The sequence below is a fragment of the Myotis nattereri genome (assembly GCF_964212035.1).
Source record: "Myotis nattereri genome assembly, chromosome: 4".
Classification (NCBI taxonomy): domain Eukaryota; kingdom Metazoa; phylum Chordata; class Mammalia; order Chiroptera; family Vespertilionidae; genus Myotis; species Myotis nattereri.
This window is the reverse complement of record NC_138079.1, coordinates 108,115,646-108,176,593: the sequence shown is the minus strand read 5'-3', so window position 1 is coordinate 108,176,593 and position 60,948 is coordinate 108,115,646. Positions and strand designations below refer to the sequence as shown.

General features: G+C 47.3%; 3 protein-coding genes across 4 annotated transcripts; 1 reads left to right on the top strand and 2 right to left on the bottom strand.

Moving 5' to 3' along the window:
• Positions 1-2,708: 2,708 nt before the first annotated feature.
• Positions 2,709-8,820, top strand: AQP8 (aquaporin 8; the record flags this gene model as incomplete). The annotated part of the gene is made up of 5 exons (XM_081088838.1): positions 2,709-2,953; positions 4,318-4,444; positions 6,016-6,230; positions 7,601-7,735; positions 8,772-8,820. The coding sequence occupies 5 exons, from the start codon at positions 2,709-2,711 to the stop codon at positions 8,818-8,820; spliced, it is 771 nt and encodes a 256-aa protein (XP_080944964.1).
• A 5,284-nt stretch (positions 8,821-14,104) lies between these two features.
• Positions 14,105-32,504, bottom strand: LOC308517618 (zinc finger protein with KRAB and SCAN domains 2-like). 2 transcript variants are annotated; one of them, XM_081088837.1, is made up of 6 exons: positions 32,005-32,504; positions 29,273-29,450; positions 27,158-27,249; positions 26,685-26,811; positions 15,438-15,665; positions 14,105-14,702 (listed from the first exon to the last, which is right to left on the bottom strand). In XM_081088837.1, the coding sequence occupies exons 1-6, from the start codon at positions 32,371-32,373 to the stop codon at positions 14,641-14,643; spliced, it is 1,056 nt and encodes a 351-aa protein (XP_080944963.1). In that variant the 5' UTR covers positions 32,374-32,504; the 3' UTR covers positions 14,105-14,640. The 2 variants fall into 2 exon arrangements, with proteins under 2 accessions (XP_080944963.1, XP_080944962.1); XM_081088836.1 differs by having other exon boundaries at positions 14,105-15,665.
• Positions 15,712-26,347, bottom strand: LOC308517616 (zinc finger protein with KRAB and SCAN domains 2-like). Its single transcript, XM_081088834.1, has 3 exons — positions 23,303-26,347; positions 21,117-21,608; positions 15,712-18,832 (listed from the first exon to the last, which is right to left on the bottom strand). Exons 1-3 carry the CDS (start codon positions 24,018-24,020, stop codon positions 17,910-17,912), a joined length of 2,133 nt encoding a protein of 710 aa, XP_080944960.1. The 5' UTR covers positions 24,021-26,347; the 3' UTR covers positions 15,712-17,909.
• Positions 32,505-60,948: the final 28,444 nt, after the last annotated feature.

Sequence of the window (60,948 nt, the reverse complement as noted above, 5' to 3'; positions counted from 1 at the left end):
AGGAAGGGCATAAGATACATCTGGTGCTCTGTGCTGTGGGAGGAAAGGAGGGCGAGAACGGGCCCCAGATAATCAGCAGAGAGCAGACCCCACACCTTCCGACACGTGTGGATGTCCAAGAGGCGCTGCATTCTGGGTCTCCTGCCAAAAAGAGCCACCCACAAGCTGTCCACCCACTCCTGTGTGGAGGCGCTGCTTTGTATCTACACACATTTGGGCAAGCTCTTTGTGCCTTGTTTTTATCATCTGAAGATGGGATGAGAAGCAATCAAGACTTACCTCATAGGGTTGTTATGGATACACGCAGAGTGTGTTAGGTATGTGGTGACTAGTCAATAAGGGTGGAAAGCGTCAGTAAAACCCTTGCATCTGTGGCACCGTTTCTCCATCTGTACATACAAACCCTGAGCTGCTGTGAGCATGACCCGAACCTGCTGGTCCTGTTCACTGTGCATTTCCACATGGCTCAGGTGGGGGCTGTTTCACTGAAGGCATTTAAATATTTGCTGAATGGATGAATAAGGAAACCCTTCTCTCCTTCCTTCTATCCATCCATCTTTCCATCCATCCATCCATCCATCCATCCATCCATCCTTCCTTCCTTCCTTCCATCCTTCCTTCCATCCATCCATCCATCCATCCATCCATCCATCCATCCTTCCATCCATCCATCCATCCATCCATCCATCCATCCATCCTTCCTTCCTTCCATCCATCCATCCATCCATCCATCCATCCTTCCTTCCTTCCTTCCATCCATCCTTCCATCCATCCATCCATCCATCCATCCTTCCATCCATCCATCCATCAACATCCATCCATCCATCCATCCTTCCTTCCTTCCTTCCATCCATCCATCCATCCTTCCTTCCATCCATCCATCCATCCATCCATCCATCCATCCATTTATCCTTCCATCCATCCATCCATCCATCCATCCATCTATCCATCCATCCATTTATCCTTCCTTCCTTCCTTCCTTCCTTCCTTCCTTCCTTCCTTCCTTCCATCCATCCATCCATCCTTCCTTCCTTCCTTCCTTCCATCCACCCACCCATTCATCCATCCATCCATCCATCCATCCATCCATCCATCCTTCCTTCCATCCATCCATTCATCCATCCATCCATCCATCCATCCTTCCTTCCATCCATCCATCCATCCATCCATCCACCCACCCATCCATGCATCTATCTTCCATCCTTCTCCCTTCCTTCCTCCTCCCTTCCCTCCCTCCCTCCCTCCCTCCCTCCCTCCCTCCCTCCCTCGCTCCTTTCCTTCCCTTCTTCCCTCCTTCCTTACATTTTAAAAAGCACTTGAATGTAGTGGCTTAATTCAGTGTTTTTTTGTTTGTTTGTTTTCAATTGTGGTAAAATATATGTAGCATAAATTTACGAAATCAATTATTTTAAGTGTGTGGGCCAGCGGCTTTAAAGTGCCTTCCCATTGTTGTGTCATCACCACCATCCACCTCCAGACTTCATCTTCCCAAACTGAAGCTCTGTGCCATTAAACACAAACCCCCCTTCCCCTCCCCAGCCCCTGACAGCCACCATTCTACCTTCTCTCTGAATTTATCTACTCTCGCTACCTTGTATAAGTAGAATCATACAGTACTTGTCTTTTTTTGTGACGTAGCCCAAAAGTTTTGCAATCACAAACCCTGTGAAACTTAAGCTTCCTGAAGCTCCACGTCCCCATCTGTAAATGTACTGTTATTAAGGTACCTGCCTAATGGGGTTGTTGTGGGGGTTAAATGAGATAGCACATGTAAGGTATGTAGCCCAAAGCCTGGCACGTTAGAAAGTACTCAATAAATATTGATTACACATCAATACATGTTATAAATTAGTAGGCAGCTCATTGTGCTTATCATGTGACTGGCACTGTCGGAAGCACTTTACACGTATGTGCTGACTCCGTAAGCCTCACAGCGACCCTGGTCACCACCATCCGCACATGGTAGGGTGCAAGCTAAAGTGCAGAGATGGTAAGTCAGTGCTCAGAGTTGGGGCGGAACCCCCGGTGGCCTGTTTCTAAGGCCCACGGCTTCTCCACGGGCCCAACTGCCTGTCAGTGAAGGGTCACCCGTCACAGCTCGGCCTGGATCAGGCGATGAGGTGCATGAGCGGAGGTGTCGGTTCTCGTGAATGAGGAGATGTCTGTGGGAATTGGCGGAACGACCTGAGGATGAGTCGGCTGCTGCCTCCCGTGTGCGGGCCTAACCGGGGGCAGTCCTCACATCCTCTTGCACATGCGGGTCTGCTTTGAACCCTGACGGTGTCCGCGGGGGCTGGGCCTCCCCTCCAGATGCTGCCGCCAAGCCAGCGCCTTCCCCTGGTGGCAGAAAGCGCAGCAATCCTTAACCAGCCCCTGCCCTGCCCAGCTGAGATTAAAAAGAAAACTGTTTCCTTTTCTGGGCCGCAGGGCCACCTCCCACCTGCTCACTGCTTTCTCGCGCCCGTTAAAGGGCAGAGCCTGCGCTGGGAGCAGCAGTCCAGCCGGAGATAAGCCTGTGCCCCAGAGCAGGTGCGGGCCGGCCAGCCAGCCCTCATGTCCGCAGAGGTGAGCCCACTGCCCTCGGCTCCCCAGCCTGGCCCTCCGGGGTCACTGAGAGTTAACTCCGGGCGCGGGGGGGGGGCTTCTCCTGGCCGCCCTTCCTCCCAGTCCCACTCCCTTCCCTTCTGCAGGTCACCGCCGCCGTGTCTATGGGGGACCTTGAATTTGGCAGCGGCAAGGGGAAGGAGCCGAGCGCGGCGGGAGGCAGGGGGCACGGGTGGTGGCATGAGCACTTGGTGCGGCCCTGCCTGGTGGAACTGCTGGGCTCTGCCCTCTTCATCTTCATCGGGTGCCTGTCGGTCATCGGGAACGGGCCGGAAGCGGGGCTGCTGCAGCCGGCGCTGGCCCACGGGCTGGCGCTGGGCCTCCTGGTCGCCACGCTGGGCAACATCAGGTGAGGGGGTGCGAGCTGAGTGTCAGGGGAGCCCGGGGCACCCACTCAGGCTCCGGGAGCACGTGGACGGCCGTGTGGCTGGGGGCTCGCATCTGGCCCTGCGGCCCACGAGCTCTGTGCCTCGGGGCAAGTCACGCTTCCAATTCGAGCCCCTCCACCCAGAAAACGGGGCCCATGGGGGTGTTTAAAAGCACCTTATCGCCAGCTGACACGCATGCGACAGGGCCAGTGCCAGGCGCTGTCCTAACACTGCAGGTCTGAGCCCTGGCGTTCCCTCACCCGCCTCCAGCTGCGACAAGACAGCATGCCTTGCCCGAGGTTACAGGGCTCGTAAGCAGCAGAGCTATGTGGAACAGGGGTGGGGGGTCGGGGGGGGGTTGTCGGAGCGGGTAGGTAGGGAAGGGGTTGGGAGTGGGTGGGGGGGGGGCGCAGGGGAAAGCAGCGATGGGGAGGGCTCAGTCCCCACTGGCTGCTCTGCTGCTGCTGTGTTAGAAGGGGCGCTCCAGCCTCGAGGTTTCCCTGGGACAGCAGCTGCTAGAGGGGTTTCCCACCCACCTGAGTGGTCCTGGCCCATCAAGTGGTGACCCGAGGGGGTGGGGGCTCTTGCACAGTGTCCGTCTGGACGGAGCCCCAGCCAGGAGCCCCTGGCTTCCAGGAGAGCCGGCCACAGTGCGGGGCGCTGGGCAGGGCGATGCAGGCCAGGCGCCGGGTTTCATCTCACTCAGGGAACGGAGCAGAATGAAGAGACCCAAATTCTGTTCCCCAGAAGAAGAGGGGGAGAGAATGCTGACATTTCTTTCCAACGTCCCGGGGCACGAATAGCACACGCTCTTCTGTTCCACGGGGCGGGGTTGGAGGCGAGCGCTGTCACGTCTTGGCTGGGGGCACAGGGTCGGAGTGGGGGTGATAATACTTGTGTTTACCGAGTCCTCCCCATGTATGTAACAGGCCTGTGCACAGGTGCTAATTCATTCTATCTTCGCAACAGCCTCAGGAGGTGGGGGCACGAGGCAGAGAGGTGCGCTGCTGCCCGAGGTCCCTCGGCTGCTCAGGGGCAGAGCAGGATCTGAACCCAGGCCGCTGGCTGGGAGCCCAGGCTGTCTGCGCCTCAGGGACTGCCTCCCTCTAATGCCAGCGTTTCACCCAGCCACTGGCTTTCCAACAAATATCTATTCAGCCTCCCCTCCCGGGCTCGCCCAGGCCCCGCGCCACACCGGGCACCTTGGGGGAATGGCCGCGATGCTGCCCGCCGCTGTGGGCTGGGCCCTACGCGCAGGGCCGGCCTGGGGGGCTGGGTGGGACCCGTCCCCTCGGCACAGCCTGCGCCTTGGCCTCATGACTTCCTTCTGCTTCTTGGGTGACAGCGGTGGACACTTTAACCCTGCTGTGTCCCTGGCGGCCATGCTGGTCGGAGGCCTCAACCTGACGATGCTGCTTCCCTACTGGGTGTCCCAGCTGTGCGGGGGGCTGCTCGGGGCCTCCCTGGCCAAGGTGGGTGATCCCCTCGGGGGGGCTGCTGGGGGCGGGGTGGGGACTGTCCAACTCTGCCTGTTTCCTCCAGTGGGACCGGGTGGGAGGTTCACTCCAAACCCACCCCGTTCTCTCCACGTCTGGACAGCCCAAGAGCAGAGGCAAGTTCCGCACCAGAGGTTTCCCTCCCAGTCCACTCCTGGCTTTCGGCGGGTTTGCTGGTCCTGTTTCCGCACGTTTCACCCAGCCACTCGCTCAGCCACTCGCTCAGCCACTCGCTCAGCCACTCGCTCAGCCACTCGCTCAGCCACAGGCAGCCCACTCAGCTCTGCCCGGGCTGCCTGCTGGGGGAGCACAGTTCTCCTCCCAGAGCCCCGAGCTCACCTCTCGGTGTGTTGCCCAGCTTGCCCTTAACCCGAGTTCTCCGCCTTCGATGGGAGTTCAAATTCAACTTCCCAATGGAATCCTCTCATCCCAACACGAAGTCTGGCTCTTCCTTTCTGTCCCAGAATTTCCATAGCGCCTGCCTCCCTCCCTGTGTCCCTCCATAGGCCTGTCCCTCCCTCCCTCCCTCTCTCCTTTCCTCCCTCCCTTCCTCTTCCCTTCTTTCTTCCATTCTCTCTCTTTTCCTCCCTTTCCCTCCCCTCCCTTCCAGATGTAGGCCTTGCTAGGCACGTGTGGGTGAGTGGGAGGGTGGAGGTGGCAGGCGGGCCTGCTAGCGGGCTGGGTCTGGATGATGGCTCTAAGACCTGGCCCACTGCAGACTTTGATCTCAAGTCCCATATTGCTGTTCCCTGCCCTGGGCCCCCAGGCCCCCATGTAAGACCCCATTTCCCGCCGACCCTCTGGCTCTGGTCCTTGATGGGGAGCAGTGCCCAGGCTCTCCCTCCCGCACCCACCCTGCTCAGCCCCCGCACACCTGCCCGCCCTGCTCAGCCCCACACACACACCTGCCCGCCCTGCTCAGCCCCGCACACCTGCTCATTCCATTCCCCAACCACCTCACCAGAGGCCAGGTCAGTCCCTGGAGGGCGCCCAGGACCTGGGCACGCAGCTGTTGTTATCTCCATTCTATGGAGGAGGAAACGAGGTGCAGGGAAGTGCCCAGGTTGGAGGGCTGGCGAGCTGCAGAGCCCAGATTGGGGTCCAGGGCCCAGAGCATGGTTCGCTCCCCTGTCTTCCCTCTCCTGGTGCTGCCACGGCCCCTGAGGTCGATTTCCTCGAATCCCATGGCGCTTAAGCCTCGGGGCTCTCCCTGCCCCTTCGAAGGGACTTTTCATGGGTTAGCAATGTCCTGGTCATGTGTATTTGCAAAGTTTGTAAAAATAAGGGATTTTTGTATTCTTTCCTCCAAGAAGATCATCTAAGTCACAGAAGCTACAGGCCCACTGGAACCACAGCTGGGTCATCCCCATTTTACAGATGAGCAAAGCGAGCTCCGAGAAGCCCAATAGCTCACACACGGCCGCATGGTGGGAATGGCGGAGCTGGCTGGGGGCCGGACGGTCTGACTGTAACCCCTCCCTATGGGGGGGGCATGAGCTCCTGGCCCTCTCTTCACCCCCGCGGGGCTGAGCGGCTTCTCTCCGCAGGCGGTGAGTCCTGGCGACAGGTTCTGGAACGCGTCTGGGGCAGCCTTTGTGACGGTCCAGGAGCCGGGGCAGGTGGCGGGGGCTGTGCTGGCAGAGGTGGTCCTGACCACGCTGCTGGCGCTGGCTGTCTGCATGGGCGCCATCAACGAGAAGACGCAGGGCCCGCTGGCGCCGTTCTCCATCGGCTTCTCCGTCACCGTGGACATCCTGGCAGGGTGAGTGCGTCCCAGCCGTGGGGCCACAGTGCCCGTCCCTGCAGAGCTCACCTGAGGGGCACGGACTCCATTGCCAATAGGGGCAGGAAGGGAATGCCCATGGGAGACATGGCCTGGCATTAGGCAGGCAACAGGGGTGCTGCGACTGTGGTGTCTTTGGAGGCACCTCTGTTCCCCTCGGGGAAATGGTTGCTGTGTAGGAGGGGCCTGGAGGGACCTTCTCATTTCACTCCAAGGGAGTCAGAAGACTGGGTTTTGTGTGAAATTATTCCCGTTTCAGTAAACATTTCTGCAGGCCGTTTGCCCAGCCAGTGGGCAGCCGGGCTTCCGCCTGCCTTGCCACCGTCTGGGTTATGTTGAGCCGCTCAGTAGGCTTGGGAAGGGACTCGGAGACAAGGCTGGTGAGGGGGCACCTCTCTCATGTTATGTAAGAGGAGACAGGCTCCGAGAGGACACTGACTTGCTGAAGGTCACCAGGCAGCAGCACATTAAGTGACAGATCTGGGACCAGAGCCCACATCCTGCTGAAGGGATGAGGACCCCCCCCCCCCCCCCTATGTCCAGCTCTTTCTTTTCTCTGGGACAGTTTCCCGGCTCTGCCGTCCCCCCTCCCCCCTCCCCCCACACCCTTTGTCATCCTTGGGAGGAGGCGTGGGGAAGATCTGGGACCTGTGTGAAGTGTGGCAATGCTTTGCTGCCCCCTAGTGGCTCTTGGCTCACTTACAAGCCTATTGAGCGTGGCTCTTGGAGGCGGGGTGGGTGAGGCTTGAGAGAAGGGACAGAGCTCTGGACACCAGAACTGGAGAGGTGCTCCGGCCACAGCCGCCTCGAGGAGCTGCTGGTCACCGAGATCAAACACACGCATGTGACTTATGGGCGAGACGTGGCTATATATGCGCTTTCTCATCGACTCCTGACCACCCATGAGACAGTGCTTGCACCTCAGCCGAAACACAGAGGTTAGAGGTCACACAGCTGGAATAGCTGGGCTGGGTTTTGAACCTAAGTCCGCCTGACTCCAGAGCTCACATGATGGACAACTGCTCGACGTGGCTTTGTCAACTTTGGAGAGACTTGCCCTCCCCCCACTCCATCTTGCACCCTCCCTCCCCCGTCCCTTCCTGCTGCCCAGGCACCCCTTGTGGACATTCTTCTGGACGGGCATGGGGGTGGCTGATGCTGTGCCCAGGGAGGGGCCAGCCTTTCACTGTCCAGTGCTAGCGCCCCTACCTGTGTCTTCTGGAACCCTCCAGAACCCCAGATAGGGCGGGAGTGTGGGAGGTGTGGGAGGTAGGCCTAGCTGAGGAGGGAACTTGAGGGGAGCTGGGCCTGGCCGGGACCCTGGGGACGAGTGTGGCTGCCGTCTGCAGGGGCGCCGTGTCGGGAGCCTGCATGAACCCTGCCCGGGCCTTTGGACCGGCTGTGGTGGCCAACCACTGGGCTTTCCACTGGATCTACTGGCTGGGCCCGCTGCTGGGCAGCCTGCTGGTCGGAGCGCTCGTCAGGTAGGTGGGTCACTGCCCCGCCGGTGGGCAGCGGGTGACAGCTCCCGCAGCGTCCCGGCCGAGAGCCATGGGACCTCACCTGCGTCTGTAGAGGAGGGAGGGAGCCTTCCGCAGAGGCAGTGTTATGACTCTGGGCCTTTGACCGCAAGCGACAGAAATCCCTCGCAGCACAGCTGTGGCCCGAAGGAGAACCCGTTGGCTCAGAGCTGAGAGTGCACAGGGAGCACTGGCCAGGTAGGTGCCCAAACAACGTCTCAGGACACGTGTCCCACAGGCGGTCCTACGGGGGCGCCCAGCAGAGGCGGAGGCGCTCGGCAGGTCAGAGGAAACAGAATGACAGCGTGGCTGATGGTCGCCTGTGTGGCTGCCCAGCGTGGGTCGGCCTTCCCCTCAGTCAGTCATGCGACTCTGGGCCAGGCACATCTGCCGGCTGTGTTTGCAGCCTGAGCCTAATCCTGGCCTCGGGGTGAGGTCCAAGAGCAGGGGAGGAGTTGCTCCCTGCAAGGGGTCATCCAATGCCTGGGGGCCCCACTCACATAGAGAACCACACACACGGTGCCCACGAGCACGTACGTCAGGGATGCCGTTCCCATAAAACAGTGTGGCCAGTGCTCCATGGAGCTGTGCAGTGGATAATAAGGTGGATGCTGTCAGAGGGATAATCTCTCCCCTCTTGGGAGCTTCCAGGATCCATAGGGGCCTGTTCTTCTGTTCCAGGTTGTGCAGGGATAGGGTTTGGCTCAGCAAGTGGGCCTAGCCCGGACCCCTTAGCCCATGGCTGAGTGCAAAGCATCCCTGATTATCGCCTGCTGCTTTCAGAGGGTGGAGCTGAGTGTCTCTAGGAAAAGGGCTGAAGCCAAGCAGAGACACACCCCACCTAACCACGCCCTCCCCCCAACCTGCCCCAGCTAGAGGTGGAGACTGGAAAAGCTCAGGAAGGCGGCTCTCTGGAGAACTCAGCCTGGAGAGATGGATGAGGGGCTGGGCGGCTCTCCCCTGGGGGCTCAGAGACCTCACTGGGCCATTGTTGTTGTAGGTTCTTCATTGGAGATGGGAAAACTCGGCTCATCCTAAAGGGACGCTGAAGCCGGTGCTGGGCGTCCCGCGGCCCCGGTGCCCTTGGTCCTGGCCAGTTCTGCATTGCCCGCTACTGCACAGGCCCAGGGAGCACGGCTCCTTCCCTGGTGGGGCCTGGCTTCTCGCTGGATGGCCTGCTGCTAGGCCCTGAGGGGCTCTAGGCTCTGAGGAGTGCCTGGTGCCTGGCAGAGCCCTCAGCCTGGGCAATGTGGCCAGCACTGCCCAGAGGGAGGTGGAAACAGCATGTCAGAAATGTCCTCCTGAGGGAGACGGTCCCAGGAGCAGAAGAGCACCTGGGCGAGGCAGCTGTCCATGTACATCAGTTCCCTTCCGCCCATCTTCCTCCCTCTCCCTTCCCTGGCTCCTCTGTTGCAGAAGGGCCTTCTGCGGTCTCTTTCCTTGCTTCCTGAGCTGCCAATCTAGCTTTGCAATAAATAGTCCCGTATTTCCTTCCACATGCCATCGGCTTGCCTTTCATTTTAGAAATGGGCACTGCTGGGGAGGACGCACAGTCCAGCTTGGGCCTTGTTTGTCCAAAGTCTCGTGAAGGCTCAAGTGGAGCTTAGAATCCAGTGCAACCATAGGTCCTTAGGGTGCAGGCCAACCCAGAGTCTGTCTCCCACTTAGCTCTGTCCAATCTAGAATCCGGTTTGGATGCTAGTGAGAATCAATTCCAGAGCACAGACCTCAGGACCTGCTGAAAGTGCCCAGGACTGCCCAGGACATGGACTGGCCCACTCACTGTGCTCCAGTTGGGCATGCGTGGGTGTGGGCTGGGCCAGACCTGTGAGGATTTCCTAACAAATAGAGAGTGTGGCGTAATACAGGTTTGGAGGGACAGTGGCCTTTGAATGGAAGATGGAGTATAATGATAAGAAAGGATAAAAAAGGATAAAAAGACGCATTCTGAACTTCACCCCTTGTAGGTAGAGGATATAAGAATCTATGGGTCATTTATGGTAGATGACCATTATCCTATATAATAAAAGGCTAATATGCGAATTGACCGAATGGTAGAACAACCGCTTGCTATGATGCGCACTGACCACCAGGAGCAGGCGCTCAACACAGGAGCTGCCCCCTGGTGGTCAGTGTGCCAGAACCAGGCTCATGGCTGGCGAGTGCAGCGTTGGTGGCAGGAGCCTCTCCCGCCTCCACAGCAATTGGACATCCCCCGAGGGCTTCCAGACTACAAGAGAGTGCAGGCTGGGATGATAGACCCCCCTTCCCCCTGAGTGCACAAATTTCGTGCACCAGGCCTCTAGTAGCAACATAAAAATGTTCCAGGGAACAATAATTCTTAACAACAAACAAAAGCTCACCAGTTCTAAAAGATGATCAAAATACTCACCTGAGTATAAAGAAAATGTTCACTGGAGTGAAAGCACCAATATAATAAGAGACTGCCTGTTGAGAAAATGGACTCTATATCCCCAAATATCCAGAACATTTTTGAAGAAAAAGAGAAAGACAAATATGAATAACAACCACAAACCTAAAGAAAAAGAGAAAGAAAATAATATGATAGAAGTAGAAACAAGCAAATTAGAACACTCGCCAAGAGCAAACAATATTGAAAGTTACCATTTCTTTTGGTGAAATGAATAATAAAATAAACCTTTGGTAAATCTAGTAAGTAACAAAGTAGTTACATATGCATACATATACATATATAAACACACATACAACATGCACGCATGTGTACAGCTAACAGTGATTGTGTTTATGTGCCCAGACTGTGCAGAATGCTTTCCGTGCACGACCTTATTAACTCCCTCAGCAGTCCTATAAGGTAGGCTCCTGGGTTGAATAGTGTCCCCCAAATTCATGAACACTTGGAACCTAAGAATGTGACCTTGTTTGGAAATAAGATCCTTGTGGCCATACTTAAGGGTCATGAAGGTGAGATCATACTGGATTAGGTGAGCCCTAAGTCCGGTGCGTGTCCTTATAAGAAAAGGACACAGGGAAGGAGGCATGTGGGAGAAGGGTGGAGGCCACATGGTTTTACCAGGAGTCACCAAGAGCTACAAGAGGCAAGGAAGGACTCCCCCTGAGCTTTTGGAGGGAGCCAGGCCTGATGGCACCTTGATTTTAGACTTCTGGCCTCCAGACTGTGAGAGAAAACATTTGTGTTTTTTTTGGTTTGTTTGTTTTTTTAAACAAGTGTGTGGGAATTGGTTATGGCAGCCCCAGGAAATGAATACAGGTAGTTTCTCTTACTCTTCTCCAGAGGAGAATGGAGATTCCAAGGGATGACATTATCCAAAGTTGCCAAGTTGATGGAGCCAAAGTTTAAGACCAGGTGTGTTTGGCCTTTGGGTCCAGGATCTTTGTCTTCACACTTGACTGTTTCTGAAAAAGGGACAATATGGTTCCTGCCTTGTCTTCTACTTGCCTGATTGGCCCCATCAAGAGAGGGACAGAAAGACATGCATCATAACTCCTCTCACTCCTCACTTGCAATTGGGTTTGAAGTCCTGGTCTTCATATTGAGTTCTAGGACCACGAGCTCTCAAGAGGAAGATCGATGCCAGTTCATCTTTGTGACTCTGCATTTGGCTTAGGGCTTGCTGTGTAGAAGGGGCTAAGTACTCATTGACTGAAAGAATGCACAGGAACTCCCAAATTCATTCTGAGCACATCCCAAAATTCACCCATATCTCCTAAGTTCACCTCCACGCCACCTCAAGAACAAGGTCACAGAATTTTATTTATTTTTTTGTAAGAGACCATTTATTGGGTGAATTACAGAGGTAGAAAAAGGAATTCCTAGAAGAAATGGGCTTAGCAAGCAAAGGAAGGGCCCTTGGAGCTTGGGAATGAGGAAGCTAATGGTAAGATGCCTAGGGCTGGGAGGAGGGAGGGGGGAGGGGAAGAGAAAGGGAAAGCACAGCCCTGCTAAGGGGAGGGAGAGCACACTCAAGGTCACATAATTTTAAAATGCTAGAGCTAGACAATGGTAGCAGTAAAACGTAGATGCTATGAGTTTGGGTTCTGAGAAAGATGAATTTAAAGCTTAGAACATCCACTTTTTTGCTGTATAAGCTTGAAGAAGCTATTTAATTTTCCTCAGCCTGTTTCCTTGTCTGTAAAATGGAAATGTTGCCCCAGAATGCTTGTGAGAACTAAATATGATGCTTTTGTGAAGTGTGAGCACAATGCCTACACATTGTGCACTACATTGTGAGTGCACAATGTGTCAGCTCTTTTATTTATTACTAGAGGCCTGGTGCAGATTCATGCACTGGTGGGATCCCTCGGTTTGGCCTGTGGGGATTGGGCTGAAACCGGCTCTCCAACATCTCCTGAGAGGTCCCAGATTGCAAGAGGGCCGTTCTCTGGTGAACACCCCAGAATCAAGCTCCCTCTTCTCTGGTTCCAGGTGCATCACCTGAGAACCACAGCTGCCAAGTCACTGCAGCTTGGCAGCACCTGCGTTGAGCATCTGTCCCCTGGTGGTCAGTGCGCATCATAGCTACTGGCTAAAGCGTCTTCCCCCTGGTGGTCATTGTGCGTCATAGCTACCGGTTGGATGGTTGCATGGTCGCTTAGGCTTTTATATATATAGATCATCATCTAATCAAAGGTTTTGCAACTTGCAGGTATCAGAATCATAGCAAGAGGGTGGAGTTTCTAAATGGACTTGGTACAAATGCATTTGCTCAGTCAACTACCCTCATCATGCTCTTTGGGTCTCTTGATGGGGAAAGGCTGGGAAGCACTCATATTGTCCAACCCCAAACCAAGAGAGGCTGGATAATTTGACTATAACCACAGTGACCTAGTGACAGAGCTCGACCAGGATTTTAGACACAGTCTAGTGTTCTTCCTACTGCAATAGGCATGTCCTATTCTAGAACCTTGGAGTCGAAGTCCTGTTTTCTTCCTTTTTGCCAGAATTAGCTTGAGTCCTCACATGCCATGCTGTTGGGAAGCCTAATATAAGACTCTTGCACCTCTCCCTCACCAGATCTTCTGAAACTCTGGGAGCTTAAGCAATCCAGAAAGGGAAGTATACCAGTCTACTCATGGAACTTTTTTCTTTGTGCCTGATCTGCTGCCCCCATTGGGAGTGGTCCTCAGATGTGCGTGCTAGCGCTAAGTCACACTTGACCAGGATAGGGGGACCCTTTACTGACAATTCCACAGCTTCCATGCCAAGCACACCTGCATGTTCCACAGGCTCTGTGTTGCATCCAAGCAACCTCAAGGCTGAGGCCTTTCAGGTCCTGAGCCCATTCCCTGTTCCCACACTGCCATTCCCCTTCAGAGTCCACCACCTCAGGATGAGTTTAGGCATTTGCCTCTCTTGGAACCAAAGCCATGTTTCCCCTTCGAGTCCCTGGGCCCAATACGGAGTTTGGAAGTTGTGACTAGCCATGTTCCTATTAGTGCTTGAAAACGAAGCTTTTGTTCTCCTCCCTTAAGGTCTAATTGTTTTAACCGATTATAGGAATTGAAGATTTATGGCTCTTAGAGATTTAAAGTCTCTCATCTAATTCCCAGCCTGAGTCAGAGCACAGACCTAACTATCTAATGGAATGTGAGGTCAGTAATCTTGTGGGAGAACTCAGGTCACCATTTATGAGCCTTTATCTTAGCTTCCTCCAAAAAGGTTGTGGCTGTCTACTCAAGGAAAACACGGGAAACTTACAGGGTCTCCTAGATGCTGTCTGAGCAGCTATAATTCTTGAGGACCTTGAGCATCACTGTAGTCGGCTGCAGAGTAGAGGCCTACAACGCCCAGGTAAGAGAGGCACTTTGTCTGGAGTCTAGCTCATGTTTAGGCGACCCATCCTGTGGTTCTTCCTAGTTCATGAGAATAGTGGGAAATACATGCTCAGCAAGTAGCAAAATCTCTACACTGACTCTATGACCCATGGAGTTGAAACTTAGAAAGTGGAAACCACTGGAACCCTTTATACCAAAAACAGTAAATCAAATGCAATACTGTGTATCTTTGGGGAAATTGTGGAGTCTTGTTCCACCGTAAAAGGCTGCTGTGGCTGAGTGCCTCCCCCAAATTCACACATGGTGTGAACCCAAGGCTAATGCTACTCTGGAATTAGAGCCAACCATTATTTGGGACAATGGCAATGGCTACTATCACAGGCCAGCTGCACAAGAATAGTTGTGGACTCACAAAAGATCTCACTAGTTGTGGGAGAGAAGAGTGAACTGGTACAAGACTGAAATTCTCTTTAGCTACTAGCATCAGCTTTTGTTACCTTAGACAAGGTCTCTTCTTAATAGAAGGCATTCATCAAATTATGGCAAAAACCAATGAGAGTCATTTATTGCAGACATTTATTTCACATATAAGTTTTCAAGAAGACATCTAAGTGAACATCAATACAAAACAATGAACAGACACTTATATTTGGAATAAATTCAGACAGGGCAAAGGCTTGTAGCTACACCAGTCACTCAGACACTACTGGCCTTGTGGCTTCCCCAGTTGAGTCTTGTCTGTCACTGGCACCAGACCTCACAAGATAGGCTTTCTTTACTCAGCCAGCTACCTGCAATTGGCTAACAAGGTGACTCGGGGTGTCTGTAGGAGAACACACGCCATCTTTCCTTCTCTCCTGAGCAAGCTCCTGGGCTGCGCACAGCATCCTTCTGCCTGAAGTGGGCAGTGGGCTCACTGGCAGGGCAGCCTGTTCTTACAGACTCTTCCTCATCCACACCGTGCTCCACAGCCTCACAGAACCTTAGAGTCAGAGCAGTCTGGGCAATCAAGTCCAACCTCTCTTCAGATAAGCAGCTTCGGCCAGAGAGAGGCTCTGATCTGTAGAAGGACTCAGTAAATGGCAGCAACAGGACTAAAACTTGTCTCTTTTGGCTTCTGGTCCAATGCTCACGCCACCATGGCAGGCAGCCTGGGCTGGGTAAATACATGTGTTAAGTTTTCCTCTTTAAAGAAGTTTCCTTCCAGATGAACAAATTAGGCTGTTTGTGTAATAAAATCAACAGTAAGAACTGGAGGTATTTGTGAGAGTAACAAAGCAAGCGTAGCCAGAGAATATAAGCCAGTTTCCAAAGTGCCTTGGGAAAGGTGTCAGAAAAGAAAATGCCTGTTTATTTATACCAGGGGTCCTCAAACTACGGCCCGCGGGCCACATGCAAATACAAATATTGTATTTGTTCCCATTTTGTTTTTTTACTTCAAAATAAGATTATGTGCAGTGTGCATAGGAATTTGTTCATAGTTTTTTTAAACTATAGTCCGGCCCTCCAACGGTCTGAGGGACAGTGAACTGGCCCCCTGTTTAAAAAGTTTGAGGACCCCTGATTTATACCATTTAAAAAAAATAGGATTTGAAACAATTTTCAAAGAAAGAAGACAGGATTAAATAAATATAGGTTTTAGGTAGATGGTTAAGGTAGGTTGTAAATTTTGTTGGGCTTTCTAGCAGTGAGAACAAAAGGAGAAAAACAGTAAGTTATAAAAATCACAGTGTTTTTAAAAATAACTTTTTTCCCCCCCTCAGGATTAGAGCTGCAGCGCTGGTACTGAGTTCTAAAGCAAGCTTTCTCTGCAGTGGTCATAAAGGCAGTGCTATGTGGTAGAAAAGACACCACTCACTTTGACTTTCACACTCCTGCTGCAGAAGGATACAATGCAAGGAGTCTTGTTGAATGGTGGGCAGGACCTTCTGTCTCCTCAGAACAGAGACAAACTTCATTAAGTTAACTTTAATACATGTCTCAGCAGCCCATTTGCAACCAGGAGTATCTGCAGGGGAACCCAAACTCCACCTGAGCTTGATCCCAGACATCTGAGACAACAGAATCAGTCTCTCCCACAGGAGAGATTGGGTGGGAACCTTTCTGCCACTAGGGAAGTCTGAGAGACAGAGGGAAAGAACACGATTTTAGGCGTTAGAAAAACACTTTTGCAAGTGAAGGTGGTTTTCTCATGATTGATTCACTGACCTTTATAACTTGCATGTAATTGGCTTTACCTTTTGCTGCAATACTTCCTCTGCCATATTTCAAAGTCTTTGAGTACAGGCACTGTGCTCCCTTTTTCATTTTTGCATCCCTCACTGTACCTAAAACATGGCCTTAACACACAATGGTGCTTAATAAATATTTCTGAACAAATCACCTTTCCTGAATCATTCGTCAGCCGATATAATTATCAATCCTATGTACGTATTACTAAGTGGTGACTTCTATTAATGTGCACCTTCTCTAGAGCTGGAATTCCAGAAGGTCTACACAGTGTAAGCACACACCACTGACACTAACACATCTTATTGTGCTCGCTCAGCAAACTACCAACATGAAGCTGCACTTACCATTAAGTCTATGATTTAGACAACACACACCTGAGACCATACAATAATGTATGTCAACGGTAACTGAGAAATAAAAATGATTAATAAAAGAGAAAATAAAAAGAAAACCTGACAACACAGAGGAAGTTAATCTATTCAGATGTGAACATGCATAACATTTCCAAGTGTAAAGGAGGACATTTATCACCGTTTACCTGAGTCACCTGCCTTCCAGCAGGCCACACCCTATGCTGGCACCCTAACTGCCTACCCCTCTTGGTACTCTGCTGAGCAAGTTTCAACAGATTCAAACGTAGTCAAAGGAAAAATATTATCTCCAGATGTGTTCAAATAAGAGAGCATATGACAAAGGAAAAGAGAGATAAGATCAGAAGAAGCGTGTACCCACAACCCTGACTCTGGTTATCTTTCTACCAAACTATGACTTCTCCCTCCCAAAGCAACCAGCCTTGGATGACCAAATTTCATCTAACTTCCAGAAAGGAATGAACTATTTATCCATCTGAACCCTTCCTTCACTATTTATTGGGCTAGTGCTAGGGGGTTATCAGAAAGATTTTTCAGATAAACAGGTAAATGAAGAAAACATTAATGCGTTCTGGATTGGAAGTTTCTGCAAATATTTCTGTTTTCACTTAATGAGCTATAGAAGTGTATAAAATACTCAGGGCTCTCCAGTGAGGGTCATGATGCTATAAATAAGGTCTAGAAGCCTCAGAAAAAAGAATATTTAACAAACAGCCCTGGAAGTGCTGGTCTGGACAGAGGTGGCTATCTGATCTAAAGTAGGCCTAAGGAGTCCTACTGGTTTTAGAAATATTTAATGTTTCAGGTCTCTACTTCTTTCTACCCCCTTAAAGTTTTAGAAAACTATGATTGTATAATATTATACTAAAGTGTGGGGCTGGGAGGCATAAATATGCCAACACACATCATGTTTTAGATAAGAACCAGAGAAGTTACAGGGAAGAACTAGAATGTATCTGAAATCCTTTACTTTAGTGAGACACACCCATGAACATGCAGCCTAGTCAATGTGAGGAGAGTGTGCTGGCTCAGAAGAGCGGATAAGAGCACCTGGAACATGAAGAGGTAAGTGTGGGACATGTGGGAAACAATAGGCTGGAAAGCAGCAGCCAAGGGGATTCAGTCTCAGGGACAGAAAAGGTTGGTATACAGAGGATTATGGGTGATCATTTGCTTCTCGTCTCTACGGAGGGCAAGGCATTGCTAACATGACTTCAGGGACATCACAGAGATTCTACCCTCGCTATTCAGATCAACTTCTTGACACAAAAACGGTACACAAAAAGACTTCTGATGGAAGTTATAAAACCTTCAGTCTCCTTTGTGGCTATCTTCAAAACCAAAATGGACTTGATGTAGGACTCCTGAAAATTCTACTCAAGCATGAAACTCTGTGGTCAAGTTGCATCCAGAATCTCATATGGTAGACAACAAAAAAACCTTTCAGCGTCTTTCATCTCCTTGAAAACAACTCTCACCTACATGGAAGGATCTTGAATGTTGCTGGACATAGCAATCCCATAGCAGTAGCCTCAGCATATTGAAGATAATTCCATTCTGAACTCAGACAATTTATGTTCTCCCCTTTATTAAAGGAGAAGCTGATCAAGTTAGAGGCAGAGGTGAGAACAGGATCCAAGTCTTTATTTGATTTAATTCTCAAGCTTATCTTGGGAATTACTTTATAGCTAATCAAAGATCCCAAGAGTGAGATCAGGGTAGGATGGCTAAAGGGACATTGAGGAACAGAAGAGATCGTATCAAAAAGTCTTCCTGAAGTCATCAGTTCTCCCCTTATGTGGATTCTCTGGGGAATACATGGATGGAGGATGTGGCAGGAGCTTTTCTCTCACATGGACCTCCCGATGTTTGGTCAGAATAGAGCCCTTACTGAAATGTTTGCCACAGTGGGCACACCCATAGGGCTTTTCTCCAGTGTGCATTCTCTGATGTTCTCGAAATCGTGTACAGTTATTGAAACTCTTTTCACAATCCATGCATTTGTAGGGATTCTCTCCAGTGTGGACCCTGCGGTGGGCACTGAAATGAGAACTGTTGGTGAAGCTTTTCCCACACTCTTCACACTGATAGGGTTTCTCGCCTGTGTGAGTTCTCTGATGTATGATGAGACTTGAGCTCTGACTAAAGCACTTCCCACACTCTCCACAGCTGTAGGGCTTCTCTCCTGTGTGTATTCTCTGATGGGCACCAAAGTTTGAGGAGTCATTAAAGCTTTTCCCACAGTCAAGACATTTAAAAGGTTTTTCTCCTGTGTGGATTCTTTGGTGTCTGATGAGGCTCCTGCTTCTACCAAAGCACTTCCCACAGACACTACACTTATAAGAGTTTTCCTTCTGGTGGGTCATCCGGCACAGAAGACGAGCACTCCTTCCAAAGCTTTCTCCATACTTTAGAAGTCTGTAGGGTCTCTTCCCCATGAAAGGCCTCTGATGCACTACAGCTTTCCCTAAATCTCTAGGCTGAGACATCGGCTTTCCCTGTCTGATTCCTTGATGGTTTTCCCATTGTATTCCTGAGATACATTCTTTTTTACAATATTTACCTGGATCAGTATTCTGGGGGATAATTCTTTTAGACTTTTCTATCAGCGTTTTGTGCTGCTCCATGTCCTTATATATTACCTGTGTTGCATCCTCCTTGATATTACCTCCAATTTCAAAATCTGAAAAAAAAGACAATAAAAATTTCAGAGCAGTACTATATTAACATAAACATGGCCTTCAAGGCTTCATCTGTTAGGATTCCATGTACACTTCACTGGCATCAGGTCCTTTTACTCTTCCCGGATTCATTATGCCTTATTTTCATTCAGTTCCAAGAACATCCAATAATACCTAGTTCAAAGTAGGCCTTCAGAAATGTCTTCTGAATTGAATTGCTCCTCATCTATGTCCTAATTAATATGGGAGCAACTTGTCTTATCTCCCTGAAGTTATTCTTTAATTCATCCTGCTTTCAAAGTATCACTTCTATCCTAAAATACAGTATATTATACTAGTGTATAGCGTAGATTCTAGTGATCAAGTCCAAATTTCTCAATGGACTTTTAAGTTTATCAATATTTAATCATATCCTACCCAAGAGTACTTCTTTTTTCTCCTCGAATGTTCCTGTCACTGTTTTTCTGGCTGTCTCACACAGACCACACTAATTCAACCTTAGTTTTTCACTGTTCCCCAAACTAGAATGATCTTCTCCTTACTCTTTCAGCTATTGCCTATGTTCACTACAAGGTACATCTTGGATCACAGCTTTTTCTAGAAGTTCTCTCAATAGAGAGCATAAGATGGTGAAGAGACACAGGCTTTGGAATCAGACAGCTCTGGTTCTGATTCTGTCCTGGTCACTTAATTATGTAGTTTTACTTAACTTTTTACTATGAAAAATTCAAACATACAGAAAGGTAGAGAATTGTACATACAATCAGCTTCCATGAACCACTCACCAGCTTTAAAAATGATCTCTCATTTCCAATTTTGTTTCATCTCTATTCCTACATGCTCCCTGTCCCCTCTACCCAGATTATTTTGAAGCAAACTTCTGACACTGTATTATTTCATTCATAAATATTTCACAAGCTGTGTAACTTAGGCCCAATGCAGGACTGGTTGATTATCAAACCTTTGTTCATAAGCATTTTGCCATACTGCCTTGTTTCTACTTGCCAGTTTCAACATTACTTTACTTCCACATATTGAGTTGAAACAGCTGGAATCCCTCCGTCCCAAGCGGGACAGCTGTGGGGAGGAGGCAGCCATCAATCATTCCATTAATTCAAGTAAAAAGCCCTGGCAATGCCACTGTTCAATTAGCAGTTCTTTTGAAGCATTCTGAGTGGGTCTAATGCTGCTTTGGAATCTGGAGGAAGTCATAGCCTAGTAGTAGTTGGTTCAGACAGAGCCTGATAATTTGATGACAGATCTGGAGTTCAACTTAAAAGACAAGATTCACAAGAGATGGTACCACAGGACTTTGTTTCCAGAGTTATTAACCAGGGTAGGACTTAACAATTTCAGCCTTCAGACTACAATTTCCAACATAATACTACCAGAGAGCATGTGTATGAATTTCCTCCTTCTCTAATGTTTACTTTGAATTAACACAGAGTTTTGGAATGGAAATAATAACAGGTAAGGACAGAAAGATAAGAGCTCAGATTAAGGATGGCTGGTGGAACATTTATACAAGCCAATAGAGAAAACTGGTCTGGAGACATTTACAACAGTCTAACCAACAGACACAAAGGCTGAACTAGGGTATGGGCTACAGGAACTAAAGAGGGGACAGATAGAAGTTCTACAACAGCAAAAAAAAAAAAAAAGTGTTACTGCCTGGATGTAAATAATGGGAGAGAAGGCATAAAAAATATCTCTGAAGTTTTAAGTGTGGAGGACCTATAGGAGGACATAGGGAAGAGCCATGGGGTAGGAAGGATGGTGATTTTAATTCTGAAAATTTCAGTCTGATGAGATGCTCACAAGGGTTTCCAATAGTTAGTGGGAAATACCCAGGTGGAGCTGAGAACCAGAATAAAGCCTCTCTCATTTGGTCTCTGCCTGTCCTTTTTCTCATGCATATCACACATCACCGAGACGTTTCTGTTTTGGGCTTATTGACACCCTCCTTCACCTGAGTTTTTCTCAAGTACAATTCCAAATTTTCTCCCCCACAAAATTTTTAGGAGATATAAAACACTGCTTGATCCATACAGAAAAAACTGAGGCTGAAATCCCCAAAACTGAATCACTAGAATGTAAGCTCCTTCCTTGAACAGAAGCACCATGAACATACAAACTTTGTTTTACTTTGCTATATCCCCTGTCCCTCAAACTGCACAGAACACTCAAATATTTAATGAATAAATACTCCCAACTGACATACCAGATCTACTAATTTTTCAGTAAATCACACTCTCTTTTAGACTACAACCCCTCGATGATCCTTACCATTTGGGTTTTGCAGTAGACCTGGAGGTCCCTGGAATTCTGGCTCTTGTTCAATTTCTTCCTCACTCATTCTTTCGCTGCCAGAATCTTCTACTATTTCCTCTTGTGAGGTCTCCTCAAGTTCCCAACCTGTAGGTTCCTGGGGTTCAAGCTCAATATCCTCTCTTTCTTGCCTTGAAAGTGGTGGGACTTCTTCTGGGGTGCTGATGGAGGGGACAGATGCCCGAGAGTTTATCAGGGCATCCATTTCCTTGTAGAAAGCACAGGATTCTAGCACGTGACCATTTTTCACTTTGCGGTAGCTCTTCTGAAGGCTTTTGAACTTGGTCCTGCACTGTTCTGGTGTCCGGAGGAAACCACACTCCCGCAGCTGCTCCGCCACGACCCCATACAATTTGCTCTTCCTATGGCAGGACTGAAGTGCTTCATAAAACCGAGTCTCATGGAGGATATCAAGAAAAGTCTTGGTCTCCTCATAGCCCCAGTGTACACCTGCCATTCAAGGATAAAGTTCAAAGATATAAGAAAAGGCGTTCGTAGCTTCTATACAAAATTACAAAATATAAGAAGTAAAAGAAAACAAATCTCAAATCTCATTCACAGTAACAACAGGAACTATGATATGCCTGGTATAAGCTTTGCCAAAAATGAGATCTATATAAAAAAATCTATAATATTTTAAGACATAAAAGAACTAGAAAAAATGAAGAGATAGGAAGAATCAAGTTGTACTGATATCAATTCTCAGATGAATCTATAAAGAAAAAATTCCAATAGGATTTTTAACTGAAATCGATAAACTAATCTCAGTTTACTTGGTAGAGTGAAAATGCAGTCCCCCAACCTAACACTCCTCTGGTGATTAAGGATTTAGCTGTCTTTTCAAGTTAAGAATAATGGTCTGGGACACCCAGTAGGAAGTTTCCCCCTAAGTTCCTATCACTTTTTTAACTAGTCTTCTTTGAAGAGCAGAACTATGTTCATTAGAGTAGTTTTTGAGGTCACCGAGTTCTCTATTTTGAGAGATGAAATGTTCTGTAGGACAAGCAGATGTCCGGCTCTTATAGCAGAACAAAAGTTTCTAGGACATATCGGAATACAGTTTGTACACTCTACTTTTTGTGTTTTGTAAGCAGGAAAAAGTCATTTCTATCCTTACCTTACTGGGTGGTCTCTTCCAGTCCCTCACTGGATTCCTGTATTTGAGACCACTCTGTCAGTGGATTTCCAGATTGGTGAATACCTGTGCATGCTTAACGTATCTTCCAATCTTTTTCCTGAGAGCTATTTCTTTTGAACAGGTACAGTCATGCATACAGTCCCAGCTCTCCTGCCTGATTTATTTTTCTGTTCTGAGAACTTACCTTTTCATAAGGTAGAGAAACATTACCAGTAACAGTATACCAGGCAATGTTTTATTGCATGTTAACATTTGCAGAATGCCTCCATGCATGTCATCTCACTTAACTAACAACGCTGGCATTCTCAGTCATACTTGACAGATGAGAAAACTGAAGCTCAAAGTACTCACATGATGTGTCTACTGTCACAGTTATTAACTGGCAGTTAAGTCCTGCATGTCCCAGCACCCAAACTACACCAGTTTTATTTTGTATGGTGCATGGTATAGCTTCTTCTGTCCTTTTAATTTCAATGACTCTGTGTTATATTTAAAATGTATCTCTTGTAAGCAACATATAGTTGTTTTTTTAAGTCTGCAATTGAAGATATATTTGGGTTTACACCTACCTCTTTCTCTCCTTTCTTACCTTTTTTTAGAATTTCATTTTTTACTCATTTTTTTAGTTACACACTCTTTCACTGGTTATTCTAGATAGTATCACTACAATCTCACACACTTGACTGCTTTATACCAAGTCTCAGATAATGTTAGATCCTTAGAGCTCTCTGACTCCATTTCTCTTCCTTCCATAGGTCCCAAGTACTCAAAATCCATGCTGTGCTCCAACCTCAAAAAGAACCCTCCATGGCCACTCAGTGCTATACTAAAACTGCACTGGGGGCAGCAACAGACACCTGAGAACACTATTAGTTATGCGGCCAGTCACAGTGATCGAGGCAAAGTGTGCATGACAGCACTCCTCAGGCGGGTCACTCTGGACTATTCTTTTCCCCACAAGACCACAGTCATCCATTTTCAAACCAAACAAAAGCAAAATACTTACCACTCAGGTTCTGAAACAAGACAGGGGTGCCACGCATCTCAGACTTCCGGATAAACTCGATGCCCGTTTCCTCACTATCAGATTCTTCTGCAGCTTCCTCCTCCTCCATCAGACTGATCTGTTCTTTAGCACCGACACCAATTCTCTTTAGTCGAGGGAGAGACACAATCTCTTTTGACTTGTCAGTGGGTGACACATGAGCTGCAGGGTTCAACAATGCATCCATGTCCTCAAAGAAGGCACAGGGCTCGAGCGCGTGGCCATTTCTCACTTTTCGGTAGCTCTTCTGGAGACTTTTAAACTTGGTCCGACACTGTTCCGGAGTTCGGAGAAAGCCACACTCTCGCAGCCATTCAGCTACAGCGCCATACACCTGGCTGTTTCTGGGACAAGCCTGAAGTGTTTCATAAAAGCGAGATTCTTTGAGAATTGCGAGAAATGTCTTCGTTTCCTCATAGCTCCAATGCACACCTGCTATCTTTTCATCTTCTAAGCCCCACTGTTGCTGCTCTCTCCGCATCTTCCCTGCATTCCTTGCAGGAATCTGAACAGCATGAACTGACTTTTCCTTGATGCAGTTGCTTCGTAGACTATTCCTTTTATTAGAGTAATGCATCCAAAGCTCCTTTCTTTGCTCCACCTGGACTGTCTTGTTAGAAGTAGATACTGCACTTCCTATAGTGAGAGAAACATACTTCATACTAGATGTAGAGATCATTCATTACTGCTGCCCACCTTCTGCTGCAGCATGCTCTCCTGGACCACTGTCCTTCAAAGATCCTGTCCAATCACCTTTCTTCTAGGGTCCTCCTCCACCATGACAGTGCACACTATAGTTACTGGTACATGAGTTCTCTGGCACAATCAGCTACTAACTCATACTATCATTTTACTTCCCATGTATGTACCACTTATTTCCCAGCTGGTTCTCAAAGGAAAACCTTTAAGGGTAAGAAACGCATTTTATTACCTCATGGTATCTAATGCTGTGCTAGGTTCAGAGTATGCTCCTGGCCAGTATTTGTTACTTATAAAATAAAGTGTGCTTATATCTGCTTCCCACATCTCCCCACCCCAACAACACACACATACACACACACTGGGCTATGAGAAATGAGAAGTAAGGATTCCTGGACACATGTGGCAAGCTAAATAGAAAAGTGATGTAAGAATCGGGAAGCAAACTGAGAATATGTTATTGTACAATACTGTAGAGAGAAACTTGTCTTAAATGTGCGTCCTAGCTCCACCACTGACTTTATTTTTTTGATCAGGGAAGTTTCTTAATTTCTCTGAATCTCAGTTTCCTAGGGAATATCATCATCTATTCGAAGAAGTGCTGGGAATATTAAGTGAATGATCATCTCTGAAGTGTCCAATGCCCACTAAGTTTGTAATAAAATTTAGTTTTCTTCTCTAGGTAACACACAAAGTGGCTTCAGGGAATTCTTCTAGAGAAACAACATCAAATCAAACCTTCTGAAAGAACCTGGAGATGGAAGTTTGCTCTTTGTTTTTACACGAGAGAAGTAAGTGTAGGGACAACGAGAGCTCAGCATCTATAAGGACCAGGCTGGCAAAGTAACGGCATGAGGTGGCAGTTCAGCACGAGCTCTCTTATTCTGTGGGCTCGTGGTGCTTGGCATTTGCTATTTCTTTTTTTTTTTTTTTTTTTAGATAGTTCCATTTTTATTTAAATTGAGATTAAACTTGTTTTCTTTTTTGTTTGTTTTTTAATTTTAATTTTTTTAGTTTTATTGCTTAAAGTATTACAAAGGGTATTACATATGTTTCCTTTTTTCCCCCGCCCTTGACAATCCCCTGGCCTCCCCTACCCCCCAGTGTCTTATGTCCATTCGTTATGCTTATATGCATGCATACAAGTCCTTTGGTTGATCTCTTACCCCACTCCCTTCTGCCCCCCTCCCCTCCCCGGCCTTCCCACTGCAGTTTGACAGTCTGTTTGAGGCAGCTTTGCCTCTGTATCTATTTTTGTTCATAAGTTTATAATGGTCTTTATTATCCACGAATGAGGGAGATCATGTGGTATTTTTCCGGCATTTGCTATTTCAAGAGATACTGGAAATCCAGATTTACAAACAAAATTTAAATTTAAAATGCTGTGCAAGGCCAAAATATGTGTATAGGCTAGATAATGAGCCATTAGTTTATAATCTATGATAAAAAATTAGGGCCAGGGTCTCTGGGCCTGGGTCTTTATACTCTATAATTATATGTGAAGGTGCTGGGCTAAATCTGTACTAAAGTATGGTCCTTATCCCACTCCTGCAGAGTTTACAAAGGACTAATTGAGCATTTACTAGGTCTGGATGCTGTGTGATCCAAGACAACATTAGGAAACATCCATCGTGTACACAACTAGGTGGAGGGCTGGGATGCCCACTGTTTTGGGAAGAGTGCTTTGTTACTGATGTGTCATCAGTTGGTCTTTAAAAAAAAATTGCTTTCTATATAAACAACTGTTGGTTTATCTTATTCATTCAGTTTGACATGCTCCATTTTATAATCTCTATACTTTAGTGTTGCGTTTTATGTATACTTTTATGTAGCGTTGTCCAATGGAACTTTGTTATGACGGAAATGTTCTATAACTGTGTTGTCCAATACAGCTACCGAATTCCTTAAATGTGGCCACTGCCACTGAGGAACTGAATTTTTAACTTTATCTAATTTTATAAATTTTAAATAGCCATATGTGACTAGTGGCTACCGTATGAGATAGCACGAAGCATCTCTAGTGTATATTAGTGCATGTTTTAGGCGTATAATTTTAGTTATATGTAGTCTTTGACTTGTAGTTTGCATATGAATGAAGTCCTACTGCTAAAGCAGAGTTTGCTTGTAAAGTGACACTTCAGTGGTGATATGTGCCTGTAAATTTATGCTATTTAAATAATTCACAACACACTATTGAGGTTATTGTATTAAAATTACTTTTTTTCTATTTATAAGATTTCCATCCACATAACAAATATTTGCTGGGCACCCACCCATGTGTCAGGCCCTGTGAAAATTGTTGTGTTTACTATAGTAAAACAAAAACAAATCCCTAAGAGACCTCGTGAATGGAGTCTTTAGAAGATGTGTGTAAGTTTACATTGAGATAATATAAATATGACACCTCTCCAATGTTTTAGTCACTAAATTATAAGCATATAAATTTTAAACTGGAACAAAGGAATGAGTGAGATAAGAGAAGATGGATATGTGGTTACTAGGTCTAGTAAGCTAGATTGCAAAAATGATTCGACAACCCATGAAAATCTTTAAAGTGTTAACATTTATAACTATTTTATCATCAGTAGAATGCATATGTTATAAATCCCCAAATCTTTTATCCAAAAAGGGAAAGAATCCTTACCCAAGGAGACCATGTTCCCAACACTCTCCTCCCTAATATCCTGGTAGAGGTCTCCATGAGCTGGAATCTGATGCACTCTCTTTTTGTAGGAAAAACCTCTCATCAAGTGGACATCTTTCACTGGTCCCTGTAACAACACTAACAGCAATGACTACCAAGATAACCATGCGGATCTTTGAAGGATGAACAATATTGAATAAAGCACAGAAGGACCTTAAAGAAGAATTAAAATCAAGGAACCAAGTGTACATTGGGGCCAAATGAAACAGAAGATACTATAAAGAATCATAAGACAGATGATCCACCAATGTGTCCCCCATTACTCAGAAAAATGTCCAATCTTTTCTGAAAAAGGAACAAGGGGGGAAAGGTCTCTTGGTTGGAGTATAAAAATTTGAGGACAGTGAAGGCCCAGGAAATCATTGTGACTGAATACCCTAGAGAGGAAGTCCAGGGAGGACAATACAATTTACCTGAGAACCAACAGGAAGTTTCGTGGTTGTTACTTCCTGATCTGTGGTGTTCCATTCTTCATCAGGGATGGGAACCCAGGGAGAAGGGCGAGCTGTAACAGAAAGAATCAATTAGTGTGCAGGCTCTGGCCCTTTAATTCATGCTGCTTCTCCTCTTAAGAAATGAGCATGTTACAAAAAAGCAATAAATACAAACTGATCATTTTCTCCATGAATTCAGAACTATGCCTGAAACCATGGTAACTTAAAGCAGGACTCACAAATGCCAATGCTTTTAGGGAGTAAGCCGATACAGCCCATCAGGAAAGGGGCCAGGCAAGGCGTGTGGGGAATGAGAGAGCACATGTCCCATTGAAAGGGTACAGCAATGCTCAGGCCCAGATGATGCTTCTTTGTGACACTATGGACCCGGTATAGCCAAGCTTCTAATTTTTTTCAAGAGAAGTCAGAAATCTGGACTTTTGTGCAAAATATCAAAAGTCTTAATCTTGAGAACTAAAACCAACCAACCCAACAAAACCCCCAAACCAAAAACACTTTTGTAGGTGAAAGAAAACAAGTCTGACTTGGCATGTCCATGACCTGTTTGCAACCTCTAGTATCAGTTAATCCCCATCAGTAGCTAAAGAAGTTACATGGTCCTGGACACTACAGGCAATACACCCCTTGAAAGATGGAATGAAGATATACAAACTTATAATCAGCAAGTCTGTAGTCTTACTTCTACTTACGAACTGACTATCCAGGGAAAACTTCCAGAATAAATATTACTGTGACCAAGAATTCAAAAGCTTGTTACACTACTTTTCTATAGAAGCAAATCAAATTACTTCCTTGGAAACTTATTATTCCCTTAGACACACACATGGCTGAAATCACAGGTCTTCTTTTAGAATTCACCTGAGATATTTATCCCTCAGATTTTCTATCCTGCACACTCCTAAGTACTTCAACAGACCAAACTTTCCACTTTAGGAATTCCTTATCATTCTGGGATGTCAAAATCCAGAAACACCATGAATTTACTGTACTAAGCTTACCAGCTAAAGTAACTGGGAGTATTTAATCCACATGATAAGGGAACACACACATACACACATACTAGAAACTTCAGAAACCATTAACATTTGCAATGCATTCTATCATAATATGAATTTTGGGAGGGATAAGGAAGTACAGTATACAGTACTGGATCTTGTCTTTTGGTGAGGAGTTGTGTAAGTCAGATTTAAAGTTTAACAATAATCATGCCATTATGGGAGAAAGGAAGTTAACATTAACTGAGCACTAGTATGTACTGGCTTTCTGACACTGCCTCATTTCATCTACACCAACCTTATTATTTTCCTTTTACAAATGACAGAATGGAAGTTTGAGAAGTTACCTGACAAAGGCCACAGATAAAGAATGGCAGAGTTGGGTTCTGAACCCAGGTTGTCTGTCACTTCTATGTATTAATCTCCTGTTAATATGACTTGCCCAAGATCAGAGAGGGAGGGGCAGAGAGGATGTAAGCCTATCTTTTTACAGGAGGTTCAGTGATCTTTCCCTTCTTCTCTTTCAGCCTGACACCACATTGCCAGGGATGGAGAGATCACTGTGGACTGCAAAGGACAGGGTGCTCATTTCCTCGTGTCTGACTTGATTTGTGAATGTCTGGGGCAGCTACGAACATTGGTGGCCCCTTCTCTATGAAGTCTTATGTTTATCCTTCTTATATGCCAATTACATAGTGCCTAACTTATAAGTCAATTTTTGAAAATTAATGTCTCATTTCCCTTTCCAAACAGTTTTCAAGTTCCTTGTAGTCAGCCAAGAACACATCCACATATACACATGGCAGGACTAAAAACCACAAGCTGATTACAGAATGGAGATCCTTAAGTAACACTGCAAGACTTCAAGGCCAGCTTGGGCAGTCTAAGTTTTCCTAGGTTCAATCTTTAAGATCCCTTTTACTTATGCTGCACATATTCCCAACTATTGAAGTCTTTGTCCCCAATATTCAATTTATTCTCAAATATGTATTGAGAGGACAGTACTCTGAGCAAGTCACAGGTTAAGACTACAAAACAAATCTGCCATGGTCTGCCCTTGACATCTGTGAGCTCTTACCATTCTTGGGTAAGTGCCGCTGCTCTCTCTTTGGGGTCAGCTGCTCCTGGTGTCCTGAGTGCAGGCTCCCAGCTTCTTCCCGAGACACCACTCTGGGCTGGGTCTCTGGCGGAAAGTCTGCCACATCCCACACTGCTCCACGTGGGGCTTGTTTCTCTGACTGCACAGGGCTGCAAACCTGGGAAATAAAGCCAAAGCCATAGTAAAAAAAGGGAGAAAAAGACAGCAAAGAAGGCTAGACGACATGAGAAGGAATGACACTGCGGTCCATTCCCAGTGTAGGCTCTAAGGTCAGTGGGTTAATAGAACTGTCCAGAAGTCTGGACATAAGGGAATGGAGAGTGCTCTTTAGTAATACATAGAGGGGAGATCTGTCAGGTGTGAAGTACACGCCTTCCTGTTATTAAAATAGAGATCATTTGAGTCCTCACATCTACTAGGCTCACAGAGAATTGAGTTATCAGAACACAAATTCACTGGTGAAATGAAAACATGCTAGTAAGCTTAATCTCCTCATCTCATGTCTATCCTTGATGGACACAGAAACACGCTGGCAGTCAGACCTTTACACAAATGCAAATCCCGTGCAAGGCGAAACTGCAAATCTTGCAGGATTTCATGAGGTTAATGGAAGGGCTGCTGAAAAACAACCAGAGGATCATGCAAAGCCACCGACAAATGCAGACCTGGCAGGTAGACTGGAGAAGAGTGACGGGGTGATGGCGTTAAGGCGGCCTAAGAAGACAGGGACTGGCACAGGGAAGGATTAGAAAGGGCCCAGGGATCACTGCTTAAGTCCTTACCGCCCCCCACCCCCAATAGTCCTCTTCAGGATCAAGCTAAAAAAGTTAAGCCCTGTGAAGCATAAATTCTCGCATAGAATTTTTTTTGGGAAACATTACTGCCAAAGACTTGAAACAAAATATTTAGGTGAATATGATTTAGTTTCATTTGCAAGATCCTATTTCAAGCAAAGCTTTCTGTTCTACTTGCTATTCAAGTGGCTTCACTTTGAAGGTCCTTCATTAGTACCACTATATCCTATCTAATAAAAGACAAAAAGGGTAATTGACCGTACCTTCACTATGCTTCCCATTGGCTAATCAGCGAGATATGCAAATTAATCACCAACAAAGATGGCGGCCGGCAGCCACGCAGCTGAAGTGAGCAGGAGGCTTGCTTGCTCTAGTGATGGAGGAAGCCAAGGTTCCCCCGCTGCCAGCCCAGCTCTGAGCTCCGAAAATAACAAAGTTTCAATTATAGAAGCTAAACAAACCCCAGATACCTGCTTTCAGCAGGCCGTGGCCTCAGAGCTACAGCAAGCAGGAACCAGCCCTCAGCTCCAGTGACAGCAACAAAGTTTCAATTATAGAAGGTAAATAAATCCCAGAATTAAAAAAAAATACTTTAAAAAAAGAAAAAGAAAAAAAGGAGAGGCTGGGAGCTTCAGTCACTGGCCAGCCTGAAAACGGCCCTCAGCCCCTCACCCAGACTGGCCAGGCACCCCAGTGGGGACCCCCACCCTGAAGGAGGTGTGACCAGCTGCAAACAGCCATCAGCCCCTCACCCAGGCTGGCCAGGCACCCCAGCGGGACCCCCACCCTGATCCGGGACACCCTTCAGGGCAAACCAGCTGGCCCCCACCCATGCACCAGGCCTCTATTATATATAATAAAAGGGTAATATGCAAACTGACCCTAACAGCAGAAAGACTGGAAATGAGAGTCACTATGACACACACTGACCACCAGGGGGCAGACGCTCAATGCAGGAGCTGCCCTCTGGTGGTCAGTGTGCTCCCACATGGGGGAGCTCTGCTCAGCCACAAGCCAGGCTGATGGCTGCCAGTACAGCGGTGGTGGTGGGAGCCTCTCCTGCCTCCTCAGCAGTGCTAAGGATGTCCGACTGCAGCTTAGGCCTGCTCCCCACTGGCAAGTGGACATCCCCCGAGGGCTGCCAGGCTGCCAGAAGGATGTCTGATTGCCAGCTTAGGCCCAATCCCCTGGGGAGCAGGCCTAAGCCAGCAGGTGGACATCTTCCGAGGAGTCCCAGACTGTGAGAGGGCACAGGCCAGGCTGAGGGACGCCACCCCCCCGCCCCACGAGTGCACAAATTTTTGTGCACCAGGCCTCCAGTCCTGTATAATAAAAGGATAGTATGCAGACTGAACGGCAGAACAACTGAACAACCAATCAAAGCATAATATGCTAATGACATGCTAAGGGAGCTCAACTGCTCACTATGATGTGCACTGACCACCAGGGAGCAGATGCTCTAACTGGTAGGTTAGCTTGCTGCTGGAGCCCTGATCAAGACTCAGCAGATGGTCCCGGACATGCCCTGGAGCCCTCCCCAGTCCCTCCCCAGCCCCATGGTGCACCGGTGAGGTCCCTCACCCTGGCCTGTGACCTCTCCCAATCTGGGACCCCTCGGAGGATGTCAGAGAGCTGGTTTCATCCCGGTCCCACAGGCCACTCTCCTTGGGAGGGTGCTCATGACTGGCGAGTGCTGCTGAGGCCGGGATGAGTGGGAGCAGCAGGTAGGAGCTGCAGACAGCATTGGACTGCAGAGTTGGCCCAATGCCTGCAGGCCACCCAGAGGGACTCCACCGCTGCACGGATTCGTGCACCAGGCCTCTAGTCCTTCCATAATGGCGCTTTCTGCCACACACACCTGCCTCACCCCCCACCGCCCCCTTTCTAACCACGAACCTTTGGAAAACACGCTCCCACCTGCGCTCTCCGTCTCCCAGCCTCTTCCTCCAAGTGGATGACCAGGGCCACCGCCTCCTCTCCGCTCTGCGGACACTGCTGCTGAGCCCGCGCCCGGATCTTTGCCGGCAAAACGCTGAGAAACTGCTCAACGACCAGCAGCTCCAGGATCTGCTCCTTGGAGCGCGTTTCCGGCTTCAGCCACCGGCAGCCCAGCTCCCAGAGTTGACCGAAGGCCTCGCGGGGCCCGCGCACGTCCTCGTAGCAGAACCGTCGGAAGCGTCTGCGGAAGGTCTCGGACCCGGAGCTCCCCGCTCCGCCCGGCACCCACCCGGGGTCCTGCTCCGCCTTCACCACCAGGCACCCCTCGACTTGCAGCGAAGGGTCCATGCTCCACCCGGGTCAGCCTCACGTCCAGCGCAAAGCGGACACACCAGCCGGCCCTCCGCGGGCACCTGCCTCAGGGGAGCGCGGGCAGGCGGCGTCGGCGGAAACAGGCCCCCCAGGCGGATGGGTCAGATCCACCCGCGACCCTCGGGACGGTAAAGGCGCACCCCCGGGGCCCCCGCACCCCGCCTCCTCCCCCAGCAAGGCGCGCTCCCAAGGCGCGGCTGCCCGGGGCGCATTTTCAGCGCCGCCTAGGACTCGGCGAGGCGGAGAAGACCGAGGGTCCGAGGGGCCGCGGGCGGGGCCGCACAGCCAGGCCGGGGGTGCTGTGCGGGTTCTAAGGGCCGGGCTCCCGGGCGGCGAGGTCCCCGGCGGGAGGGGCCGGAGGTACAGACCCCGCCGGCCCGGGTTCGAGGCTCGGACCGGGCGGCGCGTCCAGGCCGCGGCGGTGGTCGGTGCGGCCGGCGGAGTCCCGGGCCCAAGGCGGCCCGGCCGTCCTCACGGGACCTCCGCGCGCCGAGGACAGGCCGCGAGGCGGTTCCGCCCCGAGGGGAGGGCGGCCGCGGGGAGCGAGCCAGCTTTTCAGGGGGCGGCTGCCGGCTCCCCGCGCGCGGCCGTCCGCTCCGCCCGCAGACGGCGCGGGGAGCTCTGGGAACCGCGGTCACGCATGCGCCGCCCGCGACCTCGGCCGCGGGACCCGGGTGCGCCCTCCCGCCGGCGAGGGGCCGAGGCGGGAGCGGCTGCCGGCGGTCTCGCGAGAGCGCGCGGCGCGGGGACTGGCCGCCGCGGGGCTTCAGGAGCGCGAGCGACGCCGAGGCGCCTCCGGCGCAGGGATGCTGGGGTCGGGGGGACGTGCGGGGAGGGCGGGGAGGGCGGGGAGGGCGGCGGGGGTCCTCCCTCACCCCGGACCGGGGAGGCCCGAGGCCCGGGGATGAGACCGAGGTGGCGGTGCTGCCCTGGGGAGGCGCTGCGGAGCGCTTTCTGCGCGGACCGGCCGGCGGAGGGGCGAGCGGAGGGTTCCTCCCGCCTCGGCCACGTGCTGGCGGCGACCTCGGTCTTGTCCTGCAGCACCAGCTGCGAGGGCCAGCAGCGCCCGCAGAGCAGCATGCCACCTGGCCGCCCCTTGGCCGGGCTTCTGGCCCGGCTCTGAGCATGTCGGTGTGGCTTGACCGTGTGGTTTGACGTGATCGGAGGGGCCCCTGTCCTGATCTCCGGACCTGGTCCCACTCCCCTCCCGGCGGTGGCGTCAGATGGGCTGCCAGCGTCTCCCCGCTTCCGTGGGACCCCCAACCATCCTGTGCCCACCCACTCCACCCTCTCTTGTTGACCACATGTCAGGCCTAGAGCAGTGGGCAAAGCAAAAATTCCCTGTTCCGGAGGTAGAGAGCCTATTGGAAAACAAAGCGCAGTGACTTTAAATATTTTTATTTTTTTCCGATTGGAGTTGATGTTCACTCTTGTATTAGTTTCAGACGTGTAAGTCAGAGTGAAAAGTCTTAGTTTGAACTGTATGTGCACATTCTAGCAGCCCAGGGGCTGGGCTGTCTCTGTCCAATAGACATTCCGGGAGGGAGGGTCGGAGAGAGGCTAGGGCTCACCTCATGTCGGCCAGGGTGGTCTTACCCAGCTTTCTTGTCTTTCATTCCCCTCCCCCCTTTTAAAAATACTTTTATTGATGTCAGAGAGGAAGGGAGAGGGAGATAGAAACATCTATGATGAGAGAGAATCATTGTTCAGCTGCCTCCTACACGCCCCCTACTGGGGATCAAGACCAAGGTACATGCCCTTGACTGGGATGGAACCCAGGACCTTTCAGTCCGCAGGTCGTTGCTCTATCCACTGAGCCAAACCAGCGAGGGCTCTTTTTCCCCTTTAAAATAAGGTGTGCTGGCACGTGTTTTATGCCAGGCATGGTGACAGGTTGTGAGTACAAACAGGATCCCTGCCTTCCTGAGCTTCCAGGCTGGTGGGAGAGGCCGGCATTAGTCAAATAGCCAGCAAAGTAACCTACGCGTGCAACTGTGACTGTGATCCTGAGAACCTGGCACTTTAGGGGGTTGGCCTGGTCAGGAGGTCTGGGAGGCGTCCTTTGAAGGAGTAATACCAGGGAGGAGAGCCAAAGCAGGAGGGAGAGCTGATTGTGCCAATTCTAGTCGCCCAGAAATCCAGTAGAGCAGGTGGGATGCCTTCACTCTAGGTGTGAGGACATGGAGATCTCAGCAAGGTGATAGGTCCTGGCCCAAGGTTACTTCAGATTAAGCCAAGAATAGGTAGTCCTTGGGCCATTCAGTGTTTTTAAGTAAAGCAAGTGTCCAAGCAGCCCAGGGACATTGGAGACCAGGGGTCACAAACTGAAAAGCCCGGGGGCTCAGGCAGATAACAAATTGAGTGAAGTAGGTAAAGGGTAAAACAATAGGGAATGGTGGGGACGGGGGCAAACTGGAGGCCACACTTTCTGTGTAAATGAAACAGCCAGGCAAATTTATCGAATTTTTAAGTAATCGGCAAGTACATTTATCCCTTCCACTAGAACGTTGCTCAATGTTGCCGGTTTCTTTTCCTTTTCACCATATATTCCAGGTGCTCAGAGCAGTGCCTCACACATAGTTGGCATTCAACCCACAAACCTTATCTTCTGTCCTTAGTATCTGAACAGTTCTTCCTGTGTGTGCAGTTTCACAGGTTTTGAAGCACTTTTACTTTCATTTTAAAATTTTATCCACAAGCTTCAGACAGGACAGCTCCTTATTTGCTTCTGACATAGCTGCTGCATGAAAAGATCCTAACCGTCTCCCCACCCCGAAGTATTTACGTGCCTTCCTTTTGCACTTCTCCACTCTTTTCATATTTCAGCTCCTCTCCATCCTGATATGCTTGGCATCACATCTTGGTTCCCTCTGCTTATCTAGCCCATTTTATATAATTTTTTTTTTTTTTACCTGGAACTTTAGGTATTGACCGTGGATCCATCATCACAAATGAGGCACCCCCTCCTTACACTCAGCCTCAGCCCTGCCACTCCAGGCTACCCTCGGCTTCTTTTTGTCAGGGAGGTACATGAAAGGTTTTGTTTCCTAGAAACTTCTCTCCTAAGACATCTTGCTCCAGAGAAAGTGATCACGCCTAGACATCTGCACTTCCTGTTCATCACGTGGACAAACCCTCAGATCTTCACAGGACAGTTGTAATCTTGCCTCTTTAGGCTGCTCTTCATTCTCTCTTAGGTGCAGGGTCATAAGGGCTTCAGGAATCTTGGTGTGTGTGTGTGTGTGTGTGTGTGTGTGGCCTCTCAGAGCACATGAGCACACACACATATACGTATATTTTAATGGAAAATGTCAAACATAAAGTAGAATTTTCACGTTCTTATCCTCCAGCTTTAACAATTAGCAACTCATGGCCAACCTTGTCTTCTCTCTATGTCTACCTACTCCCCTGATCCTGGATTATTTTGAAACAAGTCCCAGACATCATATTACTTTATTTGTAACTATCAGAATCTATTGCTAAAAGACAGGAACTGCCATTTAAAATAAAACTTCAATATAAACCCTCTTAAAAGCATAAAAAATTCCTCTGAATTTTTAAAAACAGCTTATTTGTTTGAAAAGTAGTTTGCAAAGGCAAAAAGGATCATAGGTGGTAGGCAGGTAAAAAGAACAAATTTTCTCCACATTTTCTAGGTAGACGTTTACAGTTACTTCAGCGTGAAAATGTTGGTGCCTTGGGAACAGAAAAGCAGATGGTCGAAAAAGGTGAACCAAGCCCTGACCGGTTTGGCTCAGTGGATAGAGCGTCGGCCTAGGGACTAAAGGGTCCCAGGTTTGATTCTGGTCAAGGGCATGTACCTTGGTTGGGGGCATATCCCCAGTAGGGGGTGTGCAGGAGGCAGCTGATTGATGTTTCTCTCTCATTGATGTTTCTGACTCTCTATCCCTCTCCCTTCCTCTCTGTAAAAAAAATCAATAAAATATATATTTTTTAAAAAGGTGAACCAATATAGGCCAATAAATGAAGGCGATCATGCTACTTGGAGACATCTTGGAGGAGTGGTTATTTTCTTAAGACCCCATCCTCTGATCTGACCGAAACCCAGAGGTACTCTCTTCCCATGGTCCCAGAGGAACATTCAAACCAGTCTTTCCTTGGTAATATATCTGCTATCACAGCTGTCATTTTATAAGCAGCCTTAAGTGTGACCTTTTGATTCCACATGTAAGTGAAATCATATATTATTTGTCTTTCTCTGCCTGACATTTCACTTAGAATCATACACTCTAGGTGCCAGGTGGGTACTTGAAATATTAGGGGGATCACTTTGTAATGTATGTGATTGTCTAACCACTATGCTGTACACCTGAAATTAATACAAAATAATCTCAAATGTAAACTGCAATTGAAAACATTAAACATTAGGAAAAAATCTAGCAAAATAAAAAAGGCAATAGTTTGCCTTTTTTTCCTCTGTCCATGGTGCTGACCTACCAGCCCTTTGGCTGGCAACCAGAAGATGGGATTGAATGTAGGGCTACCATAAAAGTGAATATTAAATATACATTAAATAGTCCCAGAAGTGCTGTCTGTACCTATGCTAAGTTAAAAAGTCCAAGCTGGGGAATTTCCTAGTAATGCCAGTTATTTCTTTTATATCCTGAAAATCCAATCCATATTTTTAAAAATTGAAAATTGGAAGTGAAAAGGTTGAGTATGTGTGTATTGGTGTGTCTATTTTGGACTTAGTATAAATATTTTCAAATGTTATATCTTAAACAAGCCATAACTAATTGAAATAAATTTCCATTTCACAAATTAAAAATTGCCTCTCCCACTGGCTCACTAAAGGTGGTCAAAGAGCTGACAGAATAACAACCATTAAAATGTTCCAGTTCCTCTCACTCCATTGAGCAACAGTGAAATATTCTCAACTTTAGGCATATAGCTAACAGTCAACAACATTTTGCTCCATATCTCCCTGAGGCACCATACTAGGCACTATGGATAGATAGTACATAAAACATAACTCTTTTATGCAAAGTATTAATAGTAAAATGGGGAAAATCAGTCATATAATTGTCATATGTTAGAATAAGTGTGGTAGAGCTATGCATGAAGCCTGTGATAGTACAGGGTAATAGCAATGGCTACCAGGAAAAGCTCCACACAGGGAAACTTGAAGGATGTTTAGCAGGAGGGGAAAGGCATTCCAAGGGGAGGTAGCATCATGAACATGAGTGGTACTTATGAACTTAGTATAGGGGTGGGGAGGAGGTGGTGGAAGGTGAAAGTGTACTCATAGGTGGGAGGGAATTTGGACTTTATGGTGAAGGCAATGGGAAGTGTGCCCATTGCTGTAGGAAGGTGAGGGCATCCTTCTGACTCTGGGAGAAAGTTCTCTCCATATAGACCAGCGGTTCTCAAACTGTGGGTTGCGACTCCTTTGGGGGTCGAATGACCCTTTCACAGGGGTTGCCTAAGACCATCGGAAAACACATATATAATTACATATTGTTTTTGTGATTAATCACTATGCTTTAATTATGTTCAATTTGTAACAATGAAATTGGGGGTCACCACAACATGAGGAATTGTTTTAAAGGGTCGCGGCATTAGGAAGGTTGAGAACCACTGATAGACTCATCGCTAGAGCCATTATTTACATACGCACAACACAAGGATTTGAATAAGATGATTTCTAGGTTCTATTAAACTTTTTATTCATCTACCCATCCATTGAACACATAGACACAATGGAGATAGACTTGATTCCTGCCCCTGAGGAGTGAAGATTGGAGGAGACAGATAATATACAGGTAAACGTATACATAAGCAAGATAATTTCAGGTTGTGGTAAATCAGTGGTTCTCAACGTTCCTAATGTTGTGACCCTTTAATACAGTACCTTATGTTGTGGTGACCCCCAATTTCATTGTTACAAATGGAACATAATTAAAGCATAGTGATTAATCACAAAACAATATGTAATTATATATGTGTTTTCTGATGGTCTTAGGCGACCCCTGTGAAAGGGTCATTCGACCCCCAAAGGGGTCGCGACCCACAGGTTGAGAACCGCTGTAGTAAATACTAAGGAAAATAGCATGGTGGGACAGACAACAGCTGGGCAGGGGTTATTTATAAAGTTTGATCAGGGAAAAGTTTCTCTAACCTTGCTGCTTGAGCTGGAGGCTGAAGGATGAGAAGGAACATGCAGGTGCAGGGTCTGTGGAAGACATTCCTAGAGGGGGAAATAGAGGCCTCAAGTGGGAAACTGTGAAGTGTTCTACACACTGAGAGGAGACCAGTGTGGCTGGGGCATCATGAGAAAGTGGAAGAATGGGAGTAGAGTCAGTCACAGACCTTGTTGAAAGCTGTGCAGGCTGTGGTAAGGAGCATGTAATTGGTTTTAAAAATGGAATTATAGCTCTGGCCGGGTGGCTCAGTTGGTGGAGCGTCATCCCCTACACCAAAGGGTTGCAGGTTTGATTCTCCGGTCGGGGCATGTACGGGAGACAACCGATTGAAGTTTATCTCTCATCTCTCTCATCTCATCTCTCTCTCTCTCTCTTTCTCTCTCTCTCTCTCTCTCTCTCTCTCAAAAATCAATAATAACATATTGTTGGATGAAGATTTTTAAAAAATGGCATTTTAGGATTTTAAGCTACTGAGTGACATGATCTGATGCATACTTTAACACGATAACACTGGATGATGTTGAGAGTGGATTGAAAGGGGGCAAGAAGGCCAAGTATGGGCCTTTGGATGTAGTTTTGGCAAAAGGTGATGACCTTGACTTGGGTGTGACAGCAGAGGTGGAGGGAAATGGGTGTGTTCTATATATTTTGAATGCCAAACAGTCAAGACGTATAATGGAGCATAAGGGATTGAGGATGACCCCTCTGTTTTTTATTTGGACAACTGCGTTGGTGATACTACAGTTTTTGATATAGAGAGGAGGACTGGTTTGTTGGAGTGGAGTTGTGGTTGGGAAAATCATTAATTCTGTTTGAATGCAGTAATTTTGAGATCTCTATTAGGTATGTAAGTGTCAAATAGATAGTTGGCTATACCTCCAGGGAAAGGTCAGTAGTGGAGATAAAATCAGGGTCATCAGCATATATTTAAAGCCATCAGACTTGATGAAAACATAGAGAAAGAGTATAGATATAGAAGGGAAAGAAGGTAGACCCATGCCCTAGAGCACCCCATCATTTAACAGGTAATTGAGGAAGAGAATTGTTACAGTTGAATTGTGCTCCCTGCAAATTATAACTGGTGTCTTTATAAAAAGGGGAAATTTGGAAATAGACACACACAAAGGGAAAACATCATGTGAAGCTTGGAGTTAAGCTGCCACAAACCAAAGAAACTACCAGAACAAGGAGGGAGGCCTGGAACAGCCCCTTCCCTAGGGCCTTCAGAGGGAGCAAGGACCTGCTGGCCCCCTGATTTCAGACTCTGGCCTCCAGAACTGGCAAATGACAAATTTCTGTTAAGCCACTCAGCTTGTGGTACTTTGTTATGGCAGCCCTAGTGAACTAATGGAAGAATCTAGAATAGAAGAGGAAATAGAAGCCATCAGAGAAGTAAAAGGAAAACCACTAGTGTGTGGTATCTTGGAAAACAAGTGTTGCAAGAAGGAGGGAGTGGCCACTTGTATTAAAGGCTGTTGAGAAATTAAATGAGAGGAGGATAGAGGAAGGACAATTAGATTAGATTTTGTAATATATTTGGGGATTTTTGTCCCTCCCACCTCTTATATTTGAGATTGACATCCGATACTGACCTACTGGTGGTGATTTTTATTTTATCAGCATATCTTTAGCTGTTAGAAGAGACGAGTGAGCTGAGAGCTTTTCTTCTGGCTTGAATGTTTCCTGTCTCTCTTGGGAGTTGCAAAATATTTTTGGCAGCATTCTGTGTTTTCCTCCTTTGTGCCCAGAGTCATGCCTTCTTCTGGAGAAAAAGGAGTTGCTGCCAGTGGCACAAGAATCTCAGTGAATTGTGCTGAACTCAGTTCTCCAAATCCTCATTCGCCACTCGCTATCCACTGCCTCCTATTCTGAATTTGGACCACCCCCAGAACCACTCCCATCCTCACAGCCAACTAACTCCTGCCCATATTTTTAGCTTTTTCCCTTTTGCTCAGAATTTATGATCCACTGCTGCACCTTTTCTTGATTTCCATCAATAGTATGTGTGTATTACTTAACAGTATGCTTTCCTAGGTCACTTCTAGGAATATGAACTGGGAGCAGAGGTAGGCACGTGCGTTTGTTTTGACATCTCGACTCAATCCCCCGATATATTCCTTTTATTGTGGATTAATATTGATTCCATCAACATGCCATGGTTGTGTTCTAATCAGAATTCACTGGGAAATCTCCTTTGACATTTTTTCTGAATGATGCTATTTGAATCAATACCACCAGTGGTAATTCCCAGTATATGTAGCCTTTATTTATTGACCTAACAAATACTTTGTTAATTATTTACTATGTACATATCACAGTTGGTGATACAGAAAAATACAGTGTGGAGTCTTTATTCATAATGGATTTATGATCTACTTGCAAAAAAGAGGCTCCCACACGAAGGCTGTGAACTAGGGTAGGAAGGAAACAGCATGAAGTCTTCGTTGACCCAGGCTATTTCAGTTGCAAGTGAAAATCGTATCAACTTTTTAAAAATGTTATCTGATGTATTGTAGTGTCTAGAACAGTGCCTGGCACACAGTAGGCCTTTAATAAATATTAGTTGAATAAATGAATGAATGAAGGGAATGTATTGTCTCATAATCAAGATACCCAGGGAAAGTTTAGGTTCATGCATAACTATGTACAGTGATCCGGACCATGTCCTCAGGCACCTGATTCCTTCCTTTATTGTGCTCTGCTTTCTTCTGAAATAGTCTTAGTTTCAGGAAGGTTCTCTGTGGCTGTTGATCTTTTGAAAGAGAGTACCCTCTCCCCCTCTTTTTCACTAGTTTCAGCACAAGTCCTGGGGCTGACACTCATAGGTCATGTGCTTAGGTCATGTGCTTATTCCTTAGCCAATTATTGTGACCAGGTGATGGAATACCTGATTGGTCAGACCTACATCGCATGTTCGTCCCTGGAGCTGAGCCTTCTGAGCCACATGGATCAAGAGTTTAGAAGGGTGTGATTTTTTTTTTGTCCCAGAGAAAAATTGGGTAGGTGTTGCTACCAAAAGGAGTAAAGGAGGCTATAGAAGTAGAACCGGTGGATGTTTGCTCTCCCACAAGGCCCTAGTAGAAGAAGTGCCATAAGACAGCCCGCAATTACACATGATTGTATCAGGTAATGAGAGCTGTCAGCTAAGAAGGTTTGCGAGTGGTCAAAGCAAACTTGATGGAGAAGAGTGAGATTTAGTTAAGGTTGAGGAATGAGCAGGAATTGAGTTGATAAAGAAAAGGAATGCTAGAGGGGAGTGGAAAGAGTACAATTAGTGGAGCAGAGTGACCTGGGTGGATAATTGATGAGAGAGAGGAAGACTGGAAATGTGGACCGTAAAGATGACTGTGAGAAGATGCCCCGGGCTACTCTGGCAGAATTTGCTTGAGCCAGCCTGTAGCCTAATCCCACCCTCATCTCCGAATCATGGATAATCCTTCTGGGTGCTAAGTAGCTTTTGCCTCTGGAGGTCTGAGAACACCTGTTACTGACCCCAGTGCCTGCTTTGTGGTGCTGCTTCCCATCCAAATTGTTATCAAAGACTGATGTCCATTTGTGTCCTCCTGTGACCAACCCACCTCGATCCCTGTTAATTGACTGCCAAGTCTTTCTTGTTGGCCTAGGCCAGGGGTGGGCAAACTTTTTGACTCGAGGGCCACAATGGGTTCTTAAACTGGACCGGAGGGCCGGAACAAAAGCATGGATGGAGTGTTTGTGTGAACTAATATAAATTCAAAGTAAACATCATTACATAAAAGGGTACGGTCTTTTTTTTTTTTTTAGTTTTATTCATTTCAAATGGGCCGGATCCAGCCCGTGGGCCGTAGTTTGCCCACGGCTGGCCTAGGCCCTAGGGCAAGAAAAGCGTGCTGCCAACCTTCCTCCATTTTCAGAGTAAACCCACGGAAGGGCTTACTCCAACACTGCAGAGCAGAAGAAACCCCCTCCAAATCGGCTAATGTAGTGCAGCAAATGGATTTGCAGCTCGTGAGGAAATCAAAGCTCCTTCGGTACAAGCCATGCCCTACTGGGCGTCCCCACTTTGCCTTTGTAAGTCCACGGAGAGAGCCAGCACTCCTCCCGGTGTACTTACCCAGTCAACCATGCAGACTTGGGAGTTCCCTGGAGGAAGGGAGTCTAGGTTGTTGCTTATAGAACAGCTATATGTAGTCAGTGTCTATTATGAGCCAGGTTCAGTTTTAACTAGTACATATATATTCATGAACTTCCTTCTCATGCCAGCACTGGGAGGTAGGTGTCATTATTATCCTCATTTACCAACACGGAAACTGAGGCACAGAGACATTAAGTAACATGCCCAAGATGTTCTAGCTACAGAGTGGAGGATCCTAGATTCAAATCCTTATGATCAGAATCCAGAGACCATGCTCTTCACCATCACTTTATGCTGAATCGAATTCTGGTACTTTAACCCCAGGACTGGAAAGGCCAATAAGCTCAATTCATTTTACACAGGACTTTAATGCTCCTCATAGCTGGTTAGGAAGAGATTCAGAGTCCAAAGGCTGCTACCAGTACCTGCTTTCTGTTCTGTGTGCATGACCTTTCGGTTGGGCTAAATTTGCCTTTCATAGATAGCTGTATCCATTGTCTTGATTTTCGTCCCTCCATCCTTTTCTGACAAGATCTCCCGATTTCTTGTGCACCTGCTTCCCTTTATCTGTCACGATAAGACCCATTTGCCCCAAATTCTCATATTTTTTAGAGCAGGATACCTATGGCTAATATTGGCCAACTCTCGTAGGATAACTTTGAGGCATGATCACTCTCCACATCAGGGAGAAGTTGAGGAGGAGGGACAAGGGAAACAAAGGGGACAGAGGACCCTTTGCCCCACTAGTGGGGGATAGGAGAGGGGTTGGGATAATGTGGCTAAGTGATTAGATAGAGTGATGAGTTCTATACCTTTAAGACCAGAACTGGCTGGAATATTACTTTCCATTCCCTTTTATCCATTGTTTCTCTATCTGTGATTTCAGTTACCCATGTCCAATTGTGGTCTGGAAATATTAAATGGAATATTTCAGAAATAAATAATTCATAAATTTTAAATTGTATGCCATTTTTAGTAGCATGATAAAATCTTACACTGTTGCACTCTGTCCCTTCCGGGACGTGAATCATCCCTTGGTCCCCATGTCCTGCATGGGCTCCCCACTTATTAGTCGCTTAGTAGCTGTCCAGGTTTTCATATCAACTTGCAGTATTTCAGTATTGTGTTCATGATCCTTATTCTACTAATAATGGCCACAGAACAGTGATGCTGGCATTTGGATCTGCCAAAGAGAAGCCCCAGGTGCTCCCTAGAGAGAAAAGGCGTGTGTGTAGGGAAAACAGACGCATGTACAGGGTTCAATACTATCCATGGTTTTAGGCATCCACTGGGGGTCTTGGAACGTATTCCCTGTGGATAAGTGGGGACTAGTGTACTATGAGAATTTCCTGTAGGAAATGCTATAAGCTTTCAGAGAGGCTTGGAAACAAAATGGCAAATCATTACCCTGGCCTGATGAGCGCGGGTTTGAGTGTGAATCATCCAGCTTCCACAGTTGGCCCAGAACTGAAATGAACTAATCCAATGTGAGCATTTGTAGGAAGGCCTGACCAACTCCCGAGTTGAGCAAACTTCTCTTACTCTCTCCTGTCATCTGCTTATATGGAAGGTTGAGTGTCACTCCTGGGTTTCAGATCCTGAGGTTGGAAGACCTGATTACCCGTTATGAGCATCGTCAGATGGGGACAGCTGCCATTCAAACTGTCTTGTTTGGTTTGGGGTCAGCTGTGCCTTCACCTATGTGGCTGGTTATGGGCGTATCTCTGGAGTTTGCGTAGGCACTTAACCCTACTACCCAAACCCTGTGGTTTGAGAATGGCCAGTGGGCCATTTGACAGGTGAGGTGCTATCCATACCAGTTCTCCGAGGTGCTGAGCAGATAAGACACATGTGTGGAGCTGTTGGCTAGTCTACTAGCTTGCCCGCTTGAGGATGAAGCTCACCTAGAGGAAAGCGGGGCTCAAAAAGTGGAGAGGGTGTCGTAGAGTTCTGAAGTCATTATTTGAGCTTGTAGTTCGAGCTGCAACTGAAGCCAGAGCCCCTGGTCTTTTTTATTTTTTGAACTAATAATTTTTTAAAAAAATTTCTTTATTGATTAAGGTATTACATATGTGTCCTTATCCCACCATAAACCCCCAACCTCCCCAACTCATGCCCTTACCCCCCTGTTGTCTGTGCCCATTTGTTAGGCTTATATGCATGCATACAAGTCCTTTGGTTGATCTTTTCCCCTTACCCCCACCCTCCCCTACCTTCCCTCTGGGGTTTGACAGTCTGATCAATGCTTCTCTGTCTCTGTTTTTGTTAATTAGTTTTGAACCAATAATTTTTTAAAAAAATCTTTATTGTTGAGAGTATTACAGATGTCCCCCACCACCCATTACCCCCCTCCACTTGGTTCCCACCTCACCCCAAGCCTTTTCCACCCTATTATCTATGTCCATAGGTAATGCATATATGCATATAAGATCTTTGTTTAATCTCTTCCCGCCCCTCAACCCTCCTTCTCTCTGAGAATCATCTATTCCATTTCCATGCTTCTGATTCTACTTTATTCTGTTCATTAGATTTCTTATTCATTTATTTTGATTTTTCGATTCAATTCTTGATAGATAATGTATTTATTGCCATTTATTGTTCATATATTTGAACTTCTTTTTTTTTCTTCTTTTTCCTCTTTGTAAAGAATACCCTTCAACATTTCATGTAATACTGGTTTGGTGGTGATGAACTCTTTTTATAAATTTTATTGATTTTTTACAGAGAGGAAGGGAGAGGGATAGAGAGTTAGAAACATTGATGAGAGAGAAACATCGATCAGCTGCCTCCTGCACACCTCCTACTGGGGATGTGCCCACAACCAAGGTACATGCCCTTGACCGGAATCCAACCTGGGACCTTTCAGTCCGCAGGCCGATACTCTATCCACTGAGCCAAACCAGGTAGGGCGGTGATGAACTCTTTTAGTTTTTTCTTGTCTGTGAAGCCCTTTATCTGACCTTCAATTCTAAATGATAGCTTTGCTGGGTAATCTTGGTTGTAGGTCCTTGCTATCAATTACTTTGAATATTTCTTGCCACTCCCTTCTGGCCTGCATAGTTTCTGTGAGAAATCAGCTGAGAGTTGTACAGGCGCTACCCTGTAGGTAACTAATTGCTTTTCTCTTGCTACTTTTTCTCTCTTTGTCTTTAGCCCTTGGCATTTTAATTATGCTGTGTTTTGGTGTGGGGTTCTTTGGGTTCCTCTTGTTTGGGACTCTTTGTACTTCTTGGACATGTAAATTTATTTCTTTCACCAGGTAGGGGAAATTTTCTATTATTATTATTTCTTCAAATAGGTTTTTAATATCTTGCTCTCTTTCTTCTTCTGGCACCCCCATAATGTGAATGTTGGTACACTTGAAGTTGTCCCAGAGGCTCCTTACACTATCTTCATATTTTTGGATTCTTTTTTGTTTTGCTCTTATGATTGGGTGTTTTTTGCTTCCTCATATTTCAAATCATTGATTTGATTCTCAGAATCCTCTACTCTACTGTTGAATCCCTGTATATTATTTTTTATTGTATGCTTAATTTCTGACTGGTTCTTTCAATTATTATTATATATTTTTTTGCATTCTCACTAAGATCCTTGAAAGTCTCACTAAGTCCCTTGGAGGTCTCATAAAGATTCTTGAGAAACCTTCTAACCATTGTTTTGAACTCTATACCCAGTAGTTTGCTTTCTTCCATTTCTTTCATTTGTGACATATTTCTTTGTCTCTGCAATTTGGTTGCTTCCCTGTGTTTGTTTCTATGTATTAGGTAAAGCCCCTATGTCTACTGGAATTGGTAGGGTGGCCTTGCATAGTAGGTGTCCTATAGGGCCCGGTGGCTTAGCCTCCCCAGTACCTGAGCTGGGCACTCTAGTTGCACTCTTGTGTGGGCTGTGAGCACAGTCTTGTTGTAGTTGAGACTTGATTGCTGTTGGTATCACTGGGAGGAATTGACCTCTAGGCCAATTGGCTGTGAGGACCAGCTGTGACTATAGCAGAAGAGCTGCTGTGCAGGAGACAGCCCTATGGAGCAGGACTTGCTTCAGTGGGGCTTTGGTGCTCACTGAGTCTGCCCCTTGAGTGTGTCGCTTATGGATATGTAGAGTTATAATCTGGTGTTGTCTAAAGCTGACCACTGGGTGCACTGGCTCTTGGGTTTCCAGGGAGTTACAAAGTCAGCTACTGCCTAGGGCCACCTGAGAGGAGCTACAGAGAGATTTGCAGATTCTTTCTATTTGTATAGGGTTTGGAAGTACTCAGGCAAGGCCCAACAAGGCTGGCTGGTGCTGGTGCCGGGTCTTGGGCCTTTATTGATAGGTTTTGGGCTCCCTGACCCATCTGTAGCTTGTTTGAGAGATTTCAGCAAAGTCTTAAGCCTGAGCAAGGACAGGCCATTCATATGCAAAAGCTACTGCACACAGATTGGGTGGGGCTGCAAATTGGAAGGGGCAGGGCTTCAGGGAATCACCAGGCAGCACAAACAGAAATGGCTGCCAGTCAGCCCTGGGGCTGGGGAGATCCCAGCTCAAGAACAATGACCCTTGTGAGCACTTCCATCTGGGAGAAAGCTGCCCCCCGAGTTCCTGCCACATGACAGACAATCAGTATATGTCTGTGTCCCCCAGAGCCTTGCCCTGGCACTGGAGCTCAGAGGAAGCAGGACCTTATAAGTTCAGTTCATGTGCTGGCCCTTTAAGAGGAGTACCTGGGTCTCTAGCAGCCTCCATGTCACCGAACCCCAATCTCCACTGGTTTTTACAGCCCATAGTTACAGGGACTTCTCTTTCCAGCTCTGGAACCCTGGGCTGGGTGTCTGGTGTGGGGCTGGGACCCCTTGCTCCTCATGGGGCAAGGGGGGCACCACAGAGACATCTCCCTCCTGATTAAAAAAGTAGCACACGTGGGTGTCAGACCAGCCCGTTCTGCGCCTCCACCCCTCCTACCAGTCTCAGGGTGCTTTCTTCTTCTCTAGTTGTAGGACTTCCATTCAGCCAGCTTTCAGGTGATTCTGGATATTGTTCTGTATTTTAGTTGTAATTTTGATGTGGTTGTGGGAGGCGGCGAGTACAGATATTTACCTATGCCACCATCTTCCATAAATTTCTTGTTTTGTTTAAGCCAGTTTGAATGAAGTTTCTGTCACTTCCAATCCAATCAATTCTGACTAACCCATTAAATAAGTATTTTACATGTTATCTCAGGTGACTTAGAAATTATCATCTCCATCTGTCAGAGGAGGAAATGGAGGGTTGAAGGTCCAGGTAATTTGCATGGTTCTTACACGTGGTCAGTGAAAGTACTAGGATTTGGCACAAGGTGGATCTTGAGTCTAAAGAGAATGCACTTTACCAGAAACCTGTACCTGTACAGGTATCTTTAGGTTCGGCTTCTCCAAGAAACACAGGCACCTGTGGCTCTGAGACTCCTTAAGAGATGCTACTTCCTGCAGCTCAGCTCCAGAATCCAGTCAGTGAGTTGTTGTCTGACTCAAGTTGTTTGTACAGTCTATGAACTTGTTTATGGTGCTTTATAATTTTGTTTTCCCTGCGGTTTTGCTAATGCAGCTTTGTGAGCAAACACTGCCTGTGATTTAAATCTGCCACAGTAATGAAAGGCGTACACGCACACACACACACACACACACACACACACACGCTTCTTCAGCACAGTCCCCAGCTCTCTGATTAGTCACATGTGCAAAGTAGTGTTTGCAGGAAACCACCAGGTGGCAATTAGCATCTTGGAAATTATCTTGGAAACACAACTGGAGCTGCCACTTCAGGAAGGAAAGGTGGCAATAACCAGCAAGGTGACAACCCTCAGAGCTGGGAAGGAGCGGGGCAGGGAGCCGGGCTGCCAGGCACAGGTGGCTGGTGGGCAGCCCGCCCGATCCGGCTGCTTGCGGCCTCTCTTCTCAAGGAGTGGCCTTTGGGTGGAGCCATGAGATAGCTGCCTGCCTGGCAGACCATCTTAGAGAAACCTTTAAAAATACAAAATAAACCAACACTCAGACCTGCCTAGGCCCAGGCGGACACTGGCACTCCTGTAATAGTTGTTAAAATATTGAGCTATTTCCATACCAGTTAGTAAGCAGCTGCTGTCTCTTGCCCGCTGAGTGACACCCCCTGCTGCTTTCCCCGGGGAGCCCTTCCTTCTTCAGAATCCGGGGATCAAAGGCTGCAGTCTGCATCGGCTGCAGCAGTAAGTTGAGGCTCCCTGCTGGCAGGCCCATGTCTGTGTCTGTGTGTCTAGCTGTAAATGCTGGGAGCAGTACCCTCAGGAGTCTGTGGCCGCTGCAGAAGAGGAAACGGATGGGCATCCTGGGAGGAATAAGAGGAGGAAAGAGTGCAGGCCCATTTTATACTCAAGATGCTCTTTGTCAATAAGGGAAGACATATATGCCACACGTGTATCTATGCCTGCACCTCTACATCGACGTGTCTGTGCCTCTGTGCGCAGTGACAGTGTAGCTGAATTCCAGCCTCAGCTCCCCCACTCGCCGGCAATGTGACCTCGCAGCGAGGACCAAGGTCAGCCGCTGGCTCGCCGCCCTGGGTGCCCGAGGAGCACACGCAGCTTTGATAAATCAGGCTGGGCCCCCCCAACCCTCCTCACCCCCCGCCGCCCAGAGAGTCTGAGTCAGTCAGTCTGGGAGGAGGCTGTCAGCTTTCCCCCCACAAAGCTTCTCAGATGGTTTTAAGGTGCTGTTGGGCACCACCAACTTAAACTTTCTAAGCTCCAACTTCCTCATGTAGTGAGCACCGGGCCCGTGTTCCGTGTTGTGGAGTTAAATGAGATAGTGTATGTAAGGCTTTAGCATAGAGTGTGGGCCACAGCCCTGTACATGTTAGTCCCCTTAATAACTAGGATTCAGTACTTCAAAAAGCAGCTTTTATTATTTTCTTTTAATTACATAGGGAACAAGGAAATTCACCCTGGTTATAAACAATTCTATCAACACGGAAATAGAGTGCAAAGCGATGAGAGGACCCCGACTCCCTGTGTGCAAGAGGGAAACACTTACATCCCGCATGTGTCTTTTCAGAAAGTTACCTTTGCCTGTTTACAAAATTGTGCATCTTCACTTACGTCTGTGGCCATATAAATCGACGATTTCCCTTGTTCAGTGACTTCTTTCCTTTTACTTGGCAATAGGTCTGTATATCTTGGCGATCTCCATATCAGTAAATACAAGTCTACCTTGTTCTCACAATTGCATCTATGGTGAGTGATGGGTGCACCATAACCTACTTCACCACTCCCACACCAGTGGGCATTTTAGAGTTCCCAAATTTTCACTCTTCGAAGCAAATTTGCAGTGAACATTTCTGAACGTGCATCTTTGTGCACAGGGGCAAGTTTTCTTCAGATTTCCCCCACGATTGATATCACTGGGTCAAAGGCTATTGCATGTAAAATGATGTTTAAGTCTGCCTAATTGCTCTCTAAAAAAGCTATGCTACTTAGCATTTAAAAAAATGACGAATAAGAGTTCTTGTTTTCCATCCTGCTTCCTTCTCACATCGTTAGGGGGTGTTTCCGTTGTAGGGATGCATGGCCAATAACTGGGGAGCAGGACTGAAACGCGAACCATGCGTCTCCGCCTTTTGCATTTCCCTGACGACTGACGATGCTGATGAGCACTTTTCAGTGCTTGTGGCAAACCAAGTTTCTGTGCAAGCGTTTGCCATTTTAAAATGGGGCTTTGTGCTTTTTGTATTCGATCTGTGCTCCCTTTCACATTCATGTTTGTGTGCGGAGTGAGGCGGAGGTGGGGTTCTCTCCCATGTTTTCTATTCGGATGTCCGTTCGTTAGATAACAGCTCTTCTCCTTCTTCATTGCACTGGCTTGGCTCCTTTGTTGAAAATAAGTGGATTGAATAATGTGTCTTCCGAACTCTCTTCTTTTCCACTGACCTATTTGCCTAGCCTCACTCAGGTCTTTGTCTTTTAATTGGGGATTATTGAGGTAGTTTGCTGACTCCTTCTATATGTCCTAATTTCCTTAATCAGGCCTAATCTTTCTTGTTAACAGTGAGGGTAAGAAAAGCAAACAGAGCAGAGAGCTGTCGACTGATGAGCACGCCCACAAAGCCACCAGATGAGGCCCTGCTGTTACTCGTTTGGGTCTTTCCCTGAACTGACCCACGGACGACAGAAAAAAGAATCTGGCAACAAGAACTTATCAACACTTTCTTACCCAAGTATGACCATGCCAGTGACAGATAAAGTAGGGCTGCAGTAGCCACGAATTTCCAGAGCTCCCGGCTTTATCCCAGTTCCTCGGATGTCCACCCAAGCCTGTCTCTCACGGTTACCCTTTACCCACTGCTGGAAACCCCAGGCCCCTGCGAGGTAGGACGGCTAGGCCCTGGGCCATTCTGCCTGTCATTACTGTTTGTTTTGTTTGCTTCATTTGCATATGGTTTTTCTAATGAAACATCATTACCAGGAAGCGGAATATTAGCTTGCTAGGGCTGCCACAATGACCTCTACCTACAGGGTTTAAACGACAGGCATTGCTCTTTTTCTTACAGTTCTGCAGCTGGAAGTCTAAGGTCAAGGTGTCAGCAGGTGCGTTTCTCCTGAGGCCTCTCTCCTTGCCCTGCAGACGGCCGTCCTCTCTGTCCTCACTCGTCTCTCCCTACGCAGGCCGGAGTCCACATTTCTCCTCAGGAGGCCACCAACCATTTTGGATTAGGGCCCACCCTAGTGACCTTATTTTAATTTAGTTACTGTGTTAAATACCCTCTCTCCAAACGCAGTCACGTTCTGAGGTACTGGGGGTTAGGACCTGACCAGATGAATTTGGGGGCACACAGTTCAGCCCATAACACTCTCTAATGGTCAGACACGGGCCTGTCCAGTTCAGCCACCCAAGCGCCCTGCCGATCCCCTCTTTCCTGTGGCCCAAGAATATCCTCCGTTCTCTCCTCTTCTTAAGTCTCTTCCTCCTGAGTTCCTCCCTGAATCCACAGCTTCAGTTCATCGCTGTAACAGGACGTTGTCGGAGGAAGCCCTGGAGAGGACAGCACCCGGGTTGACCCCAGGGCACGTGGAGGCCCCTCCCCTCCCCTGTCCTTGGAATGTGCATCACCCTGCCAGCCGTGGGAGCCTTTTCATGGACGTGGCCTTCAGAGCCGGGTGTGGTTGGACCACCTGGGTGGTACCTGTGGCTGACCCCTGAGGCCTCTGCATAAACTTAAGACTCCGGCCTGCAGGGCAGGGCAGGGCTCCAGTGGCCTTCCAGTCACCGGACAAGCCTCGCAAGTTCTCTGGCTTGTTACCCTGCCACCTACCCAGCTGGAGTGGCCTGCTCTTTCTTCCATCTCTCCTTGCCCTCCCGGTGCAAGTGTGTCTGTGCATGTGTGTGCGTGCGGTGTGTGTGCGTGTTTGTGTGTGACAGGTTTCAAATCTACAGACATATGTAATATATCCAAACCCTTTGTAAGTTTATTTTTAATGTTTCTCTTCTTTATTTAATAAAATAGAGCTTCCTTTTGATCAATTTTCATCTTAAGAGTTGTGTATCTTTTTCCCCATCATATTTGTTTTCTGTTGACCATACTTCCTTGTTCTCTGCCCCTCCCCCATTCTCCTGCATATTGTTGCATTTCTTGAGTTTCTTTGATTCATTTTTTTCCGTATTGGGTTTTGGAAGTTATAGATCCTATTCTATTCTTCAGTTGGTTGCCCTAATATTTTAACACATTAAAAAATCATTACTAAATTAGAGCACAAATATGGAAAAAAACCTAAGCTATTCAGAAAGGCATAATATGAAAAGCAAAAGTTTTTCAATTCCAGACTTCCCCCTCACATCCCACTCCCCAGAATAAACTACTTTTAATCATTTCCCTTTTTAAATATTTTGGTTGTTACTTCCTGTGGGAACCACACCAGGTCTCCCGATAGTCAAGGCCAATGGAAGCACAGAGGCCTTGTTACCAATGCACCAGAATGGCCACAGGCTGCTCTGGGCATGTGCCTACATGGGATGTTCAAGGGCTCTGAGCCTGAGAGTCCTAATCAGGCCAAGATACCATGAGTGGCTGTAATTCCACACGATACACTGTGCCCTTCAGTAGCCAAAATGATTGATGTAACTATTGGCACGAAGCCTTCTTTGTCTAAATAGTGTAAAAGTAGGCTACCGATCAGCTAGTCGGCTGGGTGTGTGTGAAGAAGTCTGCTAGAGAGAGAGCAAGCTGGGCAGGGGAGACAGGAGAAGCTGCTGAGCCAGAGAGGTTACTGAGGCTGTAGCTCTGAGGGAGAGCTCAGGTACCGCTGCGATGTAAGGCGGTGAGTTTGGAGGCAGCGTGCGGCGGCTCAGATACTAACTGTGGGTACCTCTCACATGAATGCTACTGTGTGAGAAAGGTACATGTTCACCAGCCGGTGTCTGGCTGCCTTGCCTGTATGGACTTTGCTGCAATGACTGTTCTTGTCTGATGGCTGTGTGGCCACTGGCTTCTGCAGGAAAGACTCATCCTTATACACCCACAGCCTCTCATGGCTTCTCCTTCTGCCCCTCCGCCGAGAATTGACCTGCATCTCTGACTAAGTTCCCAACAGTTAGTACAGTGGGCGGGCTTTGAGAAGGAACCAGCCCTGGCGTAGTCGAATGGGAGAATTTGGAATACTCAGAGCAAGCCAGACCAGCAGAGCCGTGCAGGGCTCCCGCTGGCTCTGACACTTCCACAATTTAAATAATATTTTTGTACCTTTACTTTTTAATTTATCATATGTAGACAGTATTTATCGACGTTCTATTTGAAAGTTAAGGAATGGTCTTACATCAAATCCTATCCCAAATTTAACTACTACTTCATTAGTTGTAATTCTTCTAGCAATGATGTCTTTATAGTAAATAGGATCTTTAAACTTTAGATTTTTGTTCTGTTATCTTTAGACAATATCAGAGATGTGGAAATCAGTATTCCGACAGTTTTACTTCCCTCTGCCTTCTGTGCATTCCAAGGTTTGTGACATTTACATTTTGCTAATAGGTTTAGTACAGAAATGGAAAATGAATAAATACCACTTGCAGTATTGGATAATATAAATATCAGTCACGAATGTGCCTGCACTTGTGGGAAAGAAGACCCATCTGGTTGCTAAGCCCATGTCTTGAGGTCGGTGTTTCAGGGTATCGAGGTGAAATGGACTTCCTTTCCGTAGAACCCTCCAATCCCTCCGTCACTTCCCACCGCAGCTGGCTGTGTATTTGGGCCCTAACTTTATGGTACAGCGTTATTTTGGTGCTGGAATTTATAACTGCCTTCCCTTTATTTCTACCTCCAACCCCCAAGAAGTGTGTCCTTGTGATTCCCTCCAATCGACTGAGATGTCTGACTCCACTCGCTGCTGAGGGGGTCTCCTCACTTCCGAAGGCAGCCGCCCGAGAGCCCTCTGCATCTAGCTGGATGGAAGCTGGTGGCTTTCTGGGCCTGCTGCACCAATGTCCCGGGGTCTCCCTTTCTTGGGTCCCTAGGCCAGCTCCACTGTAGCTTAGATCCCCTGTGTCCCTCTTTTTATGCTGTTATTGTTATGATTAGAATGAGGGCATCTGAGCTTGATTTTCTGAACCCATGAATGTCTGAGAGATTCTTTTATTGCATGTTGTACATAGTCTGGCTGTTCATAGATTAATCATATATTTTCCCCTTGGAGAAAGTTTACCCCATTTTTTCTTTTATTATTGTAGTCCCTCCCTTCTCTTTGTCCCCGTCTCCTGGAACTAGGGAGAGACAATTGGCTGCTGTCCTTGGTTGACCTCAGACGTTCACTCTGTGTCCTTTTATGATTCATTCCTGGAGACTCGCAGACGGATCTTTCAGAGCCTGTTCAGGCTCAACGGCACGCTGCCCCTGTGTTCTCTACATTATAGTGCACACGGTTTCCAAAATTCATGAGTAATTATTTATTTTTTAACATGATTTTTGAAAATTTTATTTTAAAGTCACTGTTTACACTCAACATTATTTTGTAGTAGTTTCAGGGTTAGACAATCAGAAAGTTTACAAAGTGTTCCCCTTGATATTTCAAGTGCCCACCTGGCACATGCTTAGCTATTACAATATTATCCTATGTAATAAAAGCCTAATATGCTGAGTGTCTGGTCGTCTGGTCAACCAAAGTGTAATATGCTAATGATATGCTAAGGCCGCTCAACCACTCGCTATGATGGGCACTGACCACCAGGGGCTGGACAGTCTGACTGGTAGGTTAGCTTGCTGCTGGGGTCCAGCCGATCGGGACTGGGTAAGACACGCCCTGGAGCCCTCCCACAGTCCCTCCTTGGCTGGCCAACCTTTCACCTCCCTCCCCAACCCTGATCGTGCACTGGTGGGGTCCCTCGGCCTGGCCTGCACCCTCTCGCAATTCGGGACCCCTTGGGGGATGTTGGAGAGCTGGTTTCTGCCCGATCCTGTTCAGTGCAGGAGCTGCCCCCTGGTGGTCAGTGTGCTCCCACAGGGTGAGCACTGCTCAGCCAGAAGCTGGGCTCATGGCTGGCGAGCACAGTGGCGGTGGCGGGAGCCTCTCCCGCCTCCACAGCAGTGCTAAGGATATCCAACTGCCAGCTTAGGCCCACTAAGCGGACCTAAGCCATCAGTTGGACATCCCCCCAGGGCTCCTGGACTGCGAGAGGGCGCAGGCTGGGCTGAGGGACCCCCACTTCAGTGCACGAATTTTATGTACTGGGCCTCTAGTTGATTATATTCCCTATGCTATACTTTATATACCCATGACTGTAATAAGCAATTTGTACTCCTTAATCTCTTCACCTTTTTTACCTAACTCCTCTGGAAACCATCAGTCTTCTTTGTATCTGAGTCTGTTTCTATTTCATTTGTTAATTTATTTTGTTCTTTAGTTTCCATATGTAAGTGCTATCATATGGCATTTGTCTTTCTCTGCCTGATTTACTTCACTTAGCATAATGATCTCCAGTCCATCTATCTTATTGCAAATGGTAAGATTTCATTCTCTTTTATGGCCTAGTAATATTCCATTGTGTAAAGTACCACCACTTTTTTATCCACTCATTTATTAATGGACACTTGGGTTGCTTCCATTGTAAACAATGCTGCAATGAACATAGTGGTGCACATGTTCTTTGGAATTAGTCTTTTGGGTTTCTTAGAATATATTCCCAGAAGTGGGATTGCTGGGTCAAAAGTCTGTTCTATTTTTAATTTGTTGAGGTAACTCCATACTGCTTTCCGCAGTGGCTGCACCAGTCTGCATTCCCACCAGCAGTGCATGAGGGTTCCCTTTTCTCCACATCCTCACCAGCACTTGCTTGTTAGTTTATTGATGATAGTTACTCTGACAGGCGTGAGGTGATAGCTCATTGTGATTTTAATTTGCATCTCTCTGATGACTAGTGATGCTGAGCATCCTTTCATATGTCTGCTAGCCATCTGTATGTCCTCTTTGGAGAAATAATATCATCAGACTTCTAAGCATGATCAGAAGAGAGAGAAGCAATGTCTATAAAGTGCTGAGGGAAAATTATGTGGAATGTAGACTTCTCGCCCTAGTCCAGTGGTGGGCAAACTCATTAGTCAACAGAGCCAAATATCAACAGTACAACTATTGAAATTTCTTTTGAGAGCCAAAATTTTTAAACTTAAACCATATTGGTAGGTACATTGTTATTAACTTAATTAGGGTACTCCTAAGGCTTAGGAAGAGCCACACTCAAGGGGCCAAAGAGCCGCGTGTGGCTCACCAGTCACAGTTTGCCGACCACTGCCCTAGTCCAATTTATGAAAGAAAACTATTCAGGTCCTCTGCCCACTTCTCTTTTCTTTTTAAAAACAATGTTTTTATTGATTTGAGAGAGAGAGAGAGAGGATGGGAGAGGGAGAGAAACATTGATGTGATCATTGATTGTCTGCCTTCTGCATGCTCCCTACTGGGATCAAGCCCAAAACCAGGGCATGTGCCCTGATCGATAATGGAACCAGCAACCTTTCAGTGAACGCCCAACCAACTGAGCCACACTGGCCAGGGCTGAGCCACACTGGCCAGGGCTGAGCCACACTGGCCAGGGCTGCCCACTTTTCAATTGGATTATTTGTTGTTGTGTGTGTTTTTGGTGTTGAGTTGTATGAGTTCTTTATAAGTTTTGCGTATTAACCCCTTGTCAGATGTGTTATTGGTGACTATGTTCTTTCATTCAGCAGGTTGTCTTGTTGTTTTGTTGATGGGTTCCCTTTGCTGTGCAAAAACTTCGTAGTTTGATGTAGTCCCATTTGTTTATTTTTCTTTTGTTTCCCTTACTCGAGGTGATATACAGAAAAATATTGTTACAAAAGAATTCAGAGAGTTTACTGCCTATTAACATAATTTTTATTTTTTATTTTTTTAAAATATATTTTATTGATTTTTTACAGAGAGGAAGGGAGAGAGATAGAGAGTTAGAAACATCGATGAGAGAGAAACATCGATCAGCTGCCTCCTGCACACCTCCTACTGGGGATGTGCCCGCAACCAGGTACATGCCCTTGACCGGAATCAAACCTGGGACCTTTCAGTCCGCAGGCCGACGCTCTATCCACTGAGCCAAACCGGTTTCGGCAACATAATTTTTAATGTATGTGATTTCTTATTGAATATCTCTGACACTATTAATTATACAGTTTTAACATTGCTTTTTAAAAATTTATTTTTATTGATTTCAGAGGGGAAGAGGAAAAGAGAGATAGAAACATCAATGATGAGAATCATCGATCAGCTGCCTCCTGCACACCCCCTACTGGGGATTGAGCCCACAACCAGGGCATGTGCCCTGACTGGAAATCAAACCTGGGACCCTTTGTTCGGCAGGCCAACGCTCTATCCACTGAGCCAAACCAGCCAGGGCTTAACATTGTTGTTTTAATTCCTCAATTACCTGTAATTTTGGGGGGTTAATTTTTTCTCTCATGAACTGGGACCTTCTTTCATAGCACTGCCCCCCCCCCCCGCCCCCGCCCTCCACACACACACACAGGTTGGACTAGGGCAAGAAGCCTGATGAGATGGTGGTTATTTTCCCCTCTATGGATAACTGGTTTTACATTTAAAAAATGTTCTTGGAGCTTCTTGGTTATTTTTTTTAAATAAATCGAAAGATAAGCACACTTTTAAGAATCACCTAATATTTGGAAAATAACATTATTAAAAAAGTACGTGACAATTTGAGTAAAATAAAAACACAAAAGGAAACAGGAAATATGGAAAAGAAAGACTTTAAAATAAGTATAACTTATATTTAAAGAGTTATTCGACAGGAAATAACATTCACAAAACATTTCACAGGCTGATATGAAAAAGAACCACCGAAGATCTTAAAATGAGCGCACTGATATAAGAAACTTGAGCTACATTAAATCAATGAAAACACACCGTGGAGCATAAAATCTGTGATGATTTGTCCCAGCATGCAGCATAAAAGGACAACAGAAATGAAAGAAAATAAATTAAAAGAGAAGTTAAGTATGTGGAGGATAAATCTAGAAGCCTTTGGAAGACAATTTAATCAGTGCATTAAAATTTGTGAGGGAAAATAATTTTGAACTGAGAATTTTATGTTCAGCTAAATTAGCAGTCAAATATGAGTTTCCCCAAATCCCATTCTTCAATAGATGGCATCAAGGCTCTTTGGATAAATGGCTGCTTCCAAGGTAAGAGCAGGAGGGCACCACGTAGGCCTGGGACGTCCTGTGCCAGGAGGCAGGGCAGTGCTCCGAGGGTGGGAGCAGGTGAGAAGGACCCAGGGCCAGTCAGGGCCCCCACCAGCCCCATCTGGATCAATCAATCAACAGGAAGGAAGGAGGCCTTTGCCTAGAGGAGGACTCCAGCGAGCAGGTGCAGAAGCAGTGAGGGAAGAGAAAACCACCCGGTAGTAGCCCTGCGATCCCTGTTGAGGTAAGAATTACCCATGGGTGCTAAACAAGTAAGTAAATGGGTGATGAGAAACGGGACATTTACGGAATCTCAGACTATCTCCCAAAGAGAAAGGTGTTGTGTACAAAAGGCAAAATAGGAACTTCACAGTGAAGTTCGGCCTCACCTCAGCCCAGTGATATGGTCTGTTTTCTTCACCTCTGTACCTTGAGCACCTAGAATAATGTAGGGCAGCCCTGCTGGGTGGCTCAGTGGTTGAGCATTGACCTGTGAGCCAGGAGGTCATGGTTAGATTCCCCGTAGGGGCACACACCAGGGTTGCAGGCTCGATCCCCAGTAGGGGGCGTGCAGGAGGCAGCTGATCAATTATTCCCATCATTGGTGTTTCTATCTCTCTCTCCCTCTCCCTTCCTCTCTGAAATCAATAAAGACATATTTTAGAAAGGTTTATGTAGGGCACAGAGTAGGTGTCAATTCAGTTTTCACTGAATGGCCACATTCATGCCTGTAAGTTCAACGTTGTTAATTGTTGTAGTTATGAATCTACAGCCTTACTTACGTATGGTCTGCTTGATCTGCCGAGGGCTAAGAAACCGAACGGACACTTCCTGTGGTTGTTACTGTAAATTCTTGTAGTTTTTGCTTTTTTTTTGCAGTAAGCATTCTGAGGGCATGATATTTGCTGTACAGACCTTTAATTGGCCAAATCTGCCTGCAGGTTATACTTTGCCACTGTGAACACAAACCCCTTCTCTTAGTGGAATATTTCCTTCTTTTCATTAAATCTAATCTCACAATTGTAATGTGGCTCATGCTTTCTTTTTTGGTCTGTGCTGTGTGTGTGTGTGTGTGTGTGTGTGTGTGTGTGTGTGCTGTAAGTGGTTGCCTGTTCCTTTCGGGCAGTAAGCTCCCCTAAGCCTCTGCCCCCCTTTACACTGCTGCCCCCGCATTCCCGAGGCGTGGCTATGGGGGGGGGGTGGCTTCCATTCGCTCCCACACACGGTTTTCCCTTCACTTCTGCATCTGTCCACTCTCACTTCACCCATGAGCTGGTCCCGGGTCCTCAGGTGGCTACGCACTCTCTCCGCTGGTACGTACAGTACTTTGTGTGTATTTCTACCATAACAGCCTTCACCAGACTTACCAGGTTCTATTCTAACGAGTTCTTTAATAAAGACGCTCCATTGTCTGTTTGAAATGGCTGTGGCCGAGGGTCAGGCAGGTGGCTGCAGGCTCTCCCTGTGGCTCCTGCCAGCTTCGCGTTTACTGGCGTTAAAGCAGGGCTGGGTGTTTCCTCCCCTCCCCCGAGAAGGAGCGCAGTCCCCCAGGCCCCGGGGAGCAGTGCAGAGCTTCCTGAGGGTCTCCTAGGGGGTGATGTCAATCCAGCCCCTCCACGTAGCGCACACCTTCAGAGCAGCCTCATGAGGTGCCTCCTGGCCTGCGATCTGGGCGGATCCCCAGCGTGGCAGGCTTGGCACTGCCCCTCTGCTCACCTTCCGTGAGAACTGCCCTCTCCTGTTCCCATCAGAAAGTTAGGCCTCCCCGAGTTTATGCAAACCACCACCAGTTATCAGTGCTCCCTCATGACTGCCAGGGACCAGCAGGGAAGAAGGAGTTTGCAATTAGCAAACAAAACAGCCTTTCAGTTACCTTCGGAGTGGGTGTCACCAATGATCTTCTCTTTGGAGGGGCCACGTTGTCCTTTGGTGGCTTGTCACAGGGTGCCCTGCTGCCAAGTGGGGCTGCATTTCCTGTTCATGGGGCCTCAGAGCCCCTGGAAGATGGGATTGCAAGGCTGAGCCTTTGCCTCCCCGCACCCGACCCCCCACCCCACCCCATCTCCAGGCCAGCGGGGTGGTGGCAGCCGGGTAACTGAGACCCTGTGTCTCCAGGTGGTGCTTGTCGGTGCTAAACCGAAAGGTAGCAGCAGAGGGCAGCCTGCGCCCAGCAATGGCTCCCTCCCGCAGGCTCCAGCCGCTCCGGGGACCACACTGGAATCTGAGAGTGCAGCTCAGGATAGCTACTTGTTTTTGCTACACATATTTCTTTAAAATGATTGTTTTGAAGGAAACACACACCCTTGGTTAAAAAACATTAGAACTGTTTACAAAAGACTCCTTCTGATGGCCCACAACACCCTACACAGCCTGGCCCCTTCTCTCCCCCGTTGAACCCCACCCTTTGCCCTGCTGTTTCCTCTCCCAGGGAGCCTTTCCCCCTCGCTATCCACGAGCACCACCCCCCTCCCCCAGATCTCTACTCAAACACCACTTTCTCGCAGAGATCTCCCTCACTCAGCACGACACCCCGCTCAGCACGCCCTGTCCTCAGTGCTACACATGACTACTTTTCTCCAGAGCAGTGTTATACTTGGCCAT

What these genes read in the sequence shown, in the direction of transcription:
- LOC308517616 (XM_081088834.1), bottom strand. Translation starts at nt 24,020, where the DNA reads ATGATCTCTACATCTAGTATGAAGTATGTTTCTCTCACTATAGGAAGT. An exon ending in CTTGTTTCAGAACCTGAGTG is followed by an intron (nt 21,609 to 23,302) that starts GTAAGTATTTTG and finishes CTTGAATGGCAG; the next exon opens with GTGTACACTGGGGCTATGAG. An exon ending in TCTACTGCAAAACCCAAATG is followed by an intron (nt 18,833 to 21,116) that starts GTAAGGATCATC and finishes CTTTTTTTTCAG; the next exon opens with ATTTTGAAATTGGAGGTAAT.
- LOC308517618 (XM_081088836.1), bottom strand. Translation starts at nt 32,373, where the DNA reads ATGGACCCTTCGCTGCAAGTCGAGGGGTGCCTGGTGGTGAAGGCGGAG. An exon ending in GCGGCACTTACCCAAGAATG is followed by an intron (nt 27,250 to 29,272) that starts GTAAGAGCTCAC and finishes TTTCTGTTACAG; the next exon opens with CTCGCCCTTCTCCCTGGGTT. An exon ending in TGGGAACATGGTCTCCTTGG is followed by an intron (nt 15,666 to 26,684) that starts GTAAGGATTCTT and finishes TCTGTCTCTCAG; the next exon opens with ACTTCCCTAGTGGCAGAAAG.